The 66,079-nt window shown below is 40.2% G+C and overlaps 5 protein-coding genes and 1 long non-coding RNA gene across 11 annotated transcripts in view; 2 read left to right on the top strand and 4 right to left on the bottom strand.

Moving 5' to 3' along the window:
* Positions 1-9,889: 9,889 nt before the first annotated feature.
* Positions 9,890-11,963, bottom strand: LOC102305386 (ictacalcin). Its single transcript, XM_005927610.2, has 3 exons — positions 11,856-11,963; positions 10,407-10,552; positions 9,890-10,193 (listed from the first exon to the last, which is right to left on the bottom strand). Exons 2-3 carry the CDS (start codon positions 10,542-10,544, stop codon positions 10,050-10,052), a joined length of 282 nt encoding a protein of 93 aa, XP_005927672.1. The 5' UTR covers positions 10,545-10,552; positions 11,856-11,963; the 3' UTR covers positions 9,890-10,049.
* Positions 11,964-17,335: 5,372 nt separating this feature from the next.
* Positions 17,336-18,925, bottom strand: s100a10a (S100 calcium binding protein A10a). The gene is made up of 3 exons (XM_005927609.2): positions 18,779-18,925; positions 17,725-17,874; positions 17,336-17,590 (listed from the first exon to the last, which is right to left on the bottom strand). The coding sequence occupies exons 2-3, from the start codon at positions 17,851-17,853 to the stop codon at positions 17,429-17,431; spliced, it is 291 nt and encodes a 96-aa protein (XP_005927671.1). The 5' UTR covers positions 17,854-17,874; positions 18,779-18,925; the 3' UTR covers positions 17,336-17,428.
* Positions 18,926-23,210: 4,285 nt separating this feature from the next.
* LOC102304669 lies at positions 23,211-26,106 on the bottom strand. The gene is made up of 4 exons (XR_316117.3): positions 24,268-26,106; positions 24,087-24,123; positions 23,792-23,951; positions 23,211-23,452 (listed from the first exon to the last, which is right to left on the bottom strand). It is a non-coding gene; the product is annotated as an uncharacterized LOC102304669 (long non-coding RNA).
* A 202-nt stretch (positions 26,107-26,308) lies between these two features.
* trim46b (tripartite motif containing 46b) lies at positions 26,309-41,656 on the top strand. 5 transcript variants are annotated; one of them, XM_005927604.3, is made up of 12 exons: positions 26,309-26,784; positions 29,232-29,493; positions 29,598-29,787; positions 30,477-30,675; positions 31,213-31,359; positions 32,101-32,196; positions 32,531-32,784; positions 33,825-33,946; positions 34,129-34,467; positions 37,896-38,125; positions 39,885-39,952; positions 40,275-41,656. In XM_005927604.3, exons 1-12 carry the CDS (start codon positions 26,692-26,694, stop codon positions 40,696-40,698), a joined length of 2,424 nt encoding a protein of 807 aa, XP_005927666.1. In that variant the 5' UTR covers positions 26,309-26,691; the 3' UTR covers positions 40,699-41,656. The 5 variants fall into 5 exon arrangements, 4 of the variants coding, with proteins under 4 accessions (XP_005927666.1, XP_005927668.1, XP_014190747.2 ...); XM_005927606.3 differs by lacking the exon at positions 26,309-26,784 and adding an exon at positions 27,219-27,581; XR_006054597.1 differs by lacking the exons at positions 26,309-26,784; positions 40,275-41,656 and adding an exon at positions 37,121-37,185 and having other exon boundaries at positions 28,272-29,493.
* Positions 41,657-54,927: 13,271 nt separating this feature from the next.
* Positions 54,928-56,776, top strand: dpm3 (dolichyl-phosphate mannosyltransferase subunit 3, regulatory). The gene is made up of 2 exons (XM_005927603.2): positions 54,928-55,020; positions 55,231-56,776. Exon 2 carries the CDS (start codon positions 55,277-55,279, stop codon positions 55,553-55,555), a length of 279 nt encoding a protein of 92 aa, XP_005927665.1. The 5' UTR covers positions 54,928-55,020; positions 55,231-55,276; the 3' UTR covers positions 55,556-56,776.
* An 8,222-nt stretch (positions 56,777-64,998) lies between these two features.
* efna1a (ephrin-A1a) overlaps positions 64,999-66,079 on the bottom strand; it is a 14,457-nt gene continuing 13,376 nt past the window's right edge. For both annotated transcript variants that reach the window (XM_005927602.2, XM_005927601.2), the window contains exon 5: positions 64,999-66,079. This exon is cut by the window's right edge. The gene's annotated coding sequence lies outside the window, so the exon portion shown is untranslated.

Genomic DNA, 66,079 nt, shown 5'->3' with positions numbered 1-66,079 from the left:
ACATAAAAAACAGCTTCTTTAAGCGAAAATAAATGGATGGTGGTTTTTTTTTTTGCGCTAGTAAAGTTCTGGAGTTGTATTTTGTCTCGCATCAATTATATCGTCAGTTATATCGTTATCGCAAATTTTCAAATATATATCATGATAAATATTTTTGGCCGTATCGCCCTGCTCTTATCATCCAGTAAGTTAGCAGCTGGGGCTTCTGGAAAATTGGAGAGGTGGGATTGCAAAAAATGTCTGAGTTGTAAATATCTAAAAAAGTGAGTTTTGGGAAGACTGTATTTTTCTGACAGCTGAGCAAATGATGCTAGTTTATTATGTATAAAGAGATCTTTAAAGTAAATAATACCTGCTCTAAACCAGACCTGGAATAAGTTGTTCAAAGTTGGGAGGAGGAATAGGTGGTTTGAAAGGATGGGGCTTTGAAGTGAAAAATTATTAAGATTGACATGTTTCCTGAACTGCGCCCACACCCTGAGGGAGTGCCGAATTATTGGATTAGATGTAAAGTTGTCAATGAATAAAGGAAGAGAAGAAAGGAGGAAAGAGAAATACCCTGAGTTGAGTCTGATTCCATTGCCAGCCAGCTGGTGTGGCCCACACCTTCCCCTGCAGCCAAATAGTAAAAGCTGAAGTTGGGGAGTGCCAGACCCCCTTCAATCTTAGGTTTCTGTAAATGCACCTTAGCTACTCGAGATTGTTTACCCTTCCAAATGTAAGAGGAGATTATAGAGTCTAGAGTTGTAAAGAAAGACTTGGGGATGAAGACTGGTAAAGATTGAAATAAGTATAAGAATTTAGGAAGGATATTCATTTTAATTGAATTAAGTCGTCCGACCAGAGTTGTGTTCAGGGGTGACCACCGTTGAAGGCTTTGTCTGACATTCTTCAATAGTGTGAAAAGTTGGCTTTGAGAAGTTGCTTATACTTTCTTGTAATTGTAATACCCAGGTAGGTGAACTGCTCTTTAACCACTTTAAAGGGGAAACCCGACAAATCTATTGGGAATGCTTCTTCATTTAATAGACAAAGTTAGCTCTTGGACAGATTTAATTTATAACCAGAGACTTGACTGAAACGCGCGAGTAGAGACAATATAGATGGTAGGGAAGTATTTGGGTTTGAAATAAAAAGCAATAAATCGTCAGCATAGAGAGAGACGTGCTGTGTCCGAATTCAGGGGAAGGATGCTCATAAGGACACTACCTACCTACGTCACAAGGTAGTGTCCTTAGACAGACGGGTAGTCAGGAAGTGAGCGGCTGTGGACAGCCCCCTTTTTTTCTCCATAGAAACTTTATTGAACACACAATGAGTATCCAACATAACAGATGGGCTGTGGACAGCCTCCTAGCCTTCAACTCCGCCCTTACTTGCGTGTTTTTCCGGTCGCTAGCGCCACAGCGCGAAAACTTTAAAATGGACCCAGAAATTTTGCTCCGTTGTTTGAATAATTTTAATTCTCGTGGAGCTAGAAAAACCTTATCGTCGTCGCCCGCACGTTTTGTACCTTAGGCTCATCAGAGACAATCATATCCAGGTAAAATAATTTCCTTTAATCTACACACATTTAGGAATTACTTAGCTAACTACACGAATAATTGAATTATTGCCAGCGTTGTGCCAAAAAAGTGTTTGCCTGCCAAGACTGATTTCCAATGTTTCTGTGTGTAATATCTTTATGTATGTTAGTAAATAGACTTCGGTGAACATGGTTTACAAAGGGGTTTTATATATACAATAATTACCTGTTGTTCAAGTATCAATGTAGGTACAATTGATATATTTGTTGCGCTGTCTGCTGTCCTCTTGGCCAGATTACTCTGAAAAAATTAATTTCTAATGTTAACAAGATTTTTTTTTTAACTGGATAAATAAAGCAGATATAAAAGTCACAGCCAAAAACTGATTGCAGCTTCTACCTTGTTACAGGAATGTTGCTGGTGGCTCAAAATGACTTGATATCATTAATGAGGGAAACATTTGACATATGTTTCACGTATTATAGACCAGCAAGTTATTCATAGCGGGCAGGTTAAATACGAGCAATCAGTTTAGGGCAAAAACCGGAAATCAGTTTTGGCAGACGATCATTTTTTGACACAACATCGGTCATTCTTACACATGTACTGTATCATATAAAATATATAAACGAAATATCTTTGAAATGCATAGAATCTAATCTTTTGGGGGTTTTTGTACATAGCACTTTATTAAACTGTTGTCTGCTACAGAGTTACAAGTATTATACTAATAATAAAGCATCCACCATCTCCTGTTTGCATATTTCTGAAAACATCCTAGTGGTGTGGCAGCCATTGATTGAGCCAGCCCTGCAAACCCTGTGGATGGATGATGCAGTGGACAGTGAGAGGAAGCATCCGACCTAAAGCTCTCTGCAGACCACCCTGTGTGATGCTCCACTCGCAGACCAGAAAAGACAAATCTCAGTTGCAGTACCCCATCCACGTCTGATCTTGCTCGGGCAGATTCAACAACACTGCCAGAGACTTCCTGTAATCTATTACAGTTGTTCAAGAAACGGTCCAGGAACAGGTCACTCAAGTTAATCCTGTGTGAACAACTGAAAAATTTTCACCTTTACATACTGTGTATTTGAAATATTCTTGTTTAATTGCTATTGTTATTTACTTTATTGCTATCAAATAAATATCCAAGTAATATTGTTCAAAGTTAGCGTTATGTTCATACATGTTAAAAATGCCTGTAAATCAAATTGAGTTCAGTGACAGTTACTGTTTGTTTGAATCAATTTATTAATAACATAAAACCTTTAAACTAATGCAACACATATAACAATGTAACAAATATATTCAAATAAATAAATTTCTCAATACATAACTCATTTGGGAACTAATCTTTCTAGAAGTGAAAACAGTCTGTCCATCCTCTCCCTGCACTCCTCTCCTCAGCCTCTCTTTGCTGCCTCATGTCCTCTCTGATGAGGTCTAGCAGCTCATCATCTCTTTTCCTCTTTCTCCCTGTCGTAAGTGGCTGACTCGCTTCGTCATCGCTGTCGTTTTGGTCACCCACTGCTGTGCTTGGCCCTGGATTGTCCTCAGGGAGAGAGGACATTAGGACAGGAGGCTTAATGGAAGGCATCTGTCCTATCACCTCATCCATGAGGGCAAACCAGCAGTGGGCTTCCCACTGACCCCCTCTCCTGAGCCTGGATACTTGCAATCCTAAAGGCAGAGGAAATCAAAAATGACAGCAGGCAAATAAAAACACTACAACAACTCTTAGTAATTGCACATTTATTAACTTGTGTTCTTAAGAATTATCTTCTTGATAACACACATACGTACTTTGTATTCTTTAAAGTTATCTCATGTCTTCTGGCCTGCAAGGGGGTGACTTTCCCCTGCAGGCCCATCTTCCCCAGAATTGTCCTGATCACACACAACAAATAAGAGAAGAAAGGAAACCATGGCAACTATGTTAATCACTAAACCCAAAAGTTTTCAACACCAGAGGAATACCGTCTGGACATCACAGGTTCTGTACAGCAGCGGTCTGTGAGTCGTTTGGTACCAGGCCACGAGAGTGGAGGCTCCGCGGTGAAATTTATGGTTTTCAGGGTTTTTAATTGTTAACTCGATTTCCCTGGGTCTTTTCCCTTGTTGTAGTTGTGCGTCTTATTTTGAAAGAAATATTTACACGTTACCATAGCGACAAGAGAGCATTAAGCGGCAGAGAGGAGGATGTTACTCTCAATTTGGCACATTTTCAGGAGGACGCTGCTAATAAAGTTACACAATTACACAGTACATTCACGATGCCACAGTTTTTGTCTTGGTCGGATCATTTTATGTGGTTGTATTTATCCGCGATACCTTAAAGGCCGCTCCGTGTCTGACATAAACTGATCTGTGGCGCAAAAAGGTTGGGGACCGCTGCTGTACAGCATGGTGGTTAATAGAACCGTACTCATATGAATATGATGTGTACATTGATTTATTCTTGTACCTCCACGCCCCAGCAGCCCAAATTCTTCACCCCAGTGAAGAGGTGATCAGCCGCAGTGTTCACAGTGTGGAAAAAAGTAGTGGCTTATTACCCGAAAACTACTGTAATTTTGGCGACATTTTCCCCTCTTTTCAGGCCTCATACTTTGACTAACTCTTCCTTGGGATTTCATCAAAATGACGTAATCTCTGGTGCATGGAACCTAAAGACCTTTGTGGTGCTAAATTGCAAAGCTTTTTATGTTTAGGGAAACGGGGTGGTCATGGCAGCACGTGGAGTTTCAATCACTCGCCAAAGAGCAGTAATCTGCTGTCACTCAAAAACACAATGTCCAATCTCTCCCAAACGTCACAGACATGAGTCAAGAGTCAAGCTCAGAAATGTTTAAAAAAGCGATTTCACAAAGCAGGAACTCCAGCATTATTATTATTAAAGTTGTTCATCTTCCCTCAAGTGTTGCTGGAGTTCCTGCTTTGTGAATTCTTTTATCCTCTCCATGCACCTTGGAAGCAGGTGAAGTTGTGCCAGAAAATTCTTTTTGCTGCTAAAAAAGCGATTTGTCAGTAATGGTTAGAGCGCCACCTAGTGGGACGACTATAATCAGCATTGAATGAGATGAAATTTTAGCTCGTGGTTCTACGCATGAATTCCATCAATGTGACATCAGATTGGACGTGATGGGTGGAGGTGTTGGGCGTGGCTCGATGCGCTGGGGTGCGAGGGCCCTCATAACATTGCTTATATTGTATTGCCTCCTGCAGGACAGGCTGCACATGTGAATTTGTCACTGTTTTTTCCTCCTTCTCCTTTTCGTTGTGTTTTTCTCCTCAGTTGGTTTTAGAGTAGGGTCATCCTTTAAAACCGATTTTTTTATGCTGGGTTTGTTTTTATTTCTACTGGGCTGGTGCAATATTAGTCCGGCAATGTGCAATCCCTGAGCTGGGCTCTTACCTTAGGGGAATTAGATCTTTTAGAGGATTTGCGGTGAATAAGTTTTATTAAGAGTGATTTTAGTGCCACCAATTATTGCCTGAACTAAAACACTTAGTGCATGCCAGAGGCGGAGCCAGACATTTGAAACACCCGGGGCTTAGCCCTAAAGGGTAGTATGCATGTGGGATTTTTTTTTTTTTGGGGGGGGGTAGAAATGACTGAAAGATTAATAGGCTCTGTTTTGAGTTTTGTTCAAAAAAGAATGACTTCATATAGGAAAAATATATATCACATGTGCAGGACACCTTAAACTAGTTTTTTAATTAAGCAGCAAGGCAGAACAAAGTCGGGCTGTATCAAGACACGAGGACTAAACCCCAATTCAACCAGACCCAGAACTGATCCGAATTAAAACAGGACTACAACAGTTCAAAATCAGGACTACTGAGGACTTAACCAAGACAGAACCAGAATCAGAACTAGATGATAGTAGCACTAAAAATCATCATAGACCTGCACTACACTTATTTTTTAATTCTACCAAAGTACCACTATTTAGATTGAGAAAAGTTTATATAATTATTTAGCCTGTTGTGCAAACAAGCCTGCATAACTTAATAAATATAGAATTTGAAAAATAGCAAATGTACCTAAAAAGAAACACTAGGTACGTACATGATCTATGTAGGGACTTTTGGTAAACAACCATTTGACTAACATGTGTGTCTCACCTGCTCTTGTTCCATCTCTGTTCTGTCCTCATTCTCCATCTCCCTCTCTGTTCCTCTCTCTCCTCTTTGTGCTGACAATCATCAAATATACAGTTGAAACCACATATTTTGTACTCTTCAGATAAAACAAACACTTTTTTAATTGTAACATCAAATCAGACTAAATGTTTATTTTTTTAGATTGATAAATATAAAAAACATATTTGTTAACTTTAAGAGTAAAGAGAGAACTATCTGTATTTCTTAATTGCAAATGGCACCAAATTGTATTCAAAATTGAGCCACACTTATGGAGCTCCACAGTTCTTTTCCTGGTGTTTTGGTTGACATCTCTTGATTTTCCCATGTCAAAGAAACAGGCTCTGTGTTTTGCCTTATATGCATCCACAGCTGTGCCACCAATTTACTCACATGGACTCTACTAACCTATCAGAAGCTTCTTCAGCTCAGAATGGAATCGTCTGGAGTTTTCTTATTAATTAACAATAAACTTAGTGTATATGTACTCCTAAATTTAATGAAAGTGATAAAAAATAGACAGCTCTGTCTCTCTTTATTCTGACATTTAACTAATTCAAAATATATTTCAATATTTATCTAAAACAAAAGTTTACTCTAAATTGATGTTGTACAGTAAAAATGTTTTATGTTTTCTCCCTAAAGTGTAAATATCTGGTTACAAATGTGAATATCCTGCTGTGTACTGAAATCCTCTTGTTTTGCATAGAAATATACTGAACAACATACAAAGCATAATATATAAAATAACATTTACCTGAGTTTTTTCTTTGAAAGAAGCCTCTAATGTCCATTCTTATATTTCAGTACATAACTGAAACCGATTTAGTCGGGGAGGGTAAGAACTGAAAATATGAAATAAACACACGTAAGCTAAGACTCTCTAAAAAAATAGCATTTGTTCGGCTTTTCATTTCGCCATTTGTTGATTCACTTGAAGAGCAAGTAACGTAATATTGGTCAAGTGATCAGTTTGATATCAATCTTTCGTGATGCACCGTCATATTTACATTATTTGTACGGTACGAATGATTTGCTTTGGTACCTGGTCAAACTTAAGCTCTCCTTAGTATGGCTGGCTCCGTTTCTCCAACAGCGCACTCACGGGCAGCAGCTGCCCCGCCCCCTCGCTCAGTCGCTTAGTGCCTGAGCTCGGATCATACCAATATCAGGGGGGATTCACGCACAGTCGTAAATTCCCACAGTGTGCACTATGTGCTTCGAATATTGTGTGTACTTTTTGTTTTATACAGTTGTCAGCCAGGCATCTAACTATGAAAAAATTACACTCCAAAAGACCCCGGGCTTCTGACAAAACAACCCGGGCTTAAGCCCAGTAAGCCACCCCCACGCTCCGCCCCTGGTGCATGCGATAAGTGTTCTGTTGGGCTCGTATTTATTTGGGGTGGATTTGTTTCTTTTAAAGCAGCGAACATCTGGGACCACCGGGGGAGAGCAAGCCCTCGGGTGATAGTTGCATTGCTGGCAGGTTGCACCAATAAGACTATATTGTGGTCTTTAGTGACCTTTTTATTGTGATGTTTTAGGCCTATTGCAAACCCTTTGTGTTTTCTTTCAAAATAATAAACTGTAACGTATCTTGCTTATACTTACCCTCTTGTCCCGTTTATTCTGGGCTCGTTCCTGTAAGAGCTTTGAGGCTGAAAGTTTGCACGAGTAGTACAGAGGCCCTTAGTGGTTACTCGGTGGCTTTTACTCGCTACATTTATCTTATGTGAACAGTAAGATATTATTTTCCTCGCATTACTATCTTTCCTGTTTCGCACAGAACACATGGTGATATTGCTGGCAGGTCATTGTTATCGAAATACATTGCCCATTGCTTTTTAAAATAATTAATGAAGTCTTGTTTTTCAAGTAATGATGTTTGAAATCTCCAGCTTCTAATTAGTGGTGTGACTCTTTTTTTTTTTGTGTTAGAGAGACAGACGCAGGTGCATAACCACTGATTGTGATGATTGTGATTGGGCTTGTTTTACAGCCACAAGACCTTGCAGTCATTAAGTTGACTAAGAACTCGTCTGTATACCAAAGTATTCTCAAGTCAATTGTGAAGCCAATTGTCTGACAGCTGAAGCTTGGCTGAAACTGGATCATGCAACAGGACAATAAATGTAAGAACAGCAGCAAATCTCCAACAGAATAAATGAAAAAGAAAAGACTCAAAGTGTTACAATGACACAGTCAAAGTCCAGATCTCAGCCAGATTAAAATATTGTAGTGGCACTTTGAGAAGGCTGTGCAAAAATAAATGCCCACAAACCTCAATGCACTGAAGCAACATTGTAAAGATGAGTAGGCCAAAATTCCTCCAGCAGTGCAAGAAACCGATGAAGTCATACTAAATAGATAAAGTGATTACTTCAAGTTATTGCTGCTAAATGTGGTTTTACAAATACTGAATCATGGGTTTGAATATGCAGCAGTGCAACACACACTATGCAACTATGAAACAAAAGCTATGAAATAAACAGGAATGCTATATTATGCCCCAAGTATTAATTCATTCTCAGTCTTACAGGAGTTACTTAAATGTTACACATGCAATGTGTCATGTGGAGTCATGTGCTGTATGTCCATGTCCTTTATGTTTTTTCTAAGACAATACATCACATACAACAAAAACAGAGTTTGAATGATAAAAAAACCCCCTCTTGTATGACCACCTTTATTCTTTGGCATATTAGGGAAGCTTTCTAGTCAATTCTTTAAGTAGTCTTCAGGATTAGCTCTCCAGGTCTCTTTAATAACATTAAAAACATTTTGTGTGTTGTTTTTCTCTCTATTGTCCATCACAGTTTTGTTGCAATATACCTTCCCCCTCTAATATTTGTGTAATTTAGTACATAGCAGTCTTTTCTCCTTGTTTTCCTATCTTAAGAATGACTTCTTTATAGCTTCCTTCCACTGAGAATATTTCTAATGAGGCTTTGGAGCCACTCAAAGGGTAGGGACACTTTCAGAAAGTCTGAAGCACTATTGTTCAAGACTGAAAAAAGTCTGGCTGTTTGGAAGCAAAATATGAAGAAATGGATGTTGACTTAAGATTTTTGCACAGCACCCTATTTTTGAAGAATAACTAGTGACCAAGGCAGCGTAGCTAATTCAAACAATCAAAAAAGTACAGTGGTTAAAATAGGTGTTGAACACGTCACCACTTTTCTAAGTAAACATATTTCTAAAGGTGTTATTGATGTGAAATTCTCACCAGATGTCAGTAACAACCGATCACATCCACACATGAAATGTTTCTTCATGCATTCAATACTTCCCCCCTGTGTCATTTCTGAATATTACACATATCTTAATTCATCGTGTGATTTTTTTTTTGTTGCGCATGTGAACTGAATGGGTTGTTACCAACATCTGGTGGGCAGAAAAACGCCTTTAGAAATATATTTACTTAGAAAACCGGGGATGTGCTCTGTACTTATTTTACCTGCTGTGTCTCTGTAAAGTTATTGCAGACTACGTTGAAACCTGAGTTAAAGCAAGAATATGTGACTTTAAACTACAATTACAGGGTAATGGAGTTGGCTAAAATGTAACATAATAGCAACACAAGCAGAAACGTGTCATAAAGTCAATAAACTGATTCAACAATGGCCATGGGTATCGTAACATCACTTTAGGCCCTCAGACTATTAAAGCTTCAGAAGGAAAAAAAACCCCTAAAAAACAAACCTAAAGTTTTCTGAGACCCCAAATGATTCAAGGCTTGGGGCTCAAATGAGTTGCTAGTATTAAAGTAACTTCATGCAACATGTGTTTTGCCAAACTGAAACCCAGAGTATGTTAAATTTAAGGATGTATGATATAAGGATGTTTTGCTTAAGAAGTTCACTTTTTATTAGTGAGATCAGGCTTGTGTTCTTGCTTCTTTCAAAAGTTTCTTCAGTGCAACTTCAAAAAGCCTGCTCTGGTAGATATTTTCAGTTCTGCATCTCTGTCAGCGTTGGTGACATCCTTCCTGTCAGAACTTGCAGTGGTATTGCTCCTTTCCTGAAGACACTTCAGGAAACTTAGACGATACTTCAGCTGCAAAGCATGAACTCTGCTGATAGAAACATTTTGATTTTCGAGGCAAACATTCTTGTTATCATAAGCCTTCCAAAGATTCTGCAATTGCTCAATACTGGAACAAATAGTTCTCCCAGTTAAAGAATGCACAAAATGCAACTCTAGTCTTTCAGAGAGAGAAAAAAAAGATTTATTTCATTTTGGATTTCAGTACAAGTTTGAATTCACTGTCATATATTTGTGTTTATATCTTCTTCAAAACAGCTGTCAAGGGACACTTCCTGTCACCGAACGGCAGCTCTCTCAGTTGGCCGCAAGGTGGCGCTCGGATCCTTATTTTTTGGAGACGAAGTACTCGTGGCACATCTCAGTGAGGCAGCAGACCATCCTGACAAACTCACCAAAATCCACACTATTGCTCTTGTCTCTGTCCAGATCATTGAAGATGCGGTCTATTGCTGCCTTGTCATTGGATTTCTGCAGTGGAGAAAAGTGTTAGCTTGAATTTAGACACTAAGTGATCATAAAACAAAGAACTGCTCAGCCTACTTCTGCTCAAATAGTTACGCAAACCACAGTGGAAAATCTGTGTATTTTCCACTCTCTCAAAGTAAAAGCTCTGCATCAGTTTACCAGTGTTTTCAGGCAACCTACTGGGTGTGAGATAGAAGGAGGATAGAGACCACTTACGCAAAGCATTTCTCCAAACTCATTTTGAAGAAGTTCCTTCAGCTCTTCCTTGCTTAGGGTGTTTTTGTCTCCCTCCTTGCCAGAGTATTTATCAAAGGTGCTGATGAGCAGTGCCATAGCCTTCTGGATGTCAGACATGATTAGGGCTAGTTTAGGGAGACAGAAGGAAAACAAAATGTTACGTCTGAGACTGCAGTGGTATTTGTTTATGCAGGAAATTCACACTGATTAAAGAAAGATGCCTCCTCTGAATAACGTTTACACATAATTCTGCTATGACTCATTATCTGGTGCAGATTAGGCTGAATCACGTGGTATTGTGGTCAAATGTAGGATCTTAACAAAGGACATCATTGATATTTGGAACACGAGGAATTATTTAGAAGTAAACGAGGGAGAAAAAGGGGAATAGGCAGGGCCTGTTTGGTAAAACCAGAGTGAAAGAGACTGAGTCGTTTAACCCTGTGAGGTCCATTTTAGGTTTGCCTAAAATAATGATGCAGTGAAGCTCCTTTCAGTTACTTTTGAACCACTTCTACAAATTACATTGCTAATATATTTAAATTCTGGAATTATATATGTATACATGCAGTAAAACATATGCATGTGCAAGTGCATACTGGAGGTCATAGCAGAAAACAGTGGCTGATATTACTGTTTGTCTTTGCCAAAGTTTCTCTTGGTTCTCAGTGGAGCTTGATAAAAATAAACTCAAGATTTCCACCTGGGCCCCACCACTCTTATTTCCCTTTTCAGCGGTCTCTGATGTAGCGTCTCTGCCAAGTGACACAGGACATTGTTATGGCAACAGCAGAAGGAGATAAGGAAGCAGGTTGCAGCTTAATTAGAGTCCCCAAAGCAACATCAGATGTCTGTTCTTCTAACATAGTATATCTAAATTATGCGTTCTTTCCACTTGACTGTATAAACCCAAGAGATTTGCTAGTGGTTATGTTGTGAGTCATACAATGTTTTTCCCTCTTTAGGGAACACTAAGCTGAGGAAACGTTGGCATCAGAGAATTTGGAAACAGACAGGAGTTACAAGGAATGAGAGCACAAAACCTCATTCCTCAATTAGGTTGCAGTTAAAGGTGAGAATCGAGGGGTGCTGCTAACCAAAAAAAACCTTTAATGCATCCGTAAAAATGAGTTTCCAAACAAGTTAGTGGGATTTAGACAAAATGAGCTCAGTCTTTTGCAGCATCAAGTTTCATAAGCAAGAAGAGAAGTTTAAACATTAAAGTCCACATGGATGTGACAAACTTTGCAGTTCATCAATACTTTTCTGCTAATTCTTAATGTGCATTCATACAAAACTAACTGTAATGAGCATTGCTTGATCAAAACGAACAAACAAACAATCAAGAAAACCCAGGAAAGGTTTCCAGAGCGAGCAAATAAAAGCAGATAACAAACAAAAAAAGCACTTGTAGGATTTTCTACTCACCAGTGCTGAGGTTTAAGACAATTGGAGGCTACTGTTGATCTTGGTAGAGCTGTTGTGATGAACCAATGGGTGGCAAAGATGCTTTATACATCACCACACCCAGTATCCCTCCCCCCCTCCCTCTAGAATGCTCCTTTCATCTCCAACCACTCCTCCTTCCTTCATTTTTTAAAACATATTCTTTAACAAACACGACACTCGTGTGCTGTTACAGTGAATGTTTGCATTTGAGGATTTGGAGAATTCTAAAAACTTGCTGCATGTTTTACAAAATGTTTCTGACGTTATGATCTCAGGACTGCTTTTGAATCTGGAATTGCTGCAGAACAAAAGACAATAAAATATGAAATGTAAAGTTTGGGGTGCTGTGTCTTTAAGAGGACAATTAAAGTAAATTAAATAAATACTGGTCATGTAACAGTCTTACAAAATACCCTTTTTGCAGTGACGGATTCAAGACTATAAAAATGTTATGTTTATTGTTGATTTACAGTTTTTTATTTCACCCATTTGATTGACTTTATGTGACTATATTTTGGGGAAACCCCATGAGCAGCATTTTGTGGCATCTCTCTTCGAGGCTTTTACTGATGAATGGAGGGAAGCAGCATTTACATGTGAACTGAATCACGTTTTGTGCTTCATTTGAAGGTCACTTTTGTTAATTCTGTAAAAGAAAGTCCACAGTTTGGTTCGTACATTTCATTCCGTCATAAACGAGTCTCTTGTGACTTTTGGTGGTGGAGTCATGGGACAAATGTTTGATCTGCTTTTAGAGATTTTAGAAGTAATTTTGCCCCGAATAAGAAACTTTGATCTTTACAAGATTTCATACATAATTGTGGAGCATTTGTGCTACTATGTAAATGCCGTTTTTCTACAAATGCATTAAAATTCTTTTTGACTTTTCTAACAGGATGACCAAACCCACTTCCTCTTTTTAAAAACTTACCGCTTGGCACAATAGGACCAAAGAAATGAACAGTTACGTATGTTTTAAGCAAAACATGCATCGCAGGAACCTTTAATTGTACCAACTAATTTCTGGTGTGTTTCTTTTGTATGTAATTAAAAAGTTTCTTTTTTATTGACTTGTTTGAGATGCACATTATGTTAAAGTAAAAACACGGGGACAGTGACTCACTAGCACTGATTGTTATGGTTGTGAGTGGATCCACTCTTCTTTACAATTTTGCAGAGAGGCTGTGACTCATAGTCATGTCCCCAAAACCAAAGTCATAGAGTCCAAAAAAAAGCAAAGGAAGGAAGGAAGAAAAGAAAAAAAGCTGCACTGTGGCAACTCTGTTTGCATGTTTGTTTCTCCCTGTCCGTGTGGCCTGTTGCATAACTTGAATTAGATATTTCTGGCATTGGTCTGGGCATTGTTTAGTCCTGTAATTAACAACTTCAAAGCGCAGCTGAAAGCAGATGATAGGTTAGAATTCACTGTCACCATCATTCACAGCATTTTTAAACATTGTGCCATCCTTCTTCACTATGTGGAAATCGTGAGTCACACATCTTCCTGTCGCCTTTTTCTCGATCTTATTCACTCACTCACATTTACCAAATAATGGAGGGAGTATCCATGGTCACCACATCCTGTGTCATATCCAGCTGTGATACACACAAAACTGTTTGTTCAGTACAACTGGAGTGGATTTAATCACACTCACTCAGACCAATTTTTAACACTATAATTACAGATATGTGCCATCTAGTGGTTACAAACAGACATTTTTAGTGTCCAGCTCCAGCCATGTGTGCTCTAATGTAAGTTGTTTCTTCAGAAAGACATACGTCATGCAAATGCTGCATAGTGAATGTCACCCTAGAACCTTGTAGCTAGGATTATAGAAATAATGAAGTCATGCATCTACAAGTACCCATGGAGGGAAACTATTTGAAGGTATGCAGCAGAGACAGTTTAAGATACAAATCACAGGAAATGACTGGAGGAAGTATTCAAGAGTTTTATTAAGGTAACACTAATAATAGAAAAAAAAGACCTCAACAGAACTGCACTAAAAGATGCTCTAAAATTATATGTCCATCTATCATCTTCATTGTATCAGCTGAAGTATCAAAAGTAAAAACTGAAGTGAAAGGCTACAAGACATGCATAATATTATCATTCATATTTCATGACTTTAGCTGGAGGGAGTAAATTAATGTTTCCATGTATTGATGTTCAAGGCCTTTACAGCCAGTCTGGTTGTTGTTCATTCAATTAATAAGTTTAGTGCCTCATTTGTAAAACACTCATCTTCATGCACTAAATTTATTATAACATAAAAAAAACTGCATACAACACTGCACTAGAAAACCTTGCCTTGTAAACAAGGTTTTTTTAAGGTGGGTGAAAACTTGCAAATTCTTCAAAACATACTTAACTAGAAGTACATGGTTAGATTTAACCACTGTCTCATGTTTGCATGTATGCACCTAAACCTTTAGGTCATAGGCTCTTTATGTCACGGTCTGGCTGGCAGACCATGGGGATATGGGGGAATGAGGACCCAAAACACATGGTTCTGCAATGCAAACAGTGCACTTTATTTACAGTGAAGGCTGTAAACACAATAACTCCCCGTTGCTCCCTTGAATCCCGTGTGCTCATGCTCCCCGCTGTTGTGTTCTCGCACACCCTGTGTATGCTGCCGTTCTGGTCCACTCTTCCACCTGGGGGGAAAACCACAAAAACAGCCATCAACACCAACCCCGGCAGGCATACACGAACAGCACTGTTGTACGCTGACAGAGACACACTAACTTGGGTAGACAACTCAATGATCCCACGCCAGTGGGAGCTCCAACACTCTCCTAAGTAGCTCCCCCAACGAGCCCTGATCACCAACAGGTGTGTGGCAGGAACTTCAGGTGTGGCCAGTCCTCCTGCAGGGGCACACCCATCAGGCCTGCATGTGGCTGTTCTCCATCCTCCAGCCACACATGTACACACCCACACCCTGCCTATACATATAATGAGTGGAACACAGACTAACACAGCATTGTGCAGAAAGACACACACATCACCAAATAATAATAATAATAATCATAATAATAATAACAACAACAGTCCAAACTGCTCACGGACCCCCGAGTCCTCCAGAGCCGGGTCCGTGACACTTTATTTTGGTAACCTGTTTTGGTGTCAACTTCTGTCAGTTAAACTGGTTCAAAGCACCCTCTCTGTGTGTCTATCAATAAAAGAACAGAAGAGAAGTGAAACAGCAGAATCAGGTTATAAAATACACATTTCGGGGCGATCGTGGTTTAAGAGTTGGGAGTTCGCCTTGTAATTGGAAGGTTGCCGGTTCGAGCCCCGACTTGGACAGTTTTGGTCATTGTGTCCTTGGGCAAGACACTTCACCCGTTGCCTACTGGTGGTGGTCAGAGGGCCCGGTGGCGCCAGTGTCCGGCAGCCTCGCCTCTGTCAGTGCACTCCAGGGTGGCTGTGGCTACAATGTAGCTTGTCATCACCAGTGTGTGAATGTGTGCGTGGATGACTGGATGTGTAAAGCGCTTTGGGGTCCTTAGGGACTAGTAAAGCGCTATACAAATACAGGCCATTTACCATTTTTACATAGCAGCAACAACATTAAAACCACTGACAGGTGAAATGTATTGACCCTGCCTTTTCAATATAACGTTCTACCCCCCTCTTCTGCCTTCACTCCCTGAAGGCAGAAGAGGGGGTAGAACTCCAAAACCCAGATTGCAATTTGAACAAGCTTGATTCATCGAAGCCCAGCCCTGCTGTGGATACTTTGTGTCCTGTGGGCTGCAGGGCTGGGCTTCGATGAATCAAGCAGGACACAAAGTTTCCTCTCCCAAACACGCAGGTCCAATGGGACAGAGCTGTGTTGGCAGCTTGAGTAGGACCTACAAAACAATAAGCAGGTGATATTAATGTTGTGGATAAAGTGCCAAGTATAGGTTTTAAACTGTGGGATTTAAATGTCTATTGGTTTCAAACGCTCACATTTGAACACTGGGGATAAAAAAAACATACAACTAAATGTAACTGTGAATTGAATCAGTATCAGGATCACAATAGTTATTTCCCATGGCAACATCTGCATGCAAACTGGACGTTGGGGATGGTTGGTATGTTTTGGACATTAATGTTATTGTTTAACAAGTTTCCACAGAGAGGGGCTTTTTTTTTTTGGTGTGTCCAAGATGGGCGTGGCATGCCACAGTGAATATTTGGTACTCCCCGAACTCACACCACAGAACGCCCCCGCCAGGAATGACTTGAGCAACTTTAAAACCAAAAGCATGCAGGATTATTTCAGTGAGAAAAATGTTGCGACAAATTTCATTATTAATATATTAGAAAGTCTGTGTTAGAAAACTAGACATGACACATACAGTGGTGTCACCGATCAGCGTCTGGTAAGATCAAAGAGTAATTCATCTAGACAAATGATGATTTTCTTTTCTTTTAGGCAACATGATAAACATATAGCCTGCAGGAGGCACTAAACACAAGGAAATGCACTGAAAAAGCAGCAGTCTCGGAATCGCAGCTGTGGGTCACATGGGCGTGGTGCTTCTGTAAACCAAGTGGTGCAAACTTTAGCTACACACACACACAAATGCACACACTTAAGACTCATCACATAGTCACATAGCAACTTCAGTGTTTTCCCAGTATCCATGAACACTGACAAACCAGTAGTTAAGCCCTGCCCAAAGCGGTGTTTGCCAAGAGCTCAAGAAGACCTCTTCCTCCTGGGCTTAGCCTTTCAGGCAGGCTTTTCTCAGGCAGTAAAAGCTTTGATGACTTCACTGGGATCGGCAGGCCATCATAGTAAACAGTGGCTCACAGTCTATCTGCACATCTACCAATAACAGATTTGATTGTTGGAGCATTCCTGAGAGGTAGGGCTGCCTGGAAGACTTCGTTTTAGAGAAAAGATATTTGTTCTGTTCAGTAAGAATAATGAGAGACGGGTGGTGAAGGGGTTATCTTGTTCCTCTTTCTCTGGTGTTATTCAACTTTCACCAGACATGAAACATGGTGGGATTTTTGTGATCTGCACAAGAACAGTGATGTGCTGTTCTTGTGAGTCAGTTGAGGGCTTGCAAAATACAAATCAAACTGACTATGCAATGGTATCACCTGTTTTATTCATAGAGTTGCAACATCCTCTGAGAGTTTATGCCTCACTGAGAGAGGTGTGTTCATGCCTACAACATTCAGCAGATTCCTCAGAGCAGTGATAAAGCAGGGACTTTGTCAGGGAGGGAGTGGCTCATCTGCCCTTTAACACTCGGGGAAACATAAAGTACTCACTCAGTTACAAAGCCAACAGAGAAAGCTGTCTGGATTAAGCTTTACCAGCTTCTCAAATGGAAATGGTTCTGGTGCTTGCTTAAAAAAAACACATGTATAAAAAGTTGAAGGGGATTTATGGACAAATCTGTCTAACTTAAAGATTAGATAGTTAGGAAACACAAGACACAAGAGATTTAAAATGATTCAGCACTTTTAATGAACAAAACTTTACAAAAAAAACAAAAAGCAATGCTTTTTGGTCGCTTCTCTTCCACTGTTGTACTTCCTACTTCTTCCCAGTCTTTTTCATTTGCAGCTGATAGCACTGCTCACATGCAACAGACAGTCCAACAACCAGAGAAACAAACTCCTCAAAGTTCACAAGACCATCACCGTTGGCGTCCAAGTCTTTCATGATCTTGTCTACAGCAGCAGGATCTTTTTGACACTGTGTTTAAAAAAAGGGTGTGTGAGGATACATCAGCAACAGTGAGATTGCACAAGAAGTGGCATAGTATTGGATTACAGTGTGTAAATGATGCGCGGTGTGATTGCACAATTTACGTTTTGGTCTCATCTCACCTTAAGGAAGCTGGAAAGCTCAGCCTCCATTAGCTGTCTGAGGTTTTGCCGGGTGAGCGAACCGTCCTTGGCGTAACGGTGGAACACCTTGATGAGTCCTTCCATGCAGTTTTCCAGTTCTGAAGGCATGGTTGCTGGAATGTGTTTAGACTGAAAAACAATGTTCAGAAAATGTTGACTATGACAACTGATAGCAAGTCAGTTTAACTTCAGCTGACATTTTCCAAACAAATCCATAGAAAGCATTTATGAAAGCTGCTTTGGTTGAGATGCTGTTAAACTCATCCATTATTGATGGAACTGACAGATTTGGGTCTTTGTTTTACTTCTCACTGATGAGTGATGCTCGTGGGAAGACAGTAAAGGTATGTGATTGAAATTTTAGTAAACCACTGTGCAAAATACAGAAAATCTCAACATTTGAGTTACTGTCTTTGTAGCTGTAAGAGTTAAAAGAAAGGAGAAGTAGGAGGGAGGGTGTGTTATTTGTGCGCAAGAGAATGGAAAATGTGAACAACTTGAACTGAAAAAAGTTAGACCCAAAATGGTGGGATTCAATGTGAGTAATGAGATAGGACACTGCAGGAACAAGCACATGTGTGTACATGCCCACAGTCCAACCACACCCTTACAAAGGCTTATATTGACTATATGGAGACCTAGTTAACTGTCTTAAATGTGAATCAGAGCTTAATGTAAAAATGTTAATTATATATTTTATTAATAAAAACAACACTGGAAAAACAATTAAAGTGTAATTATAGTGAAAGGTTGAAAACAAGAGAAAGAAACAAGATAAACTAACTAAAAGTTGCAGCTTAACTTAGTTGACAGCAGAGGAAATACACGGATCCGTTAGATACCGTTAGAAATTCACAGAGGGAGCTTCAGTAAATACAAAGCAGTGACTGGATTAAAGTAAGTTAAACAGTATGAAACACTATTCTCACACCTCCTAGCTGTATATCTGTATGTTTTAGCAACTAAAGTTTATATTTAAAAAAAACATCGTGGCAAAGCCACACCTGTAGGACAAGAGCAGAAAGTTTCTTACCGTACAGTTGCTGGGACGTGGCAACAGAAGAGGTGCAAATGTTCAGACGTCTGCAACAAGCAACAGAGATTTTATAGTCAGGCGCCGCCCTGGCTGTGCGCACTGACTCACACTGTGGCTCTGCAGACGCTGGACTCTCTGAACAGTTAATACACTGGAAATGTTTGTAATAGGACAGTAAATATATTAGTACGACTTTAGCTTAAGTTCAGTCATCTGATTTAAAAACAAGGAAAAGGTTACTATTGCTGCTGATAGAAGAGCTAAAAGCCGTTTTTGTGGAATTTAAGATAAAGTTTCATTAAAGTTTAGGCTACCGGTTTAACTGACCCTCCGCCCCTCTCCACCGCCCACCTCCCACACACACGCTCTACTTTTCTGTGTTAATCTCTCATAATAAACACACCTTAGGTTTAAGGGATTTAAAAAAGTATTTACTGTAATTTCGAAAATCTGTAATTTACCTGTAAGACTAACTGATACCTAAAGAAGAGCCAATCAGCAGCATTCTGCTGAGAACAAGATTCTGCAAACTAGAGCTATCATCCACAACAGAGGCAATCCAGCCAGTGTGGCTTCAAGGACTGTTTTGTCTCATATTATCTGCATTTATATTCCTATCATAACCTGAACCTTTACTCCTATTATCCTGAAATGCGTTTTATATCAAAGATGGACGACAGATAGCTAGGTGGATACAGTGTGCCACATTGTGGTGAAAACAGGGTATTACAAATGGCACGCTTTGCAGCCCAGTGTTAAAGCTGTATTTGAATAACAACTCGATCCGTTCTCTTTTTTTTTCTTTCTTTTTTTTTTTTAGAGGTTTATGTCTCATTTTACTAACAAAGGAGAAAAAGGACATAATTGAACATAAAAATCACCAAAATACCTCATTGCAATTTTTCCTGCACTCAACTTTTGTTATTTTAACCTATTTGATCACGCTATGTATCAATGCTCGGTATTTTTCTTGCTGTTATCCATAAATACATCATTTTAACTGAAAGAGCTACAAGTACAGTACTCGTCAGTCCAGATTTTCAGAGTTTTGTTTCTTGGTTAAAGCAGTTCTCTTCTTATTATCAGACTCCCTTAGTAGTGGTTTCTTGTATCAGTTTTACCAGTGTAGTCATATGTCTGGTCTGCTACTCAGGGAAGCATTGATGTGGGCTGTAAACTGAGTTTCCATCAAACTGAAAACATGTCAGACCACAATGAAATATTCCTCACCAGCAGAGGGAACTCTTGAGCATCTATTCCCATGTCTGTCATTATTATCAAAGTTTCCTCATTCTACTACTGTAACTTTCAATGTTGTATAAGCTTTTCCAAATAAAGAAAGCTTTGTGTTTTGAAGACTTATCCTTGTTCATTTATTGATTTATTTTCATAAAGATAATAGCACCTCAAGGCCATTTGCTGCACACTGAGACTACCTGGTTACTGTGCAACTAATGGTAATAAACAATTTAGAAGGCAACTAATTTATTGCCTTCTAGTGTCTGATGAAGCGTACCTATTAACTGAAGACCATTTAAAATGTTTGTTCAGATAAAGAGACAGTAAATTTTAATCTCCAATTTTTCTGAAAACGTGAACATTTGAAGGCAGGGTTTACAAACATATTATGGCAGAAGCACATCTATATCAGTTATTGCTGTATAGACTGGAAGAGAACAGGGAAGTAACCGTAATTTAATTACCTTTTTGCAAAGTAATCCTTTACATTAACCTTATAATACACTCAAAAAAATAACTCTTTGAATGAACATAAAAAAATCATGGAAAGAATTTCCACGTAATTGTATTGCTTTATTTTAGCATTAAGCAATTCTGTTAATCCAACTTGATGTACTTGAGTTGGACTAACTTGATTAATTAATGATGAATCAAGTGTTTTACTACAGTTGAGTCCACCTTAATTTAATTGAGTTGATCCAACCAATGCAAATTACGTTAGTACAACAAAAATGCTTAATTGTGATAGAAAGCCATTTATTAATGTGGAAATCCTTTCCATGATTATTTTACATTCATTTATAAAGTTATTTATTTTTGGAGTGTTCAACAAAGTGTAACAAAGTCTAGAGTCTTGTTAACATAAAATGTTAATGGATTTATAATAACTTGCACTCCTCTTATCTTTACCAGGGTTGCAGTGACACTGGGGCCTATCCCAGATTTGATAGGGTGGGAGTCAGAGTACTGGACAGGTCACCAGTCTATCACAGAGAGACAGACAACCATTTGCACTCATGTTCACAGATATTTTAGAAACACCAATTAACCTAACCCTAATTTATGCATGACTTTAACTGTGGCAGGAAACGATAGTACCCAGAAAGAACCCACTGCAAACTTGGCCAGATTGCAGATTTGAACCCAAGACCTTCTTGCTGCGAAGCAACAGTGCTAACCACTGCGCCACCGAGCTGTCAATATAGAGTTAAAAAAATAGGGAAACTATGATTACAAGGCTTTATATAGAATTTTCTGTACGTTTTTGTCCTTTACAGGTTAAACCACAATAAATAGCTAATAGTGTGTGTATGGTTGTCTGTCTCTTCTAACCCCAGTGATTTTCCTGTGGTTTGAACTCTTGTCTGATCTTGTGAATTTTGTGAATCCAGGCAACTAACCACTCTTACTAGATTGTATCATGTCATCTCAACAAGAATAAATTAAGTTGCTGGATTTCATGCAGATCCTACATGATTTAATTACGTTCACCACAGAAACATGAAATTATTTTGTTCACATTACAAGTTTGAATTTTGTAAACGTAACAACCACCCAATTTCATTTTTTTGAGTGTAGGGTTTATTTCAAACCCTATGATAAAGGTAAAGTGAGAAAAGCAGACAATAAGGGTATATCCTAACATGAAACAACTAGTTAGAGGTGTGAATAGACAACTAGCAAACATTTCTATGCATCCTAAGTTAACCCTTGTATGGTGTTCGGGTCTGTGAGACCCGTTTTCAGTTTTTCTCAAAAGAAAAATTAAACAATTAATTATTTTTTCAACCTGAAATTCATTGGCTTTGGCTTATTTTCTGTGAAGAACATAAATCCGAACTAATTTTCAATGACCTCATACTGTACCTCCCCCCACGCATTTACATTACATACAAGGTGTTCGGGTCCACTGGACCCAGGTCTAATAAAAGTGTTGAAAGTGTAGGTCCTGTGTTCCCACACTCTGTCTTCCTCCTTTCTGGTGCTGCTGATAGTGTTTTCTTCCCCTCCTGCTCCCGCACAAAGTTGCAACATTGTTGAAAATTCAACTATCAACACCGTCTGCTCTGACATTCCCACACATTTTACCCTCTTTCTTGAGGGATCCAAATTTTATTTTCTCATACCCTGTCCCACCTGCAAATTAGGGGCATAATACTATAAATAAGACTTTGCCAGTGTGGTTCTTTATCACAACTGATCAAGATGGCAAAAGATTATCTGCTGCGAGGGCCATCCAATTGATTTTGGAAGAGAGAGGGGCTTCGGATGATGATGTTGACAAAGAGGTTTCAGAATATTTCACATTTCTGAAAATTCAGAGTCTGACAGTGACTTTGAAGAAGAGGATGAGGTTGAGCACCATTTAGTAACAAAACAAAGACGAGTACCCCATCTGCAGCCAGCTCCAGGACCAGAACAAGCCCACCAGACAGCAAGTGAAGAAATATGGATGTCAATAACTGGTGAAATTGAATGGTCTTCTTGCCCAAGAAATGAGCCACCCTGCAGAGCTGTTACTGTGATAAGCCAGGGCCAACACGGCTGACAGTTACTCATGTGCAGGACATCAAGTCTTCATTTGAGCTTTTCATCCCAGATTCCATCCAGAAAATTATTCTGGATTGCAGTAATCTAGAAGGAAGGTGTGTTTTTGGAGAGAGGTGGAAGGAGATGGACCAAATTCATCTAAGAACCCCAAAGGCCTACTTTGGGGTTCTTATCCTTGCAGGAGTTTTCAGGTCCAAAGGGGAATCCACAGAATCCCTGTGGGATGCAGAAACCGGCAAGAACCTTTCCGTGCATCAATGTCTCTGGAAAACTTCCACAAAATTTCCAGGATTATCCGTTTTGATAACCGAGACGACAGACCAGCTCGACTTGATTATAACTGATTTATTTTTTTATAACATTTTATAAAAAAACAAAAAAACAAAAAAAAACACGAGAAGCACATTAATTCATAAATGTGATCTAACAAAGGTAAAGGGAAACAATTAACCATGTTTGCTGTTCATATGGCTTGTAATTGGGATGAAGTAAACATCTGTTGAGTAATTTAACATAAAATTGTTTGATAGTGTTAATTTGGAAAGCCAAAACTCTAGCGGGTCCACCAGACCCATGAACACTGGCTGAGTAACAAAAATATGAACACCACACAAGGGTTAAAGAAAAAACAAGCACAATCTTTGACTTTGACTAACTTTATTGTTTTAATGTGAATCCAGGGAAGGCCTATATTGGGTTTCTTTCCACATCAGCAGTGCTTTACTTTGGGCAGCCTTTTGTGTCCAGTTCTTTCATGACCTTTTGGAGGGCGTCATGGCTTGCACAGGCGCAACCAGCAACCAGTGAGGCGAACTCTTCAAAGTCCACACGTTTATCATCATTGTGGTCGACACACTGGAAGAGCTCATCTTCACTTTTTCCCTGCAAAGGTGAAACAAACATTTAATAACTTGGAAAGTGAAACAAGTGCAAAGTTTTTTTGTTGTGCAAAAATAACTTTGCACTTTTTTTCACAACAAAAAAAGTGCAAAGTTTAATAATAATTTTGTTTTTTAATTAGTTATTTTAAAAAAAAATTATCTCTTGGTTCATGCTTTTAGTCAGGCTGTTATGATACATTTGCAAACTCAATAGATTTGTAGGGCTAGATTTTAATGCTAAACTACGCCTTAAACATTTACATTGCACTTTAAAAGTGTCTGGATGTCACCAAAGTTATTGTGATCATTTGCAGTTAATTAGTACAATGTTTTCCCTTACCTGAGAAAGTAAGGGTAGTTCATTCTTCACTAATTTTAGAAATTGTTCTTTGGTCAGTTTATTGTCATCTCCTTGGTAGGACATGTAGGCACTGAACATTGCAGCCAATGCCATTTCCAGTCTTGTTGGGTCTGACATGTTTGCAGTGCTGTACAAGAATCTGGACAAGAAATAAAATGGATCATAAAATATTATTTGGCATGCATCGGCAGAGGGACAGAAATGTAGATAGACTGTACTTACAATAATTCTTTACTTTTTAAAAATGTGATTCTTAACTAAAAGTTTTACATACATGTCAAACGGAAGAGCAGCTTCACTGAAGCAAATACCTTAAAACAAAATACATGCAGTCAGAGTAGAACCAAAAACCAGCCAGTTTAACATAATTACAGATGAATCTTCAACCACAAGAAACAAAATTTGTCTAGTTTCTATCTAAACAATCAAAAAGTCACAGAAGAATCTGCTCCTACCTGGATTCAGCAGAGTCAATAGAGCGAAGAGAAAACCACCTCCACGAGGTTCAAAAGGGTGTTCGTGACACTCCCATTGTCTGTTTCCTGATTAGCAACTTTGTTTGCATTTTTTTAAAAATATGTAACCGCTTCCATCCTGGAGGCCCTCGCATACAGGCAAATTCAAGAGGCCACCTTATACTGCAATCACTAAAATAGGTATAGCTTTCTTATACTTGATTTCTGTTGCAGGACTGGTAGCTTCAGTTTCAGAACTGGTTTACTTATAGTGTGCCTACTTATTTTAGTATGGTTGATTTTCCTTTTTGCCATTTTGACCAGGTGTGGGTAATAATGGTCTTTCTTTGTTGCAGTTATAATTTTTCCCCTGGCCTAGTGTTGATGAGCATACTTGCACAGTTCAATAAAAGATCTGACGAAAGACAAAAAGAAACACTTTCTGATTGCTAGCGACAGCTTGAAGTAAAGCGGCAGTTTTGTAATGAAACACATTGACCGAGTCAAACACAGCTGAGGCATGCATATCTCATGTTCATTGTTCAAACAGGAATTTTAATATGAGGAAGTAGTCTACACACCCAACAGAGAGCTGGTTAGGTCATTATTGAACACACCTGTCAGGAAACTTTCCACCTGTGGAGGAAACACTGAGACATGTGAATAGCTATGGCAGTCTTTTTGAAGAACAATCCAGTTTTTGCTTATTGCATTTGTTAGATTTGTATTGTTGGATTGTCATTTATTCCACAATAGTTATTGGAACTGTATAGACAAGCAGGGGCCACAGGATTCGGGGCAGGATGGAATGCTGGTAGATCCAGGCTTTAAATCTTCAAGGCAGGCCGGACTTATCCACCTTAATGAGCCACGCTCCCAGCTCCTCATTTGCCTTCTGAATGGCATTAGAGTCTTTCAGGCTGGAGTCGAAGAGTTTCCCCAAGCTCTTGACTGGTTGTTCCGTTATGGATGGAATAATGGTTCCTGAGAGCTTGCCCTTCTTCAGTACCATATATCTTGACTTGGAAGGTTTAAAACTCATCCTTGCCCATAAGATGAGTTTCTCAAGTCCTTGCAAGATCCGCCTACACCCTGGGACTGATGATGTTGTAATGGTGAGGTCATCCATATAGGCTCTGATAGGGGGCTGACGAACACCTGACCTTGTTAGCGGCCCTCTGCACTCCACCTCAGCAGCCTTTACCACCATGTTCATTGCAAGGGCAAAGAGCGTAACTGAGATGGTACAGCCTGTTATTATACCTTTCCCGAGGCGGTGCCAGCATGAAGTAACTGCCCCAGAAGTGACCCTAAGCCTGAAATTGGCGCAATAGTCCAGAATCAGGTCCTTGATCTTATTGTTTCATGGCTGGATAAACATATCTATATCTGTTTTAGTCTAAGTGCCTTTTGTTTAGATGAACTGCTGGACTTCCAGACCAGCAGGTTTAGGGAGGTCGATTATGGGGTCACATTCTGAACTTGAAAAAAAAGTGATTTCTGATGTTTGTCCTTTTAAATTTATTTTTATGTACTATATCTTTGCTTACGTTAGTAAATAGCCTCTGGTCAACAGGAGTTATGAAAGAGTTTGTATATAAAACACAAAAAGTAGCTGCTTTCCCGAGTATATTTATGACTTTGTGTTGTTTTACCTACTCTGTGTCTGCATTGCCGTCAGCATATATCTTTATTTATATTATCATTGTAGAACTGTTAAATTTGTTGCAATTTCTGCTATTCTCTTGGCCTGATCGCTCCTGAAAAATACATTTTTATAAGTCAGTGAGAGTTTTTGCCCTGATCAATAAAAGATATATAAAACTCCCTTTGCCAAAAGCTGGTTGCAGCTTCTATCTTATGATATGATTGTTTTTTTCTGGCTCAAACTGACATCATCCACGAGAGATGTGTTCGACAGAGTCTAGGCCAACGACTCCTTTACAACATTTTAAATCCCGGAAATCAGTTTTAAACCGACAAATACTGTTTTTTCCCCATTACGTTCTTGAGTTATTAAGGAATGGGTTCCTGGATTTACAGCGATTTTCCCTGTGTTCCGCATCAGCTGAGGGCATCCGGTGCAGGATGGGAAACGTAGGGGGAGGGATGCCTGCGTGAGGAATAAAGCCACAGGCATCTTTTAGTAGTAGCTATTCGGCGTGGATGTACTCGTAAATTAAGAACAAATTCAGATTTTTTTTCCCAGAAAGCGTTTTGTTTTTATGCCTAAAAGCAGCACAAGGTGCTTATTATCAGTCGGTAATTAACGCGCGTAAAAATGTCCAAATTAAACATCTAATAGAAAAAAATAATATTAATATCCAAAACGCTTCTATATTCGAGACATATTTTCGGCATATTTCGCGTTCTTAATATGTGTTACATGGCCATCGGCCTGGACACACCACAATCTATTTCCAGATGATGAAAACAGGGGGAAGCTATGCTCTTAAAATGGCAGAGATGGATTTAAAAACAGCCACATCAGCGATGGAAGCCTTGGTTCGCGCCACCGTAAGTGTATATCTGTGACATTGTGCTGTTAGTTGATATACGCTGAATATAACGTGGAGTATGAATTTGTATTTATTTATTTCTTTTAAATAAAGAGTAGCTATCATGTTTTATCATGTTTTAAAGGGAAAAAGCGAATTATCGGCGGAGTGTCTCTATCACATGGGCCCAATCCGTGTGCTATCTGTTTCTGAACCTCAATTAAAGTCCACTGAAATAAAATAAAACTAAAACATATTTTTCTTATCATCTTTAGCCAATTAAATATTGATCTTCTTCGATTTTTGCTTTACCGACATTAATGAGCTATAGTCGGTAGCCTACATATCGGACTTGAGCTTAACCTCAATTCAAATGTGGCAATTATAATGTCATTAAAAAAATAATAGCATGGGTGCAGACCCAAATGACACGTTTCTTTTTTCGGCACTCTGGATGCTCGTTTCCATGGAGACGAGATGCAGGACTCGGGGCTGCTGCTGAGACAAATAAAAAAAACGTGTATCGATGCATCTGGGAGCATCAAGCATTGCAGGGTTAAAACCTAGAGGTAATTTTTAGACACGGCTCCAACAGAGCGTGGTGGAGTGGTCTTAGAGGTGCACACAGAGCACGTTCAGCAGTCAAAGGCAGTCACGTGCGTTATCTTTTCCGTCGCCATAGCCCGCTTCCTCCAGAGCCCATCGTACCTGCGCTAGGAGGTCGTTGTAATCGCTCAAACCCCTCCCCTCTTTGCACTACACAGACACTGCTCTGATCCTGGAAATGCTGTCATGGCGCCTAGATTCCAGGTGAAGGTAAGGATGCGCTGCTTGTTTTTCCCCGCCGGCCTCAGCAGCAGCAGCAGTGCGGACTGTGCATGTGAGATGGAGGTAGAGAGCCACAGTTTGTAGCTGTGCGCTCAGCCTGCAGGAATCGGAGGTGCTTGAAAATGCGATAGGCTAAGCTGCTAGAGGATGAGAAAAAGATAGGCCAGAGTTGACATTGGAGAAAATGACTGAGGTGGACTGAGGGAGGAAGGAGGTTATTAGCATTAATCCAGTTTCATACTTCAGTGCAGGTCGTCGCTATCCGCCAGTTCTCTCCGTGTAATTCTAATTTGACTAAGGTGGTGCTATCTGCAAATTGGGTAGATGGTGCGCTATCAGCCAGTATCTGCACAGATTTTTTCATCCGGCTATATTGTATGAATGTAGACCTTTCCTTTTTATATTCCCTTCATAATATTCCAATTGTTCTGCATCCCTATGCATGATCTTTGTGTCTAAATAGCCCTGATGGTGGCATCATATCACATCACAGTGACACAATCCCCTATGCAGCACTGTCAGTCTGTTTGCTTTGTCCTGGTTTTGAAGTTAACTCATAATGTCTGTGATGCCCTGCAACCAGTTTGGTAGTAGGTTCTGTGTCAAGGGCATCCACAAAGCAAAAAAAAAAAAAAAGGGGGGGGGGGGTCCTCATGACTGGGAAAAGGACAACAAATAAAATATATTATTATTCTTAACATCACTGGACATAAAATCTGTGTATTTTTCACACAGACCAGGATGTAATGTGAGTGGAATTAATCTTTTATCAGATCAGAGTGACTGCAGTGGTAAAGTCACAGGTTTATGCAATAGTCAGTGTCCTTTTCTGTCAGATCCATGTCCTTGAGCAGAGCACGCGTTAAGTGCTCCAGAGGTGCGAGTTTTGATTCGCCATCCAGGTCTGTTTGCTGTAGTTTCACAAAGCGAAGGTGCTGCATTGGCAGTAATGTATAGAAAAAGACAAATGCATTATCAAACCTGATTTTGCGTGCTAATATATTACACATTACTACACATTTTTACGAAATTTCTTAGAAACAAGTGTGTTATAGAATTTCTGAGTCATAAAGAAATGTGGCTACTGGCTCATGGTCACATGCATGGCTGTGATTTAAGAGATGGGTGGTTGAATAATTAATGCCTCATCTTAATCCATATTTAACAAGATTGGCACCCTGTGTCGCCTGTGTGGCACATCTTTTTCACATTGCCAAGTATTTCTCAGGGTATCTGCTGTGAAGCTGTTTCCCCTCAGTTGTACATCTGCAAGTCGGACTGGTCTAAAACTTGAATGCTGTTCTGGTACTGGGTAAAAATGTATAGAAGTAAGAATCAAAGCTCTTAAGTATAAAACGACATTTGGCTGAGTCATAGTCTTAATTTTGCATCTTTATGCTATAATTGGATAGTTTTAGATTTTAATCAATTCCATTGGCATTCATGTTTGAGAGCTTTTTATGCTGCCGGCAAATTTTAGTTCCATTTATTCAAGTTAAAGTTTTTTTTGTGCACAGTCAGGTGTCTGTGTGCTGCGTTCCTAAACACAATCATCTTCAGGATGTCTGGATACTCAGCCTGTTTTTCTCTACAGCACCATGTGCAGATAGTCATCCTTTGCTTGTTTGCTTCCAACAGTCTAACATGAAGAGCCTGGAGCATGAGTTGCATTGCCCCGTGTGTAAGGAAATAGTTAAACAGCCTGTGGTCCTGCCATGCCTGCACAGCGTCTGTCTCTTGTGTGCCTCCGAGGTCTTGGTAGCAAATGGATACCCGCCTCCAGAGCTTCCACCAGAACCCAACTCACCAGCCTCCACACCCAACACCCGTTCACCTCGTCAGGCACGCAGGCCCACACCTAAAAATGAACAACGGCCCATCGACCGCGTGCTGCGTTCAGGTTTGTAGTACCTCTCTCCATTTATAACCTAAACTAAAAGAAATGGCAACCATGATTTTCCTTAATTTTCTTTGTTTATAACTGGTTTTACTTTTTTGTTTAAGGTCCACACCCCCCTTCACCATCCATGCCACGGTCTCCCGGTTATGGGACGTACCCAGGTAGACGCCGTAAGGAAGGTCCACCCTTGGTGATGATGTTCCCCTGTATCCCCTGCGGCAGAGATGTTGAGCTGGGAGAGAAAGGCCTTACTGACTGTCTGCGCAACCTCACCTTGGAGCGTATAGTGGAGAGGTAAGTATAGACTCAATCTGCAAACAGAAGATTGGGAGCTGTGGCTCAGGTGGTCGAGCAGGCCATCTCAAGGTCAATGGATCGATCCCCAGCTCCTTCAGATGAATGAATATTAGAAAAATGATCGTGTATGTGACTGAGCGAATGAGACTTGTAGTAAAGAGTGCTTTCTGTGTTTAACTTGAGCAGAAAGATGCTATTTGAGTACAGATTCATGACAAAAACTGTTAGATAACCCTACAGATTGCTGATGTCCTTCAGTGCTCATGATGTTTATGGACAAACGTAAATAAGGAGAGGAGTTAGACCTGAAAAGCAGAAGGTATGGGAACAGGTCCAAAACTTATTGTCAGTATTCAGCAGCTGAACCAGCACTGAGCGTGCACTGCAACATGCTGTAGCTACCCTGGCTGACCGCATGTTTCCACAGCTTTCCATTCATCACCTGCTCATTACCATTTGTCTCAAGCACACCCATGGGCTCAAATCACTCTTTGGTATAAACATTTGTGTTCCTTTAATGAGAATTTATTTCATGTCCAAATATTCAACTCATTAATCCTTTATTTGCTTGGTTGCCAGGTCCCACTTCATTAAAAAAAAAAAAAAAAAAAAAAAAAAAGGTGGAACAAGCTCAATAACGTGAGGCTAAATCAGTCTGTCTTCTCTTTCTCGCTTACCTTTCTCAGGTACAGACACACGGTGAGTCTGGGCAGTGTGGCTGTGATGTGCCAATTCTGTAAGCCGCCTCAAACTCTGGAAGCCACCAAGGGCTGTGCTGACTGCAGGTCTAATTTCTGCAATGAGTGTTTCAAACTCTATCACCCATGGGGAACGCCACGGGCGCAGCATGAGCACATCCAGCCTACACTCAACTTCAGACCAAAGGTACTGAAACACTGACACACGCATACTGTTCATCCACATCTGCTTGTGCTAAAATAAAGCATAAGTGATAGCAGACATGAAGTCTTTTGTTACACTTTTCAACAAGACATGCTTTGCTGAGGGTTCATAAGTATTAATTGTATATGTTGTTAAATAAGTGGTAAACCGAGTGTAGTTATATTGCACTGCATTATATAGAAAGTGTGATTGCCATGCGAGGCACAGTTCAAGTTGCATAAAGGACAGTAATTGCGCATTACTGTAAGACTGCATGGATGGAACAGTTATGGTTTCTTTCCATGTGCAAAATATGGATTTCTGACCCACAACACAAAGAAGAAAATACAGAGACCCCTTTACATTTACTTTACTTTGGTTTTTTAGAGCCCTCCACTGGCTCTTTGCTGCTTAGCAAAAGGCAAATCAATAAATTACCCAGGCATAGTCACACTTGTGTGCTACATTCCTGTTTTCTTCTACTCAGTAAAATGTGCCTCAGATTAAATTGTTCTCATCTGTTTTGCCTGTCTCGCTCAGGTGCTGACTTGTCCAGAACACGACCAGGAGAAGCTGCAGTTCTATTGTCGGTCATGTCAGCGGCTGCTCTGCCCCCTCTGCAAACTGCGCCGCATTCACACCGGACATAAAATCCTCCCAGTGGCCCAGGCGTACCAAGCGCTGAAGGTTTGACTCACAATCTGACATCTATCTCTGTCCCGCACAGTGAAAGGTTTACTAGAGGCAGGAATACACACAAAGAATGTAGTAGTGAAGCCAGCATATATGTGAATAGTGTGAAACCCTCCATTTCACACATTTCACAGTTTAAAATAATATATTATAGTAGTCAAAGACTGCTTCACTGCTTCCTCTGACAAACAAACTGAAATCAGCTGATTGTAGCACAAGTGCAAATGCAACCGATAAACAGGATCGATCGGCAGGCAGACTAACAATTCCAAGGAATTGGACTAGAGAACCGGTTCTTGATTCCTGTCCCTATCTATCCTTCCATCTTCTTTCACTTGTCTGGAACACCTCACCCAGGTGCCATCTGACAAGGTCAGATAAACAACCTCAACTAGCTCCTTTTTATTTGGAGAAGTAGCGACTCTGCTCCAAGTCTTTCATGCAAGACTGCAGAGATGAGATTCTGAGCTATCATGGAGGAATTGTTGCGCCACTTAGACTTAGTCCAGATCTCTAAAATAGTTTTGCACTTCACTAACATTTGAAATACAACCACCAAATGCAATGAAGGTAAAGATAAAAATGATGCAGTGTTGTTTAAAAAGCTACAGTAATGCAGCTTTAACTGTTAGACAAGCATAGTGTGCAAGATAATGCAGATGTGTGGCTGTGTGAAACTGATAATCCGTGTGCATTTGTTGTTTCTGTGTCGCTTATTTGGTGTTAATTTGACAGGAGAAGATTACAAAGGAGATGAACTACATTCTGTCCAACCAGGACACAGTTTTGGCTCAGATTACCCAGCTGGAGAGTTCCATCACACAGACTGAGGTGATTAATACTTCTGGCCCACAAAATCTCCCTGAACATGGGATTAAAATCAGTCAGCAGCTACTGCAAGTATTTGTTCAGCTTGGCTGTTTAGGATTGGATACTATGCAACTGCTGCATGTTTCATGCATGAGCCAACCTGTTTGACTCTTTTACAGTAAACCTGTTACCTACTATAGCTGGCATCCCTAATCATATCATTACAAACCTATATAACTCCAAAAATGTGTTTTTTCTCAAAGTGTTTTATGTTATTTGGACCCTTTTTAAGAATGTACCAGCAGAAGCCTGGTGTTAGTTCTCCAAACTTGTCTTTGTGCTTTTTCCTCACCAGGTAAACAGCGTGTCGGCCAGAGAGCAGCTGGCTCAGAGCATCAGGGATTTGACGGCCGCTCTCGCCGAGCGTCACGCTTCGCTCACCCAGGCTCTGGAGGGGGCACGGCAGAAACGAGGCGAGGCACTGGCTGCTCAAGTGGCGGAGAGACGTGGCTTGTTGGAGCACGCTGGGCTCATGGCGTTCACGCAGGAACTGTTGAAAGAAACAGATCAGCCCTGTTTTGTGCAGGCTTCTCGCCAGACTCATAACAGGTTTCCTTTTTGTTAACGTTAAGTAATCGCTCTCTGATTTGATAGAATAGATCTTAGATTAAATGGTAAATGGCCTGCATTTGTATAGCGCTTTTCTAGTCCCTAAGGACCCCAAAGCGCTTCACACTACATTCAGTCATTCACCCATTCACACACACATTCACACACTGGCGATGGCAAGCTACATTGTAGCCACAGCTGCCCTGGGGCGCACTGACATATGACAGATTACATGCATACATGACAGATTAGCGCCTTCTTTCTTTTTTTGAGGGGAGATCTTCAGAGGCTTCTCTTCCTGCATTCTTCTCTGCTTTGTTTGGCTTCAGGGTAGAAGAAGCAGGCTTAGAATGTATAGGAATCATAACTTCATTGGTTCCAATATAGGATTCATGTTTTATAATTGACTTGGTTTTCAGCTGATCATCTTCCCAAATAAAGAAACAGCATAAGCAGTGTTGTCAGTAAATCCAAAGAATAGCACAAAATGTGTGTATTGTCAACATTTCCAGTACCATATTTTTATTCTTGGAGTTGCTTTGCATGAGTCTTATTTATATAATAATAAGCCCCTTTGTTATTTTTTTTCTGTAACAAGCTGTTTTACCTCCCTTGCACCTTTGGGCCTACATTCTTATGACTGGCTGCCTATTTTATTACATTTACTGGGACTATTTGTGCATACCCTTAACTCATTATCTGAAAGTTCAGTTTATTGTTGCATCTGTTATTGTAAAAGTAAATATCCATCAGAGAGGAGGCAGGGAACACCCTGGCTAGGTTCAAATGTAAATATGTGAAAGGAAATAAAGAAAGCCCCACATACAGCACAGTATCTGGAAATAAAAACTGAAGGGATGTCACTAATGTGCTGCTTATGTTTTTTATTATAATAGAAATATAGATTAAAAGCAGTCTTATCTTTTATTTATTAATTTATTTTCTTTTTCATACATCCTTTAAAACTGAGTCTTCCTCACTGTCCCTACTAAAAGCCTTTGATTCCTCTGATGCCGCTCTCCCTGTTTTCACTGCACTAGGCTGAGTAAAGCAATTGAGAATCTGCAACATTTCACACTAGCGGCCGATCCATCATTCAGACACTTCCAGCTGGACGTCTCCAAAGAACTTAAACTCCTGACAGAGTTGAACTTCATCCAGGGTGAGAAGGGTTCTAGTTGAAGGTTAAAAAAAAGATACGAATGAAATAGCGTAAGAGCAAGTTTTCTATTAACTTTCTAATTAAACATTCACTGTCTAAATAATTTCATACCAACTACATGCGAGTGGGTTATAGAATTATTATTAATACATATTGTTTAATACATTATGTTATTGCCATAGTGCCCTTGGCTCCAGTGATCGATACCCAGCGTAGTCTGGCCTACGACCAGCTGTTCTTGTGCTGGCGACTGCCCCTGGAGTCTTCACCATCCTGGCACTTTTCTGTAGAGTATCGCCGTCGTGGTGTAGTACCAGGAGGAGCGTCCAGAGGTGGGATCAGAGGAGGACTGGCTGCTGCACGCTGGGGCTGGCAGCGAATGGACGAAGTGAGTGGAAGCAGCGCTGTGATTGACAGGTTGGAAATGGACAGCGTGTACGTGCTGCGGGTGAGAGGCTGCAACAAGGCGGGCTACGGAGAGTACAGTGAGGAGGTGTACCTGCACACCCCGCCTGCACCAGGTGAGGGTACACACCGAGCTTCTTAGTTGTCCTTATTAACAACTGAACAGGAACACTTTGTCACAGTGTAAACACACCCAAACAACATGGCTGTTTGGGGGAAAAAAAACAAACCAGAAACATGTCGAACTAGTTTGACGTGAGGTTGTTTACATGCATGTCACAGATTGTCCTGGGAAAGCAACCACACCTTGAAACTGGACTACAACCAGTTTTATACCATATATATTTTTGGGAGTCAATGTTTTATTTATGAGATCTTATCTGCCGACTCAACATTTACCCCAATTAATAATCATGACTATGACACCAAGCAATTGCATCCCAGTTTAAAGTGCAGTGACTTTCAGGCATTGCTTCAAAAAGGTTCAGATGGTTTCCTGCATAAAGTTTTTTGAATTTTCTGCACAGGCGGCCTCTGTAAGCACTGTGACTTTGTCAGAATTATCACCTTATGATTGTATCTCTCTTTCACCAAGCTAACTGATAATAAACACTGTTGTGTAAAAGTATTCGCCCCATCTGTCTTAGTTTTCTTCATATGTCACACTTACATGTTTCAGATCATCAAACTAATTTTAGTATTAGACGAAGATAATGCAAAAACAAAAAGCACGTTTTTGTATGATGATTTAAAGTTCTTAAATGATGATTTCAATTCTTAGCAAGGGGGGGGAGAAGCTATCCAAGCCTACACGGCCATGTGTGAACAAATAATTGCCCCCTAAACCTAGTCATTGGTTGTGATGGCAGCAAGAACTGCAATCCAGCTTTTGCAATACCTGCCAGTGAGTGATTCTCCCAGTCAGTCCGGCTCTGGAGGACTTTTGTTTTAATTCTGCCAAACTGGAGGGTTTTGCGTGTCACACTACCACAACCATATTTGACTGTTGCACAGAGTGCTTTTATGTTAGTTTTATCTTGGATGTTATGAGCAGCAAACCTTCAAAACCTTCTAAAAGGTTCAACTTTAATCTCAGTCATCAGTCCACTGAATATTTTCTCAAAAGTCTTTGGGATTATCAGTATGTTTTTTGGCTTTTTTTTTTTTTGCCTGGCCACCCCTGGTTAAAGAGTGGAGGAGGACTTTGTGGTTTGTTGATGGCCCAAAGTCTTAGAAATGGCCTTGGTAACCCTTTCAAGACTGAGAGATGTCACTCATTTTGTTTCATCTTTTTCTTTAGATTGTGGCATAATGTGTTGCTTTTTCAGATCTTTTAGCTTACTTCACTATCAGACAGCTTCTTTTAAAGTGATTCTTGATTCAACAGGTCTAGCAGTAGTCGGGCCTGGGTGTGACATGTTAAATTAAATTCATCTGTCCAAAAAAAATGTTGTTAATCACAGTTAATTAAGGATTTAACAAGGGAGATAATTACTTTTTCCATACAGGTCCAGGTAATTTTTTCCACTTTAATTAATGAAATCACTATTTAAAAACAGCATTTTGTATTTACTCTGGTAATATTTTTCTAATATTAGAATTCAATTGATGATCTGAAACATTAAATTTGGGATAAATATGCATGAAACTAAGAAATCAGGAAGGTGGAAAATACTTCAACAGTACAATCACAGCACTGTACGGAAACTGTAAATTTGTTAGACAAGAGTCACATTTTAAGTCACTTGAAAAGCCATAATGTGATAAAAATTTGCTTGTTATGTACATTCCACGAGTAGTTTAATTTACCTGACCTGCGATCAGATTCCCTTGAACACCTTTAGGTTAGACTCTTATGCAGAGCTGGTTTAAAGGAGCAGTCCAACCTGATTTTAGTCCCAGCTCCCAACATGGAAGAATCGTCAGGAGACTCTTAGCACACCTTAATGAACTGCATGTGTTTTAGTATCATTCACATCTTGCAGGGTTAACAATGTGCACTGTACAAACCATAATCCTCAAAAGTATGAAAATATTAATACCTGAAACAAAAGCAACTGCAGAAAATAAATAAACAAGAAAAACGGTGTAAACACGCACCCCACTTTTCTTGGTGAAAGCTTTATTACTTGGACTTTATTTTCTGATTTATTTTGTCTGTTTCTCTCGCCATGCAGGCACGTTGCTTGTAACAGAAACACAGAAACTGGCACCAACATTAACTTAGCTCACAGTAACTGTGCATGCTGGAGGTAAAACTGTAAGAAAACATACCCAGAGTAAACACCCAGTAAACAGTTCTTGGCTCACAACGTCTTTTGTTGCAGGCATTTTGTGCCTAAGGTGTTTTTTTTTTTTTTTAAACTTGCGTAGCTAAATACAGCAGGCATCTCTGTTACTCTTCCAAATACATTTGCTGTACCTCAAGACCCCAAGGTCTTTAGACAGTATCAAATATGTTATAATTACTATGAAAGGAGATATGAATTCGGATGGTTTATCCCTCCGTTGAGTGTAAAATGCATCATACACACTTGACACGTTCACCACATCGCACCCATTTTTTGTTTTTTCATTTAAAATGAAAGCATTGGAATGCTTGCTGTGGTGAAATGCTTAAAAATCCATTCTCTTTTCTTTTCTGTCATTCCAATTTTTCCTTTCTCACTTATTTCCACTTCTCTCTCTCTCTCTTCACTTTTGAATCATCTTCACTTTCTTACTCTTTATTTCCTCATCTTTCTCTCATGTATTATTTCCATTTCACAGCTTTCTACTTGTCATCCTCAACTGTGCTACTTCCACGCTGCCAAACTACGTGCCTCCTACAGAACGTAAGAAGTGCACTCATACGTATCCTCTCACCAAATCTCTGTACCCCATACCACTAAATTATTTGGTCTTTTCCCTGTTTCTCTTTACGGTCATCCCACACATCCTCTGTTCTTCCACCCCTGCTTAGACACCCACTCATCCCTCCGCCTCCCACTTTAGCTCCTGTAACGAGATCTGTCTGAGTGCTGATGAGGTTTGCGGTTTGTTAAGACCTGAGGCTTAACAACATGGATCTGATTCAGATCTAGGGCTTTTTAACCATTGATTTGAGTGATTGTTGAATTCCTCGTGTCCTTGTTGGCTGTTGTTTCCTTCCTGCTATTGCATATCTTCCCACTGTACTTCCTGTGGAAATACTGCACTTAACGCTGCCAAAGCTTCTGTATTTTACTTCCTGAGTCATCAGTGCATTGTGTGGACCAGTGTCCTTTTCTCTTCCAGTGCTGGTGGAAGGAGGTGCATGCCTACTCTGTGGTCCTCTCCCTCTTGGCTCTCCTCTCAGCTGCTTCTTATTCTCCTCACTGTTTTTCTCTTTGCCGTTTTCTGATTGTAAATCTGTCTGTCACCTCCTGTCACTTCTAAAGCCCCCATGTGTCATCTCTGTATGCACCTGTCCCTTTGTTTTCTCAATTTTCCCTCTTTCTTGCCTCCATTCTCTTCTTCTCTCCCCTCCCTCTGCTGTGTCCTCTGTCACACTCTCTCCTCTCAGTGCTTAACTTCTACCTGGACTCTCGCTGGGGTCTCCACGCCGACCGCCTGGTGGTCAGCAAAGAGCAGCGTTGTGCCCGCAGCGTTCCTGGTCTCTCTCTGCTGCAGGCTGCCGACCACGCCCTAACTTCCTGTCACCTGACTTCTGACCTACTTGTAGGGGATGTAGCCATTACACAAGGACGGCACTACTGGGCATGCTCAGTGGAGCCTGGGTCTTACCTTGTGAAGGCAAGTGAATTCATGTGCACACATTTCAACAATCATTGGTTATTATTAATCTTTGCCTTTTTTTCCGCAAAGTGTCTCTGTTCTGTCTTCCTCCCCTCAGCCCCCCACCGCCCCCCCACTGTTGACAAAGTGCTTGCTCATAGGGTTTAATCTGATTGTTGGGGTTTTCTGTTTTCTCCATATTATTGCAGGATCTATACTTATAATATAAAGTGCCTTAAGTCCTTGTGATTTGGCACCATTTAAATAAAACTGAATTGAACTGAGCATTTCATGAAAACGTACTGCCAGGTCAATATTCCCATTACTGTGTGTAGAGTATAGTATAGACTTTTTTTTTAAAAAAACTAAATATTCCAGATTAAAAATGCTTTAATCTTCTTTAAAAAAAGTACCAAATTTGAGCACTGCTTAAGGCCACAGGTCATCAGATTAAGAAAGACTAATAAAAACAAATGTGGTCGGTGAAACTCAAGGAAAATAAAACTTTTGTGTTTTTATGTTTATGTTTTTGTGTCATGACTGCAAACTACCTTTTAACAGTTTCTATTTTAGTTTGAAGAAGAGCACTAGAACAGACAAATGGCCTCTTTGTCCAAACAATCTCAAAGTACAACAGAGGTCCGAGATGTACGGCTTTAAGGGTATTAAAAAAATCATAAAATCTAAATTTAAAATGTCCTCAGAGTTGGTGTGAGGAAGGTTCAATGGGAATGATATGTTAATGAAGTTAAAGTGTGATTCCATCATATTTAGTACAATGTAAGATCAGCCTTCTGTCATTTCATTCAACCAAAATGAAATGATTGAATGAAATGACAGTGTGTGTAAATGTGTGTGAATTTAAACACACTGTCTGCCGCTTTCCTTTTTAAAATGAGCCCTAATCCACTTATAATAGTGACACGAACCCAGAGAACACATAAACCCACCACGCGGACTACAAGCAGTTTGTTCTCATTTCCGTGCCTCACCCTTGCTCCCTTTTCCAATTTATTTACCTCTCATTAGTAGATGGGGATCTGCCTTGTCTAGGAGCCGCAGCCAATCCCCTCTGAGGCTTTCCCCAAAGTGCAGCCTCAATTCATGCTTACGCCATCTGCTGTTATCTATTAGAAATGCTGTCGAATCTAAATGAGGAAATGGTTCCAACTTGTGAAATAACCCAAACTATACTGAAACTAATATACCTAATAACTGTAATTCTCTTTTTCTCCATGGCTCTATTTAAAGGTAATATAAACTCCAGAGTTTTAACTACATCATTTATTTTCTCAATGCAGATTCCAGCTGCCATAGATTGAGAGGCAGACAACCCTTCACACCTATGGACAAATTAGAATAGCCAATTAACTTAACTTACTTGGGACGACGTCTGAGTACCAGAAAGGCCCCAGCCAATATCAAAAAGGGTGACATATCAAATATGTCACCCTTATTTACCCCAATAAGGGCGACATACAACAGCTTCCCATGTATTCTTAATGATGGGTTTTGATACCTCGTATATATTAATAAAGATATTGTCTGATGAGCATTAGAATAGTTTCCAGGTTTTTAAATCAAGGGTAGCTGCTCAGTTCAGAAAAGAGCTTCAATGGTTACTCCTATTGTTTTAAGAAAAAGGCTAATCCATTCTTTAAAATGCATCCAATTAATTAAAATAAGGACAAAATTGGATAACTTAAATGAAGTTTGCTATAAAAATAAGTTCTTTATCAATTACACAATGGTTGTTTCTCTTTCCTTTTTGGAACAGGTGGGAGTGGGCCTGGAGTCCAAACTGCAGGAGTGGTTTCACCTTCCACAAGACATGGCCAGTCCCCGGTGAGCAAAGAAAATATGACAGCTCCAGATCCAGCCTAATAGATTTTAACTCCAGCAGTGATGATCATGCAAATTACGATTTACTACAATATTAATGCTTATTTATGTGTGTTTAGGATCCACTCTTCAAATAGGATTACAGATTAGGTTTAATTTAGTATAAACAAAATCTTAGGTGTGCAAAAAGTAGGAGGCTCTAAATACTTGACTCCCTGCCAACATTTGTCACACATGCTGTGACTGCGACGCCACAAAAACTAGTTTAAAGAAAGAAAGACGGTGGTCAGAAAAGAACTTAAGAGCTCGCTCTGTCTCTCTGCAGCTACGACCCAGACAGCGGCCATGACAGCGGCGCAGAGGATGCCCTGGATTCTGCGCCGCCCTTCTGCTTTCTGACTATGGGGATGGGTAAAATCTACCTGCCGCAGCACAGCTACCACCATCAACAGCGGGACACCAACAGCAACGGCCATTCATCGCCCGCTGGCCTCACTTACCCGCTGCCGCCCCGGCTCGGTGTGTGCCTTGACTTTGAGAAAGGGCGCGTCACGTTCTACGATGCCCATTCCTTGCGGCCTCTTTGGGAAGGCCACGTGGATTGCACCGGCCCCGTGTGCCCCGCTTTCTGTTTCATTGGTGGAGGGGCCCTACAGCTTCAAGAGCTGGTAGCCAATCGCAACGCAGATCAGACTCCGGTCAGACGGGTGACCATCCAGCCGCGAGTTTCCAATTTAAATAATGGCTGATCTGAAGTTGGTAATCGGGAATGTATTTGGTTAATTTGTGAAGTATTTACAAAGCTAGAGCGAAAAGTTAGACATCTCAGCGACTTTGGTTTGTATTTAATTTTCTTCTACAAGAAAATGTTTCTATAGCAACAAATATGCAATGTAATTATGTTTCTTACATTTTTGTTACATGCAGTTTTGCAAGAGTTACTGCTTAAGTAGTGTCTGGACTATCCAGCACCTGATATGTAATTATATCTTTGATGCTTGCACTTGTAGCCAGGCTATACTGCATACATTTATAATGCTAATGTATACATAGCTTCACACAGTGTCGTCTTTCATGTAGAAGCTTTTATTCTGTCATTTCGTGTCCTTAATGGTTCTCTTTTGTTTCAGAGATATGAACATTATGTGAATACAAAAGAGCTTTTATTGCATCTATAACTAAATCTGTGTTTAACCACAGCTAATGCTAGTCATTCAGCCATTATGATCCCAACCAAAGTGATTGTTTTTCTGGGATGTAAATGTGGTAAATTAGAGGTAGAGAGGAACAATGAGGCAATACTGTAATTAGAGGCTCCAATTATACCTCTGCTGCACAGCTAATCACTAGTTTCCACACTTCTGTTTGTGCATCGCTGTTTTGGATTTCAAATAGTCTGATGTTTGTCTGTGTGTGTGCGTGAGTGTATGTGTGTGTGCATTTGGGTGTTTAATTCCCTGTTTTCACGGGGGCGTGTGGCTTGACTGATAACGGCACCGACTGGCAGATAGTGAAAACTTGTTTTCTCGCACACAATACTTTGGATTTTTTTCCCCCAACCTTGCTTGATTGTAAGTTAATGAGCAGCGCTTCTCATGAAAAGAAACAGAAGATTAACGTGTAAACTTCGTCTGCTGACAGAATGTTTGCAAAAGAAAAATGGATTAAGGAAGGAAACACTGAATAAATTCAAATTGTTTAAATTATTACAGACTCACCTTCTGTTTCATTGTGTTGCCGTGGTTGTTAGAATTCAATCAGCGTTTCAGACTGTTCTTAATCGGCGTCTTTACTGTGCCTCGGCAGTGAAACGTTGGCGCCGTTTCAGCGCTAGGGGGCAGCAGTACTCCGTCTCTGAGCAATGCAGTTTTATTTATATAGCGCCAAATCACAACAACAGTTGCCTCAAGGTGCTTTATATTGTAGAAACCTAGGGAAGAACCAGGCTTTGGGAGGGACGGCCATCTGTATGACCAGTTGGGGTGAGGGGCACAGAACTCTTTCAGAGTTTTTTCTACTCTTGGATCTACATGAAGTGTTTCTAAAATGACCACTTGTGTGATGGTGAGTTTGAAGGTTGTCTGTCTCAAGTTGCCCTGCAACACACTGGCGACTTCTCCAAGGTGTACAACCTCTCACTCTCACCCTACTACACCTGAGCTAGGCAACAGCCTCCCACGAACCTGAATTGAATAAGTGGAAGAAGATGGATGGATCTGTATGATGTCAAAAAATGGGGATAATCTCTTTAAAATGGTCATCTTGGACGCATTTCTCTGTCTGAACACGGCACCCCACCCACATGGTGTTCAAGCTCTCCATTTTTGAAGGGCAACCAATCAGAGGAAAGTTGGCATAAAGACAGAGTAGCAGTTTGTTTCAGACTGAGTCTCGGTTTAAGACGGATCGTTTAGAAGTGTAAGTCATGCGAAGCTACTTTAATAAAGGCAAGGATTTAAATATGAATTTTAAAATGAACATGTTTAAAATTCACAGCTTACCACATTAGCATACTTGTGGCATATATCTACATGTGGTTGTTTAGCATAATACAAATTATTCATCTATTTGTTAAGGGGCCAAATTGATGCCAACTCACATTCAATGTACACAAGTGGCCTGAAAATCTTGAAACACAAATGCACATGGGAGGACACAACCAGAGAGCAGCCTTTGGACTTTAAACCATTACACCTCTAATGATTTGCTACACTTTGGCCACTGATAGCTGTGGCATTAAATCATTCACTTAACAGCACACAAACCTTTACACGTTGGCTGATCTAACTCATAAAGTCTAACCGGATCACTCATGCCAAGTTCCCGAACTCCACAGAAAAAGCATCATTGCCAAACGATCTCTTGGAATTATGTGCTGTAAAGGATGTGTAGGATCGACCAGTAAATCAAACTTTACTGTTTACACAAATGCAATAAAAAGTTAACTTATAACAGACATTCTGTACGTGCCCTTTAGACCCAGGCTGCTGCTAACATAGTGACTAAGACAGGAGTTTACTCTGATAAAGCAAAAAAAGACCTCACCTGTTGGTTGAAACAGACTGGTGACTTGGTAGATATTTGCAAATGTTTAGATGTTTGCCCTTTCCTCATAACAAATAATATGCTTATGGTTTTTTTTCCATGTTTCGAAAATAACATCCCTGCTCATGAGATTCTTTTGGTCAGTGAAACAATCGGGGTGAGAGCAATGAATAGAGATGACCATCTGCTTTCGATAGATGTATTAACACCTCACATGTGCAGGCACTTAGCATTCCTTATGTAAATGTAATGTAAATCACTGCCGTTTACCTTTTATGAGCTTCAATATGAAAATCCACATATGTGTTTAATTGGACCCACATTCAAGGGGAAGCTGTATGGGGATTTGGGATTGCCTCGACCACAAAGGGAAAATAAAAAATGAAGGAGAAAAAGAGAGATTGAGAGAAAAATAATAAAGCGTATAGCCTTGACACAAGCCAAGGTTCTTTCTTTTTTTTAACGTCCTTATGCACACAGATAAAAATACAACCTCCAAAGGGAGATTTAGCTCTGATCCCCCATGATATAGAAGAAGTGGAATGTACTGTAAAGTATGAATATGGCCTGCGCAACCTTCCACCTACCCCCCTGCTTGCTTGCTGCACCTCTCTTCTTTTACCGTAGTCCAAATCTGTAACAGATTGGGTTTAGTCTGACTGGAGGTATGCAGCCACAACACCACATGTAGGGGTCTGCATAATCCCTCCTTTGAGTATTAAGCACACAGCATGGGCATTCTTTTAAAGACCTGGCAGGAATTACTAATACATAATCTCCATGATCATCATTTAGTATAGTTCAAGGGGAGAGGATGGGGGTGGGGAGGAGGCAATAATTTGAATTTATGAGGGATCTCGGGGGTATATACAATCTGCGAGAGACAGTGTGTGGTGCCATCTGGAGAACACATAGGACTTGGTCTGCTGGAATCCCCAAACCCAGCCAACATGGAGCTGAACGTCATGTTCAAGAGGCCTGAGATGTTTGTTTAATGCACAGAGTGGTTTCTATAGCCTGAAGGGGAATACATTGTTTAAGAGGAACCAACTTAATGCTATTCTGCTGAGTCAAAACTATTACCATGCTTCTTTGTGATGGAGGCCGGCACTAAGAATTAAACAGACAGGGGGGTGAATAATTTTTAAAAAGACATCATTATAATGCGCATGTGATTCAAAGTTGATTTTGCCAGCTCCCACTAAAACACAGCAGCAAAACTTTTATGTAATTGAAGAAGTACATTTATTCTTAAATAACCGGACAAACTTTTTATATATATGCAATCACAACAGGCGACGAGTCCTCCTCCATGTGACACAGGTTATTTGCCGAAAGGATTGAATCACACTCAGATCATTCGCTTCTTTTACTGAGTTTGCGCCGCCTTTAAATTTAATAACGCTGCCTGGATATTTTTCTTCCAGACGCAGTGATTGCTGAAACATTTATGTTCCTTTTACCCGTCCATCCATCTCCACATGAGACGAAATGGAATTCATAATATACAACTTCCTGCTTTTATCGCATTGATGATCTAAATCGAGGTAGGAGGGGGAGAAAAAATCAATCAGCTAAATGTTGGCTAAGAGGATTTGAGGGGCATAGCAGGGCCATCTCTCCTCACTATTCTAAATGAGGGGTGACAGTAATGCTTGACGGAGCCCATATGGCCACTGTAACCCACTGCACTGCAATTGTGAGGGAAGACACAGGGCTAAGTCAATTTAATGTTTACACTCCGGTGGCATATCCCACTCTATTGGATTTGTTTACTAAGCTTTGTATTCTCAATTGAATGATACAATTAGCATTATGCAATGGGTGTGTAGTGGAAGGCGTGACACATACTGCATACACCGCACAGCCCTACAACTAGCATGTTTTTGGCATGATACTGTACATTACAGGCCTAGATGTTAAGAGTTACCACTCCCATGTACGTCTGTTAAATATAAAGCTGAAGCTTTTTCTTGGCTAGAAGTAGTGACTCCTTAGAGAAGGAGCCTCAAACATATGGAGCCAGAGCCAGCCTGCCAAAGGATCCAATTGGACCCAGCGCATGGGTTTGCAATGTGTAAAAGTGCAGCAAAGTCATTAATAATTACAGCACTTCAAAGGAAGAGAATGCTATTGCTGAAAATTAGGTGATTGCAGCATTACTGCAGAGGTTGGGAATGTCTGGGTAATTTTACAAGTTTTGAAAGATGTTGACAAAAGTTATTTGACTCATAAAGATGTAAAATTTGGTTGTTGTTTGGATCTAAGTGGCCTACTTCATGTGAAGATGAGCAAATGTGAAAAAACTGAGATGTACTGTTGAATTAAGCTTAGAGTATTTTGTTTTCAATGAGACACTTCAGGCTGTTCGTCGTCTGTTTTGTAAAAAGCTGGTTCATTAAATGTGAGCTTTTTAATGTTTCATTGCACTGGGGAAATTTTCAAGGTTTTTCGTTTTATTATCATCATTATTATTTTATACATATTATTATGCATGGGTTTTACAGGCCAGTGAACTGGGACTGCATGTGGCCCATGAACTAAAATGGGTTTGACACATATGACACCCCTGGAAACCTCTGGTATACACAGTGGCTGTTTCCTCCTGTTAGACACAAAATTTGATCTTTTAGTTTAATTTTTGACAAGAAAGTAAGCAACTGTATTTTGCATAATGCTGAACTATCACTCTAACCTCTTAAACCAACAATGTGAATGCCTCACGTTGCAGATTGATTTTACGCTAACCTGAAAAGAATGGTTCACTGGTTAGAACCATTAAAATCCTGTCTTTTCAATCAAGTGAGTGAAGTGAACCAAACTTTATTGCATAGCTTTTGGCCCTAAGGTGTAACTTTTAGGATGGCGTAGCTTCAGATTTAGTATGTCTGTAGTCTCTGCCTGTAACTTAACAACTTGGATATTACTGTTTCCATAAAACCGAGGCGTGGGAATAGCATTTTAAAGAAACTAATGGTACAGAATCTTTGTAACAAATGGTGTGAGCATGTGTGGGGCCAGTGCATGTGTGGTAAGAAATCAAGATTTTGGATTGAGCTTTACAGTATGCACTGTGACATATCCACTCAGTAAATCAGTCAGTCAGTCAGGATGCAGCACACTGAGATTGGTTTTCCACCGTGGTCAAACATGCTGAGTCGGACCTCAATGTCCCCTGCACAGTAAAAATTCCAGGTTTCTGAAAAGGAAAAAGGCAATTCAAATCAGCGTGTCAACAGGGGATCTGTAAACCACACGTTTCCTGGACGGCTCTGTCGAGACCAGCTGTGCACACATCATAGCCTGTCTGATCTGTGTGTGCACTGTTAAAGAAAGATGGACATGAAGGGGGAAAAAAACACAAAAAGAAGGAGACGTGGGAAGTAATACCAACAGACACACTCAAAACATGTAATAGAGAAGGGGGAGTAGGTATTTAATCTGTGAAAACAAATAGGACCAGCTTTCTGAAGTCTAATGACTCCTTAGGGCTATCTGTTACCACCCTGCAACAGCCCACCCTGGCCTTCGTGTCTGTGCCTCATCACCTTCCAGATGCTCACCCAGTGAAGGGGTGAAAGGTTGGCAGGTGCCTTAAGGAGCAGGGAGGAGCCTCGGGGTCAGATTTCTGTGAGGTTGAGCAGTCGTGATCTTTGGGTTGAGAGGGGTGGCAGGGCAATATGGCTTGTGTCAAGATGGGCATGACTGCAGAGCAGCAGTCTGACCCAATCAACTTCATTTATGGGTAATGACAGACAGACAGCCTGTCTGATGTGGTGGCCTCATTGAGCTGCCGCTTCCCACCCCAAATCCATAGTCCTCCAATCCTTGACCTGTAGCATTTCAACATAAGGTCAATGGCAGTCACCAGCGGCATCAACAATGGCGTATCTTTGTGTGGTTTCAATTGCAAAACTGACCTGTAAATGTGAAATAAATTATTTACTTCACCTTTCAAGCGCCAGGCGCTGATTACATTTGGCGTACCGCGCAATAGCTTAACTCTGTAGCTGCTATAAATGCATAATTAGTTTGTAGAGTAAATCAATAACGTATGGATTTGTGCTTGGATGACCAAATCTATGAGATTTCCCCATTCATGCAAAGCAAGAAAAGAAACAAGAAAGGTCATTCTCTGCATAATGAGACACCAAAAACGATATCTTGAATGCAGTCAGTGATGCTTGCATCCATCGACTGGGCGTAATTAGTTTTTTGTCTTTAACTTGATGTTCAGTTTGGCAGATCTGCCTATTTAATGCTTGTTTCAGTTTATCCCAGACCTCCTTAATACAGTATAGTGAAATAAAGTTTGCCATGTCTACACTAAAATCAATGCGCTTTGTCTTCCTGATGGTCTATAGCTGCATTTAATTTAGCAATACAGAAGCATCTCCCAAAGAGCTGTTTGCATCGCCTCTTTCAAGGGAAAACAATGTAGTGAGCAGATCGGACTACTAGACAGAATTCCCCCTTCCTGCCATTACCATCAATTATGTAAACACAAGACGAGGTCAGTTTATTCCAGTCTAGACATGCAGCTCTCCATCATCCGCCCCTTGCTGCGTGCACAGCACTGACCCACATTAATACATTTATAATCAATACCTCCTCAGGTCCTGTGGGCATACTTGCCTATCAGATGTTGAAGGAAATTGTGCAGTCCAATTTAAAATGGCCGGGGGGTGGGTGGGGGAACTTTCATAGCCATGTGCCAATTAGTTCCACTGTCAATAACGGTAATCCTAAAGGACACTGTGTTTCAGGGTGAGAGGAGAGAATGGATGGAGGGAGGAAGGGGACATCATCAAGCTTATGCCCGTTGTTCATTGTTAATGGCTGTTACACTGACAAGAAGCATTTGATCAGACACTCACACAGACACACACACATTGACACACACACACATATTGTGGCCTATGAATGTGGCTGAAGGGGTTGTGTTATGGGGCAGAATTACACATGAAGATAACAAGTAATGACGTCTTATAAAGGTCAACAAACAAAGCACTAGTGGGACAAACGCAGGCTGTGTGATGAGATTCATTAGGACAGCATTGATAGCGTGGAGAGAGAGGAGAAGAGGGAATGGGGGGGGCGTGGGAGGTGGAGGGTGAAGGGTGAAGGGTGGGGGCCACATTCCTCCACTGTTTCACTGCTGCCATCACAGCAGCAGCTGAAACAGGTGTGTCTCTTTACTCGGGCCACCGAGGGCAAGTGCTGGTCTCACATGGTTAAGGATGGTCACACTTGACCACACTCTGACCTTACACCCAACGGAGTAGCCCGAGACTTCATTAAGTGGGCCCTAAGTAGCGCAGGGATCCCACAACTATTATGTCTGCAATTTAATACAGGCCCTGGCTGTCCATAATGATCGCGGCTCAAGGGTATTTATGAGCTGTGTGCTTATCAATGTCAAAACCTTCAGGAGTCCCACTTTAAGTCCAGGACACCCGATGAGAAGGGTAGCCGGGTCCTCCACCCTGATGCCCCTACTTTGATTCATGGCCACCTCAACTGTCTGAAGAGCCTCTTCTTAAACTTTAAAGTTAGCAGACAAACTCAGCTTCACTCGTTATGATCCATCTGGGCACAAAGGTGCCGTTTGAAGCCGAAAACAAAGGAGACAACCGAGAAGTAGCTTTGTTTAAGGACACATCGACACAGGCCTAAACTAATGGTCTTATTGGGATAACACACACCTTGTTGCACTAAGACTTGAAACCATTATACACGATGTAAAGATTAACACTTGAAACTCGATCTATCACGTATCTGCCTAAAGATGTGACTGAAAACTGTTCAAAAACAAAGACATTAAAGCTTCAGGTTGTGGTGACAGGTAACAGTGACTGTTAGTGGCAGGAAGACCTAGCTAAAAATTGTTCTTCATCTGATTCTTCTTTCAGGTCATTTCATTTCATTTATTGTCAGCTTAAAATATAACAAGTCTCTTCTCTCGCTCCGTGCCTCTCAAAATCTAACAAAAGAGAGGATTATGGTGGTGCTCCTCACTGAACATCTAATATAGAGTTGGAGGCTCTGCTGTAAGCATTTTAGCATTTAGCCATTTAGCATTTCTTTTTGTTACTTTGTTTATGAGACTTCTGACATCTAAAGTTTAATACTCGAAGTGTTACCCTCGAGGACAACACTTTTTCTGACCTCTCTTTGGACGAGCGATGTTGCTCTCATTGTGTTTCAGGGTTGTCAGCCACACCCCAGTGCCTGGATCATCCACGCCTAAAAGGTCATCAGACCATCACTGGGGCTGGACATCATGTCCCACTCATCCTCAGAGTGCCATCTATTGTTGAGCTTGTTGACAAGTATCCTGTTATGACCCCGGAGTACTTGATAACTCATGGGAGGCAATCTGTTTCTTGCTTTCTTCTTCTCATGTTTTTGTGGTAACATCGGAAACGATTTGATTCCATAGACCAACTGAGTTTTGTTTCCCTAGGCGTTGTGGGCTTTCTTTTCCTTTTATTTCTTTGGCCTTGGAAGGCTCTGAAACTTATCTGCTTCCTTTTGTTTTTTGCACTTGGTTTGTCTTTGTTAATTATCTCACTGTAAATAAAAGTCATACTTTAATACACTTAAGAGTGTTTCCGCTGCTTTTTCCCCTTGTTGCGCTTGGTCCCATATTTCCAGTAACTCCCAGTGTTCCCCTAGACATCACGTCAAGGCTGTGGCATTGACATAAATTACATTTAAACACTTAAGTAAAAGAGTAGATTAACCTTCTCAAGGCAGGCGTTGCCGATTTGCAACAGTTAAAAACTAACAACCTGATTACCCCACATACATATTTTGAGTTTTGTTTTTTTTTTACTCAGAAGTACCACTGCAGGACTTGGTTGTGCATTAGCAACAAAAAGTTTAATTTGAGCCTGAGAGGGTTAAAAAAAAAGCCAACTCAGTTTTATTACTAAAAATGTAAATACACTTCACAATTTTCCATTTCTAGTCAATACACTGTAAAGTTTTTTAATGAATATTGCAATTAAATTAGTTCCTGAAGAGGTTTAAGGAGAAATGGGCCATGCTTTTTCCGATGATTCTTCATCTTTCATCAGTAAATCTGAGGTTGATGAGCTCTAAGCCTTTGCTAATTGGTTTAGCATTTTCCAGCCAGGCTGTACTAATTTTTAAGTTGTTTTCCAACCCACGTTTTCATGGAAAAAACCCTGAGTTTGAGAGATTTCATCTTGTTTTGCCCCCTGTTTGGATTCCCAGACACGTATCACTTCTTCTTGTTCTTGGTCACCAACCAAAAAAAAAAAAGAAATCTGTGCATGGACTGGACTGTAGGTCACTCCTTGCTTTTTCTCAAGCACATCAACACTCACATCTAATGACAACATTACACACAGCTACAGTCTCCAGCTCAGGAAACAGAGGGTTCCTGTTTTTGAATCCAGGCTCTATTGTTATCTTAAACAGCATTTTGACAGTCCACACACACTCGCCCCCTCCTCTCTCCTTCTGGCTTTTTTTTAGCGTTTTTTTTTTAATCTCCCCAGCTTGCTTCACACACTTGAGATATTACACAATTAGTATCTAGCCAATCTAGATCCTTATATAGCTTTGTAGTAGCACACATTCTTATCTGGACCTTTCACTCGGCTAATATTGACAAAGTCAAGGAGATAGAGTCAACACAACGCTCCATTACCACTGTTCCTGTTTTATCTATGGGCCTTATCCTTGCTTTCTGGCTGGAGTCACACAATCACTGCAGTTTCTGCTCTTAAATACCAAGTATCTCCTCAACAATCACCGTCTCTGCCAATCCCTGTCACACACCGTCTTTATGCTTTTGTTTCTCATTCCTTTTACTTGCACTGCTATATATATATATATATTCACTCACCATTGTGAGAACTGAGATGCTGCATGCAGGCTTTTGTGCAGCTGAAGGTGTTAGAGGGATTGAGGAAAGTCTGGATAAGCAACAGCTGGATTTAATGCACCATTAAGGTCATTGGTTGTTCAAGCTGCACCTGCAAATCTCCTGATTTCACCCCCTGTTTAAAGCTCTTTCCCTTGTCTGCTCCCTCCCTCCCCTCATTTTTTCTCTTGCCCTCTCCTCTTTCGTTCACATACTTTGTCAGCCCTTTCTTTTTTATTTGTGGTCCTCTCAGCTTTCCGTGTCTGGTCCTACTCCTGTCCTATCAGCTTCGAAAGCCCCCACCCACCCCTTCTTTCTGGTTCTTTTACAAAAATAACTCTTTCACTACACACCCCCTGTTTTCCTTTATTTTTATTTTTTGCTTTATTCTGCATATTCCACTCTGTTTCTTTTTTTCAAGTTTCAATATCTCATTCTCTCAGTTTTCATGCCCCTCCTTCTCACAGGCTGTTGTGTTGTGTCTGCCAGGCCTGCTCGATTGGAGGACAGGTTTCCTGAGTACTGGAACGGAACAGGAGCTGGCAGGGAGATACACTGAGAAAAGCCAGCTCGACCGTTCCCACTGAGAGTCACACGCGCTCACAGCGCTGCCCATACCAGTGTATTCCAGGCAGGACACGGCACACGCTATGATGTATGTAATGATGTGGCATGTCATGGGTAATTCCACCAGGATTCACTTTATCATGGCGATGGAGAAACCTGACCTTGGTAGTCTGGTGTGTATCATGTCATGTCTGCTTAACAGTAACAAGTGCAGGGCCAAATGCAAAAACAGGATTAAACCCCAAAGACTGACGGTGCGCAGACCCTGTCTGCTTCTTTTTTATTATTTACCCAAATAGATCTCAAAAATGAGATCTATTTGCTTTCACACTTCTCAGTCACGGATAGACTTCCATACTTTATGTGTGTGACATGTAGGTGAGGAACAAATGGCTGTGTCACACTGGCTAAAATATATAAATGAAATAGTCCATGCACTTTTTTTTTTTTACATGGATGAAACTTTGTAGGTTTTTCAAGACTTACCCTCAACCCAGTTTTACCATTTTAAATTTAAGATGCCATGTTTTCAGGCGATGAACTTTAACAAACTCCTCCAACAGATTTATTAAGATTGATATGATAGTTGATCAGTTTACTCATCAGACTTTGGTGATGCTAAGTTGTAATGCTTTTGAGTTTTTCGCGTTGCCTCACTCGTCTGTTCTTCTAACTCATCTGTCCCAAGCTTCACAAGCTTGATAGAGTCCAGGTCTAGAGACATCTACATGTCGGTATTGACCAGTGACTGTAGAAAACAGTCATTGTCATAATCATTGGTCAGTTCTTTTATTTAGTCATTGACATTGACTCACAGACATAGCACCACCTAGCGTTGACAGGAAAGTAGCATTATCGTCATAAACATTGTTAGATATTAGCGATATTTTCACTTTAAACTATACAGCAACATGACTTATGATTACTGGGTGTTCTCCAGTGGCACTTAGTGGGCACAGGAAGTCATGCATTAAGTTTTATAATCGGCTAATTTCTAAACATATATTTTAAATCTTCCAGATGTGGCTTTTCCCATATGTCACTGAATTGTTCAGAAAAAGTAACTCTGAGACTTTTGTGAAGCTTTCTTTGTGGGCTCATGATCGTGATTATTGGACCATTAAAAAGCTAATAAAACATAATGGAGTTGCATCATTCACCCCTACTTGTGCTGCAGCTCCTTTTTATGACAGTCACAAGCAATAAACATGTAGACCATGTAATAACAGAAGCGAGGGTGGTTTTACAAAGTCATTCTCAAGATAAAGTATCCTTGAAAATACAAACTTGTTACATTTCAAATGTTTTGCAACACCCGACATAAAACCCGACTAGCCTCAAGTCTTCCATATTGTAGTCTCCATTAGCAGAAGAAACAGGATCTAGCCCTCTGGCACACGCGCAGATTGTCACTCACACTATTAACACTGATGCGGATAAACATAAACACCACCATCCTAAGAATAACTTCCATTTTTCCCCAAAGAATGATGTTTATTTCTCAGCTGCTCTTCAGTGTGTTCCTTTTTTTTTTTTTACAGCCGCGTGAATAATGTTTACATCGCCCACCGGTGACTTTACCCTGGAGAGATCTGTTGTCCCATGCACCTGGACAGTTCATCACCCCAGCTGAACAGATATGTCCCAGAGCACCCGAGGAGAAACTGAGATCAAATGACCGTGAGTTCCCGGTGGCCCCTAATTAAATTGTTGTTGGATTCCTCGCTTTGGAAAAAAAAAAAGCATTAGTATTTATGGATAGCTTTTAGGTGGTGCTAATGGTAATCTAATTTTCAAAATGGCTTTTCTAAATTAAGAGGATGACACAGAGGCAGAGTTAGAGGTCTGATGTAAGTTAGAGGTCTAATGTGTGTTAAAAGCCTGACTGGGGGCCTCATTAAAGACTTGCTTGACAAAGTGTTTGCTTTCTCTCAGCTGACAGGGTACTGGTGTTGTTAATAAATCAGACAGCAGTTTAGTGAAGTGTTTTAATGAAAAGCGAAAAGACAGCGACAACATTAAGATTTATTGAGACGTGCAAAAAACACACGGAGCTGTTGTATTTAATCTTCCCAAACACTCTTACTTGTTCTGTACCGTCCGATAACTACAACAAGAAAGCAATTATATAGAATATAATAAGGATTTTATAAATCATTTAAATAACAGTGTATAGACTCCTAGATGGTGGGATGCAAACAGATACAACAAAAAAGGAGCAATGTTTGTATAAAAAATATTATTTAAAACTTAAATTGTCTTTTGGTATTAGTTCGATATGAGATTTAATAAAAATATATAGTACTGCTAAAAAAAGTCTTCAGCTGCTCCTCGTGTCTTTATATTTTGCTAGGAAAATGGGAAATAAGTGCAGCAATTTATTAGAACATGCAAATAAACATGCAATTTATACATGAGCTTAAACGTCAATATATGACCACCTTTATTCTTTGTCACAGCCTGATCTCTCTTTGGCAAACATTCTTGTAGTGTTCCTTTCCAGGAAGTGTTCTCCAGGCTTCCTGAAGGACATCCAATACTTTTCTTTGGATGTTGGCTGCCTTTCCTTCTGTTTTTTTGTCAAGATGATCCCACACTGCTTTAATAATGTTGAGGTCCCGACTCTGGGGAGGCCAATCCATGACTCATACTGTTCCATTGTGTGTGTTTTCTCTTCAGGTATGCTTTTACTGCATTGGCAATGTGTGTGGGATCATTCCCATGCTCAAAAAATGGAGTACCAAAATCTGATACATTTCTGCATTCATAATTCCATCAATTTTGAGAAGATCTCCAACCCCACTGGCTGAAATGGAGCCCCAAACCACGACAGACATACTCACTATTGTATCTATCCCCCAACCTCGTCATTACATACTGATGATGATTTAAACCATAAATGTCAAATCTCTCAGTCTTTTCTCCTTGTTTCCCTTCCTCAAGATCTTTTTCATAGACTGAACTAAAGAAATAGACACAAATTTGTTTTTGTGATAGACTACTAATAAAAAGTGAAAACAACAACAACAACTTGTTACTATGTTGTCTGTGTAGGCACACCCGTGGCTCATTCCTTGAGTTAGGTGCCAAGTCTTTGTTAGGTCATTCGGGCTCAGAGCTGAAATAATTACTGGTTAGGTAGAATGATTGGGAAAAATCTGAAAGACTTTTAGAAAAGGTCAAGAAGGATTACTTAAGACCACTTTAAAAATAATTATAGGGATGTCTGGCTCCTTGAAAAGAAAATCTAAAGAAATGAGGGGTGAATGACGGGTTTATTATGCACAGTGCTGTGCATAATAAAACGTATTATTAATAATAATAATAATAATAATCATCATCATCATCATCATTATCATAATATAATATAATATAATAGTATTAATAATAAATTAAGAAAAGTTTAATCAAAATGTCATATTTATTAACAAAAGTCCAGATAATAACTCACCCTCTGTTAGAAACCCAGAGCTATTTCCGTCATTAACTCCATTTCCCATAAGGCACCGCGGCCTTTTAACGTCATTAATGTGCGCATAGCTGAGGTGGCGTTTGAGAAGAGGTAAACAAATCGGATTATTTTTGAAAAGATTTGATGCATTAAAGGTCGAAATTAATGATGAATTGTTATTAAGTCTGTTGCGTTTTTACAGCTGTTCTATTCTAATCATCCAGCTGCTGTTTGTCTCTCGCGTGCGTTGTAGCTAAAACGGCTAGCACGTTGCATTTACAGTATGCTAAAGCTAAGCTAATCCAACGCTTTCCCTGTCAGGTTGTTCTCTGGCTGTTCCCCTGAAATCCCGTCGGCAGCTTTCATCATGACCAAACTTCTGCAGTGGCTGTTCGGTGTGTCGCTGCTGGGAGCACTCTGGGCTTTGGTCACTTTTGACCTGTTGGACCTGAGCCTCCCGCAGACTTACAGAGAGGTCGCCTGGCCGATGCCTTTCTACCTGCTGATTTCATTTGGCTGCTACTCTCTGGCCACTGTGGGATACAGGGTGGCCACCTTCAATGACTGTGAGCAGGCGGCGAAAGAGCTACAGGAGCAAATAAAAGAAGCCAAAGAGGACTTAAGGAGAAAAGGTTTAAAAATATAGAGATTAAAAGGGCGCTATGTGTAAACTTCTGGGACTGAGAGGAGAAAAGCACGGACTATTGTTTTATGCACATAATGTGTATTCCTGAAAAAAAGGGTCTTGTTTAGGAAACATCTTCCTGAACATCAGGATTCTCATTCACGACTGTGTTTTGTCAATTGGCTGTTTATCCAGTATGTTTCAGAAAATGAGGAAAGAGCCACACTGATACATTTTTGTAAATTTCGAAATATATAACTTTTACTAAGCCAATCCGCATTACCTCAGCATCGTAGGACTCTTAGTTAAAAACTGCAGGACATGCAGAAACATTTTGGAAGTGATGACGCAAAAGCCAGCAGTCGCTTTCTGATTGGGCAACAAAAGTTAAGCCAAAACATGTCAAAGCTTGACTCTGTTCTCCAAACCCACAGTTTCTGCCTTTGATAGATAATACCCTGGCTTTCTTATGCTTTTGCATTATATTCAGTCACACTTACACCTGATTGTGGGTCCAACTAAAGAAATCTTTGGGCTTTCTTTATGCCATTGCTGTTATTCCTCTGCAGTAATTCCACCCTTCTGATTGGTACCCTTGCCCAGCGTGTGTAATTGGCACTTAATGCAGACGTAGATCATCTCTAAAACTGCTTATTCAGGCAAAGTCAAAGATCTTTAAATTAAAACGCATTACTGTGGCTGAAGCCTGAGAAATGAGTAGTTTAATGAATGTTTTTCTGGTTAACCCATAAATGTCAAGAACGGAGGGGGAAAGGGTTTTGTAGCAGAGTTTATATCCAGCATCATTTTTGCTCTAATCTGTTTGTGTAATGTGGTTTGACTGATTAGCACATCTTACACCAGAAAGAAAGTCGAAACAGTGAACACACATGGTGGTGTCTTTGGCTGTTAACTCCATACGGTTGCTTTCATGTTACTCTTTATGCTAAATTATCATCTGTACACAGTTGCTGTTCACTGCAATGCCAACAAACGCTCACATTGCACCAATCTGATTAAAGACCGCTTCCACTGGGAGATCTCAGATGCTTTCAATCAGCCTCGGCTCCAGAGTAGCGCAGCACATGCTGGACCTTGTTGCGTTCGTCTGGAGATTGTTGATTGTCGCTGTAGGTGGATTAGATTTTATCTGTAAAGGAATGTACATTCCATTGTCCAGTTTGAGAGTTGTACCCTGAAGGTAACACTGAGAATTCATTAAATCTATTTTCCTCATTTTTATTTGGTCTAGAAATGTGTCTTTGTTGGTTTGAATGAGTATATGCATGAGTGCTTTTGTGTATGATGAATTCCTGCCTGGGGGCTTATATCAACTGTTCAATGCCTCCCTCTGTGTGAAAGACTGATCTGTATCTGTCTGTCGTAGTTAATGACGAACTATACGCTACACAGCAGTTCCACGTCTTCCCACACAGAAGTTTGGTTCATAAATTGGAAAAAAAAAAGTACGCTTAAGTCTGTAGTTCTGAACTAAATGTGATTTTGGCAGTTGCAGTTCTTTTGTGAAAGCCTTAAAAAGGCTGCCTCTGCTCATTTCCAGTGAGTGCCTGCTGCGCATAAACAAAGCGTAGCCTGGCCAAAGGCATCATTATAGTGCTTCAAAAGCTCCCATAACTTCTGAACAAATGCAAAAGAGTTGGCAGTTCTCTCTGTGCAGGCTCTGCCCGTTGTGCTGTTTGGCTGCAGCCCCATCATGCCTTGCAACGTCACCCCCCATGAATGTCTGCAAGCTGTTGCTGGAGCAGACTGGATGAAAGACAAACCTCTCATTTACCAGAAAATCTTCTACTTTGGCATATACACCAAAGGCTTCCCTCTGTATGCCGTTATGTTCTTACTCGTAGCCACATGTACAGTAGTTGATCACTTTCCTTTGTTTTCACTCTCCCCAAATCCAACTTTGAAGACGTTGGTTGTTGGGATGAAAGTATATCTCGGAATGGGCCAAAGATGTTAGATAGGTGAACAGTGCAGGGAGTTTTGTGCCGTTTTATCCCTTCTTCAAAACATGCAGAAGATAAGCTCCATTCCTGACTTTTGCATTTACGTAACAGCAAATCTATGTAGGTGTAATCTGATTCAGAGATAGAGATAGAGACGAATTACATAAAATACTTTAATGCTCTTTTAAAACATCTCTGTGCGATTCATTTGTCCTAAATGTGAAGTGATTGCCATCAAAACCGCTGCTTTTTGGTGCTTAAGTGGCAGTATTCACAGGAGAGGATGCACCTGATAGAGTAAAGTAACATGACACACTGTGCAAAATCTATAATAATGATTGCACAGTAATTCATTTTGTCTGTCTGCATACTCTTTTTGGCTTAGAGGTGAGAGCTTCGCTCCTCTCGTGAGAAATATGTGGAGAGCTTCCTTTGCATTTCAATTGACTTCTTAAAGATTCAGCTTTGTCAACTTTGAGAGCTGTTATTAGAGAGTGCATTTTAGAGGAGCAGCAGTAACAGGCCTTAAATTGTTACCTGGGCTCTGCAGCTGCCAGATGACTGGAGGGGAAAAAAAATGAAATCGAGAGCTGATTATCCTCTGTCGCTAGTCTGAAGTTGTGACTCGAGTTTCATTATTGTTCCTCCACCGTTAGCTTTTCTCGAAGAACGATTTAAAAAAAATAGGAAAGGCAGGTTCTTTTTTCTGTAGAACTACATTTCATTTTATTCTTTGCTCAATTTCCTGGCTGTGCTGTGCAGGTTTACTGTATGTGCACCAGGGGAAACAAACACGGGTGACAATTAATGTGTCATGAAAAAAACAACACTTAACATCTGCCAAAACTTTGAATTAGCAGGGAGACAACAGTAGGGCAAACTGTGATGGGGATGTACTACTTTAGGTACCAGTGATACAAATAGAAAATGTGCAAAGAATTTTACATCACTGGAAAACTTCTCAGCACTGTGCAGTTGGCAGTAAGACTCTAAGATTGAATTTTACAAGGCAAACAGCAGACATACAGCATCTCCATTCTTTTACATGTAGGTAGTCATGAGATGTTTCTTAATAATATACAGCTTTGTCTCATCACCACATGCCTTTTCCATGCAGGGCTACTAGCAATATAAACATGGCTATGGTAAATAAAAATGTAGGCGTAACGTGACTGCTTACATATTTTACTTTTATCCTTAAGGAAATCAAACCTTTGCAAAGCCCTATGATCATTGTATCACCTACATTAGCAGATCTCTTTAAGACCTCAATGTGATCTGCAGTATTAGAAATTCAGATTTGAGATTCTGCTCTCTTTCACACTGAAGATACGAAGCCATGCATTATTTAAAGTAGCTATTCAGTCTCGTAATACAAAGTGGATCATTCCGTAGACTTGTTCATGTGTCAAAGTCAACTAAAATCTCTGTGTTGTAAAGTGAATAAGTGGAAAACTTTAAATCCTTTTGTTGCGGTTTTTGTGCAGGTGATCTTTGGGGTAAGAGAGCCGCTTTCCAGCTTTTCATAATTGGTATGTCTGACAGTAAGAGAGGCTGGGAAAGATGACAAAAGTGCACAGAGTGTTCTTCACCTTCTGCTCCAAAGCCGCAAGGTGAAAAGCATCGACCAAATTGTGTGAGGAGCCAAAAAAATTGGAGGAAACCTAATGGGGACTGAGGCAGACGGTGAGAAGGGGCCAGGCCACGGGGTTGTGCCCACAGCATGGCCCCACTGAGACCTTCAGACACTATAAAAAACATTTCTAGAGACACTCTGTGACACTGCTGGGAGCAAATCCATTTCGACAGGCTGAGAACCAAGACTGAAAAATGATAGGTTATCATTTTTCCTGCACAGAAAAGACTTCTTTTTCCCCACCCACACATTTCACAGCAAAACCTCAAACCCATCTAGAGACGGACAGAAAGAGAGATGGAAATGGAGTTATTGAGGGCTCAGAGCTGAAAAAGATGGAGATTTGATACATTTGATACAGATACAGAAACTGTGAGGAGCGGTAATAACGGGACGAGAGTCACTTGGGGACAAATTGAAACAGGAGATAGATACAGAGAGAGCGAGTGAATTAAAAACGCAGAACAAAAGATGTGTGAAAGTACGAATGAATAAAAATGGGTGAAAATGACTAAGTGACGCCGACAGGAAACCGAAGCATGAGCTGGAACAAAACAGATGACCCTGGCAGTGGTGACGGAGAGTGTATGACAGGGCTTTTCGGGAAGAGAAGACCACACCCCAACCGCTGCTGATGGCAGGGGACCAAAACGTGTCTCAACTGGTCCTGAGACGCCATCTTATTCTGTAGAATCAAGGTGTTTTCTCCTTATCGGCCCTATCAGTCTCTCCCTGCTAATGCTTTTGCAGGCACTAAAGCAGAAAAGAGCATAAAGGGCACTTTAAACAGCGCTGCTGCATTAAAAATACATTTAATCCTAATATAAAGTGCATCATTACTGCATAAAAGGAAGGCGAACACTGCTTAAAAAGTCACTCATGGGTCAGCTTACTGTTCTTTCACTGCTGCGTTGATACTTACAGGACACTGGGTTGCCAATCTAGGGCAGTGTGAATGCGTATAAATGCTGCAAATAGCTACAATAACATTAGGTAACCTCCCAGAGGTCCTGTAAGCTAGATACTCCTGGCTCTTGTTAGAAGTAACATACGCTAGCAGGCAGACAGGGACGGATCATCGTGTGTCCTGCTGATAGGAGGCTCGACTAAGCACAGATATGCAGAGACAGACCAGCTGGCCATGCCAAGCCTGCTCTGAATTGTGTCCTCTACAGCCTCCACCCAGGTTTTAGGGTTGCACACTGCTGGCAAGTCCTCACTTTGTTGAAGATAAATTGATAAATCCAGTCCATTTTTCTGCTTGAAAAGAAATATTTCATTCAGTTGCACCAGATTGCAGCTCTTGTGTATTGCCATTATATTGGCAACTTTTGCTATTTGAGTTGCATTGCCAAGCGTTTATCTTTCAGAAATATTATTATTTGTCTGTGATTTCTTTTCATTTAAAACTACCAGTCTGTAGATGCGCTGTGAGGCTATGCTCGCGCAAAGCGAGGCTTTGAATTAAATAGAAACTCATATAAGATTGCTGTGTGTCGTGCTAATATTTGGTAATTAACGTTAAACACAAAGTATATTAAAGTCATTTGTTTTGCAGGTATTTTTTTCCCTAAATTAAAAGTACAACAAATTAAAATTGTGACCTATTTCTTATACTAGAGGAAAAGTTATGAGTTCAGTCATTATGATTCATCCTGTGGGTGAGAATTCATTTAGATGTGAGCTGTTACATCCTAATTCAGAGCATTAGCATCCTGCTGCTGGTTTCACCAAAAATACTGGATTGTTTAATTACACCTACCACTGCTCTGCTTCAAAGACAGCTTGTATAAAGTATAATTACAGTTTAGGAAATGGAATTTATTGGAAACAGTTTTTTTTTAAATGCAGGTGGTTAGAAAAGTCTTTGAGGATATTAGAAATACACCAGAAACATTGTTTTGTGTTACTGTTAATCTATTGATTAAATGATGACTGGCTCTGTAACTCGAATTTAATGAGAAAGGTCCCAAAATGAGGCTGTTGTATATCCTATTGAGGTTTTCATACGATTTGGTAATGGAAAACTTAAACACTCATATCGCTGATAAGATACTGCAATGTGAACTCAATCTAAGTATTCAATTCACAGTAGTTTAGCTCTTCTGCAGAAAACGTGGTAACCAACATGACTGAAGTGGACACTGAGCGGATGAACCCATGCAGGTCAGATTTTAGGAAGTGCCCCTTACATCTCTTTGAAACCTAAGGGAGGTCATTCATCAGTTTGTGCAGCTGGTTTTAAAGCGTGACCCTAAACTCAAAAATCGCAAAACAAATGAAGATGTGTTGAGGATATCGTGCACTCACAGTCAGCTGCCCCAGTGTGTGAGATGAGTTCATTGATCTACTTCTGCACCGACCGATGATGTCTCTCCATTTCCTCCGTGTGTCTTCTGCTTTGACTTGAAAATCTAGGACAGACTATTTTGCACTTTCATAACTGCAACTACATTTTTCTGTCAATGTACTATGCATATACGGTGCCAATCCTGCATGGAATAAATGTAAGGGGCAAAATTTTACTAAAAATATGGAATAAAGCCTCTAAATGTCTCTTGTATTGACGCATTTGACTGAACTTTTTCATTTTTATTTCTGTAAACTGATAGGTGTTGTCACACCTTATTGTAGTTTAGCTTCAGTTGCTTGTACTTAATCTTTCTGGTCTGTAAATTTGAGCTTTAAAATCCATGTAGTTTTTTTTCTCCAAGGTCTGTAAAGTCATTGTTCCTGCTGTTTGTGCAGCACGTTTGCTCTAGTTATCTACTGACTCCCCTTACCGTTTCTTATGGTGTTTAAAGATTTCACCCTTGCTGTTCGCGTTTACTTAAGCTGGTATGCCGAACGAGTGAGTAAATAAAAAGAATTGTTTCCTCTTGACAAGCTTTTACTCATTGGAGCCTCTTCTTGGGGTCGGACGGTTAAGGGGCCTGTCCGACGCCCTTAATTTACGGCCACGTCTTTGAAAACATTGGGGAGTTGGGAGGTTGTGGCACCAGTGTTTGGTGCTACAGCTGTTTTTACTGTCACGGCCTTAAAGCTCCCCTGGGAAGGGTGAGACAAGAGAAGAAGAGATGAGAACAATGGCTTGTCATACAGCTTGCAGACACGCAAACTATCATGGTTGGAGAGGAGGAGGTGTGTCGATGCTGGGGCTGAGTGTGGAAACTCACCATACGGTTGAAATAAAGATAGCAGAGGGGTCACTAAGGCGTATTCAATCTTCCTGCCAAAAGACAATGCTAATGGTAATAACAAACAGACTGCACCTCATTTTTCTTTTATCTCATTCGCAGCTTTTCCTGTCTGTGACCATCTTAGCCTTTATTCTATTTGTCTCCTGTCACATTAGTGTATCTGAGCCATTATCTGTGATATGTGCTACTCGGGAGATCTTCCCAGTGTAATGAAAAAGCAAAATGGAGTTTGGTTTCCTGAAAGCTTTTTTGCACAAAAATCCCCTTAATTTAAAGATGCATTTTTCTTTTTACTGATAGTGGCAAACTGGATTGCTGGTTCTTTTTAGAGTATGTATGAATATCTACCCCTTTATATTTAATGTGTCTATCCTGTGGTGATCATCTGTTGTTGGATGCCATACATAGTGGAGGAATTGTACCTGCCTCAGCTGTACACCTAAATGCCATCTGCTCCTCACCTTCCTGAGAAGTTATCTGAGAATGTTTTGCTTCAGTTACTGTGTGAAAGAGTGCAGCCAAGCAGAAAGCTAAGTGTCACTGTAACTTTGTCTCAGATGTTTTACTGTGTTCCAGGATTGAAAATAGGTCTGCTCTGCAAGGCTGAGGGCAGCTTTAAGATAACTTATAATACTTTATTATTATTATTGATGTTCCAGGTAGCTTTATGGTGTTAAGCAGGTGTGCTTGTTTCTGATTTGCTTACCATGCACTTGTTTACATGGTAAATGGACTGATTCTGATACAGTGCCTTTCTACTTAGCTTGAACACTCGAAGCACTTTATAATATAATCCTTATTCACCCATTCACACACACAGTCATACAAGCACTTTTTTATGCCTTGGTCCTTTCTATCTATCATTCACTCTTCAATGAATGCATCAGAAGCAACTCTGGGTTCGTATCTTGCCAAAGGGAAATGTTTACATTCAAACTGGAGCAGCAAGGGATCGAAGCACCAATCTTCTGATTGGTCGATGACCTGCTCAGCCACAGACACCCCAAATGTGTCCACATTTCCTAAATAGTATGTAACATAATGCACAGTTGGAATTATTAGAATTATTTTTAGTTTTACTGATATTTGCAGATAAACAAACAGGTTATAAAAGATGGATGCAGCCACTGTGACATCACTCACTGGCAGTGTTAGATCCAGTGCATGTAAAGTAATGCAGTCACATTGTGTTTTTTGGTAATACAATAATGTGATACATTAGTAGAGTAATGTGTTGTTACTTCTGTTACAAAAGATGTTGTTTGTGCGATGGACTAAAAAAAAAAGAAACATCCGACATATCTTTTTTCTTCCTGTACAGATACAGCTGATTTCAGGTTCTGTGCAGGGAGGAGATCACTGGTGGAATGTTCTGCAACTTTTGAGGAGATATGTTCATTACTTTTATTTGTGATCTATGTAAAAAAACAAACAAAAAAATCCAAAACATCTCAGAGAGAAACAGCTTAATAATACTGGTACAGTGTGAGAAATTATTTTTTGATCTACAAGACCATCAGGAAGAAGCTTGGTGAGAAGGAGAGAACTGTTGATGCGATCATTTGGAAATGGAAGAAATATAAAATGACCATCAATCACGCTTGGTCTGGAGCTCCACACAAGATCTTCATTCATGGGGTGAGGATGATCATGAGAAAAATGTCTGATTGGCCAAAACAACTTGGGAGGAGCTGGCTAATGATCTGAAGGCAGTTGGGATCACAGTCATCAAGAACACCACTGGTAACACACTACATGTAGAGAACTAAAATCCCCCTGCTGAAGAAAGCACATGTACAGACCTATCCTAAGTTTGGAAGTGAACATTAAAGGGAGTTTTTCCTTCCCACTGTCGCCAAAGTGCTTGCTCACAGGGGGTCATATGATTGTTGGGTTGTTTTCACTGTATATATTATTGTACGATCTACTGTACAATATAAAGCGCCGTGAGGCAACTGTTGTTGAGATTTGGCGCTGTACAAATAAAATTGAATTGAACATCTAAATGAATCAGAGAAGGGTTGGAAGAAAGTGTGGTGGTCAGATGAAACCAAACTTGAACTGGTCTACCATCAATTTGACCTGCTGTGTTTGGAGGAAGAAAAATGTTGAGTATGACCCAAAGAACACCACCCCTACAATCAAGCACAGAGGTAGAAGCATTATGCTTTGGGACTAGTTTCCCAGCAAAAGAATTACCCAAAATATACCAAGGCAATTAATACTAATGGCTACCAAAGATGCACATTAAGCTCATGGAGCGATCTCGCCAGTCCCCAGAAAGCCTGTGGAGGAACCTGACACTTCAAGAAAACAGAGCCCTGATAATCTTACTTTCTGAGTCTGATGGACATTATTAAAACCATGGACTTCATGTTCTATTCGGACCAATAGAACCAAGGGTCACATTTTCATAGACTTCTGTACAACTGGAAAACCAGAAGAGTCGCCCCCTGCTGGCATTTGAAAAAGAATGCATGTCTGCCAATTAGCTGCCGAGCCACTTTACTCCAAACTATACCAATGCTCTGGAAAAGGCTCACAGGTAACCACGAAAAACAAAATTCTATGCTAATGCATCCATTAGTTATTAAAGCTCAAAGGGGTGGGGCCAACACTGCTTAAATACTGCCGCGGTTAAAAATAATCACAAGAAAGTCATTCTGGTTTTCTCAAAAACATCTTTTTTTTTTTTTATTTTCACATGAAAAGTTTTCACATTTATCATATTTATCAAACAGGCCTTTTATAGAATCTATAATATATTTATATGTACACATATCATACATTTCTCTTACTTACACATGTACAAAATTAGGTAACAAGAATTCAGATAAAAAAAAGACTGACTTCAATGGTAGTCATACACTGTTGTGCTTTGTTGAATCAAGCCAGCCTGTCAGGTGAAGATGTGCTTGGCAACTGGGTTTGATGCTGTGTCTCGTCTGTTGTGAACTGGTGACTATAACCTTTTTTTTTTTTTTTTTTTTTTTAAATTGCTCTAAAACTAAATAGCTGATTGCCCCACTTTGTGTTTGCTTGTTTTCCAGTCGGGGTGGAAAGCACCATGACACACAGGGGTGAGTCCTGCGCTAAAAAAGAAAGATTTAATACCAGCTCCTTGTGTCAGACAGTTTTAACCATTGCGAGGCGAGATCCAACAAACAGAGAAGTCCAGCCTCTCTGCGGTTCACACAACATCTCAGTGTTTCTTTTGGCAGAAAAAAAACCAACAACATTTGTCTCAACACGCTTTCAATCAAACGCTGCACAGCTTACACACATTCTCCTGTTCTCAATTAAACGCGCACATATTGCCTTTCACACAAATACTACCTCCACCGGGGGCCCTCCCCATCGGCAACAGTAAACATTTCATTTTGTGAGCACATGGTATATACAGTAAAACGTCTCAGCTGCAAATGTTATAAATTATCTTCACAGAATGTACACGTAACATGATTCAACGTAGTGTTTCCATGTGTTACAGAGCGTCTGATGATTGTGTGTGTGTGTGTTTGAATTAAGCACTGTTTTAAATGGAGTGTATGTTGATGTGCAGTATTAGTGCTACAGTATATAAGCACATGGTCTGCGAAGGAATGGTGGTCATGAGAACAACTTTTGTGTCTGTTAATGCTACATTAAGAGAACGCAATCACCTGGGACAGCAAGGTCACGCAATACCGCTACAATAACAATACAACAAATAGTACACAGTACTCAGGGTGGAATAGTGTACAAG

Source organism: Haplochromis burtoni, unplaced genomic scaffold (assembly GCF_018398535.1).
Source record: "Haplochromis burtoni strain Fernald_Lab_line unplaced genomic scaffold, NCSU_Asbu1 Contig_90, whole genome shotgun sequence".
NCBI classification, from domain to species: Eukaryota; Metazoa; Chordata; class Actinopteri; order Cichliformes; family Cichlidae; genus Haplochromis; species Haplochromis burtoni.
Note: the sequence above shows the minus strand (reverse complement) of the source record. Positions and strands in the feature narration are given on the sequence as shown.

What these genes read in the sequence shown, in the direction of transcription:
- LOC102305386 (XM_005927610.2), bottom strand. Translation starts at nt 10,544, where the DNA reads ATGTCTGACATCCAGAAGGCTATGGCACTGCTCATCAGCACCTTTGAT. An exon ending in AGTTTGGAGAAATGCTTTGC is followed by an intron (nt 10,194 to 10,406) that starts GTAAGTGGTCTC and finishes TCTCCACTGCAG; the next exon opens with AAATCCAATGACAAGGCAGC.
- s100a10a (XM_005927609.2), bottom strand. Translation starts at nt 17,853, where the DNA reads ATGCCTTCAGAACTGGAAAACTGCATGGAAGGACTCATCAAGGTGTTC. An exon ending in AGCTTTCCAGCTTCCTTAAG is followed by an intron (nt 17,591 to 17,724) that starts GTGAGATGAGAC and finishes TTTTAAACACAG; the next exon opens with TGTCAAAAAGATCCTGCTGC.
- trim46b (XM_042222655.1), top strand. Translation starts at nt 29,037, where the DNA reads ATGTTTGAGAGCTTTTTATGCTGCCGGCAAATTTTAGTTCCATTTATT. An exon ending in AGAGTTGAACTTCATCCAGG is followed by an intron (nt 33,947 to 34,128) that starts GTGAGAAGGGTT and finishes TTATTGCCATAG; the next exon opens with TGCCCTTGGCTCCAGTGATC. An exon ending in CAAGACATGGCCAGTCCCCG is followed by an intron (nt 39,953 to 40,274) that starts GTGAGCAAAGAA and finishes GTCTCTCTGCAG; the next exon opens with CTACGACCCAGACAGCGGCC.
- dpm3 (XM_005927603.2), top strand. Translation starts at nt 55,277, where the DNA reads ATGACCAAACTTCTGCAGTGGCTGTTCGGTGTGTCGCTGCTGGGAGCA.